Source organism: Anastrepha ludens, chromosome 4 (assembly GCF_028408465.1).
Source record: "Anastrepha ludens isolate Willacy chromosome 4, idAnaLude1.1, whole genome shotgun sequence".
In the NCBI taxonomy this organism is placed as follows: domain Eukaryota; kingdom Metazoa; phylum Arthropoda; class Insecta; order Diptera; family Tephritidae; genus Anastrepha; species Anastrepha ludens.
The window spans coordinates 27,490,236-27,562,324 of NC_071500.1; the positions used below are offsets into that span (position 1 = coordinate 27,490,236).

The window sequence follows — 72,089 nt, forward strand, 5'->3', positions numbered from 1 at the left end:
TTATTATTTCAATTATTTCGTATTTTTTAGTATTAAAAAACTGAAAACAAAAAACGATTTTTAGAGAGTCAAATTCAAAACCGCGCCATTTTGTCATAATTTTATTCTTTTTTTTGTATTCTACTACGGGGCATAACTACAGTCATACTGATTAATAATTATTTTTAATGTTTGTGTTTCAAATGAATAGAAGAGCCAAAATGGACAACACCGTCCAAATCGAATTTTACGGGAGGGTCAACTTCAACGCCATTTTTAAAATTATTAAAATAATTTTTTTTTTCATTTTTGTATTTAGAAGAAGTTAAATAAGAAGTCTAAAAATTTTAAATGTCTTTTTTCATTTGTTTTATTGTAAAAAAAATCCTGAAAATACCCTAAATTTTCGAGCTCTAGACCACCGGACCCCCTCAAGTTGAAAAAACAAATTCTGGAGAAGTGCCATTACATTATAAGAGAATCCAGCTTTGGTGCCCAAAATGTCAGGTAGCTTTGAAAACTATCATTGCGCTTAATTTACAATTTTTAGTTTTGTTACTTAGATTTCTTCAAATTTATTTGGTCGTTTATTGCTTTTTTTTTGCATTACTAATTTTCAATCCTAAAATTACGGGATTAAATTTTATAGTTATGTTATACATTTTTTATCAATGAAATAAATTTTGTTTGTAAAAATATATTTTCTAAAAAACCCACACGCAACGTTTGAGTTTTCGTCATAATTGCCTACTTTTTCAGGCAGAAACATTTTACTCTGTTTATGTCAACTTCGGTGGAAAATAATTAAGCAGGCAGAAAACGTTTTTTCGCAACAAAATTAAACAGTTAAAGGGTTAATTATAAACGAAAATATAAAAAGAAAGATATTTGGTGACGAAAAATGCAAATGGATAATTGACTTTTTTTTCAGAAAGTAAAAACTAAAATTCAGTAAAGTTATATTTGTGAAACGAAAAGAAAAGAAACTGAAAGATATACAAGGTGGCGCGAATTAAACATCCTTCTTTGTTTTTGAATAATTTGAATGAGTTTTTTAGTAAATAAAAAAAAAAATATTTTGATTGTTGGAAGTCTTTATATTGACCTATACGCGCTTCATTGTTGGTCTGTTTGTATATTCTCAAATTGTTTACAATTGTGCGGAGCTGTAAAAAGTTATACGAAGTTGGGCGAATTATGCATAATCAGTCCTTGACACTGCCATAAAAAAGTTATGCATGCATCAAGCCTGTTCGTCCGGGAGCCAGGGGTCATTTTGACATCATCATTTCATGCCGACTGATTTTAATACTGAAGGCAGACACCATCCAATGAATGATGAAACCAATCGTCAGCTGGCCCAGTGGCGGTGGCTACGTGCGTGGGATGCTGCGAAACGTTTTTATACCGGCTGAAATTTTTTTTTGTGTATTGTTGACATTTAGTAGAATAAAAAAAAAAATAGTCAGCTGCGCGGTAAAGGGGGGAAAATACGTTAGCTGAACAGGCGAACTTGTAAAATAAATTAAAAAGTAAAACTGCTTTATGCCGATTGAAATTTTTTACATAATTTTGGACACATATGAAAATATAATAATGATGGTCAGCTGCGTTTATAGCGGTGGGAAGACTGTCTGCCGAAGCAAGAAAGTATCATTGCGTCAGCTGACGTATTTTCCCCCCTCTACGACGCAGCTGACTATTTTTTTTTTATTCTACTAAATGTCAACAATACATGAAAAATATTTCAGCCGGTATAAAATGATTTGGTAGAAATTGTTTTTCGACACGTTTCGTACCATCCCACAATCACACCCACCGCGGGTGCGCCAGCTGACGTTCACTTTCGTTATTCATGAAAGCTAAATCACAAGTATAGTCAAGAATTTAACGGTATAAAAACGCAGTCCAAAATCGACCCCTGGCTACCGGACTATGTGGAGCTTTCGCACTGAACAGTACCATATCCTTCTGTTAACAGATTAGTTAGTTCGCATTGATGTTGTGAAGGACAACATTTTTAGTGTTAGTCTTATTTACCGCATCTTGTGCCGTGCGACTGTTATCTTCTTCAAAAGGTGGAACAAGATCCGTTGAAGATATGAAAGAAAACCCGCACACTTCCTGAAGAAACTGACAACAGAAGACCTTCAGCAGACTTAAATCTTTTTTTTCCTGGTTTATATCCATATTTTCTTTTTGTCATTCTATTGATTTGGAATTTTATATTAAAATAGTTATGATATATGTATATAAGTACAGTAGCGTGTACATTAGGGTGCCCCTTAAATTTCTAGTTCCATATTTTTTTATGCATACCTTACCGACTTGCGATTTAAACTTGTCCATACAAGTTGCATGAGTACTGCGCTGTGGCTTGTAACTACAAGGTCCGGCACTCGAAGTGTAACCCATTAAAAGGCCCATAAATTTAATTTGGAAAATTATTTTTATTCAATTCAAAGTAAAAAATGTGTGAAAATAATACAAAATTAAGAATGAATTTACTTTTGCTCGATATGACCGCCTTTTGCCATGACTATGGCCTTGAGACGGTCCAGAAACGAATCGCAAGCTGTCCGAACGTGACTGGTAGGTATTTTGGCCCACACGCCGACAATGGTTTTTTACAGCGCCTCGAGACTGGTGAATGTTTTAGTTCGGACCTTGCTCCCCAAAATGGCCCAAAGAGAATATTCCATCGGATTCGCGTCTGGTGAATTTCAGAGCCATTGTGTGGAAGTTATGAAGTTTGAAACGTTGTTTTTTAGCCATTCTTGGTTCACTCGAGCTTTGTGAGACGATGTCGAGTCCAGCTAAAACTTCCATGGTTTGCCACCGAAATGTTTGTGTGTTAACGGCGTCAAAGTAACCTCCACAATACTTTCCCTATAATAATTCGCATTTACATTGACGCCAGGCTCGATGAAACGATTGGAGAGCGCCCATCTGCGATTACAGCGGCCCAAACTATTACTTGTGGCTGGTATGACTCAAATTCTCGTAAGAACGGTCGGTCAAATAAACTCAATCGTTTTGGGAGTTTACGAATTGCTCAATTTGAAAAATTTTCTCGTCAGAAAACACAATGTTCGGAAATTGGAAGCTTTTGGCCAAGCGGAGGAGTTGCTTCGATTCTCTCTATCAAGTCTGACTTGTTGCTGCTTTGGAGTGAGATAATGCGCCGTTTCGATCTTGTAAGATTTGACTTTGAGATTACTTTACCCGTGTATCAGCTGCGCGAGCGGTCTGAAGTTGGTTACACTTTGAGTGCCGGACCCTGTACATGTTTTATTTGTCATTTCATACGTGATTTTTGAGATTATTAGTGATCTATTGTTTAGTGCGTAAACACGTGGGTGGAACAATTGAAATATTTTCCTTAGCGGATTGCCTAGCTATCAAATAAATGGTGCAAAATTACTATCTAATCGACAAGTTCTCTGTTCTATTTTACAATATCCGTCAGCGAATTCGTACTGAAACTATCTGACTTTCAAAACAATGTACCAGAAGTAGTCACAGTCCATTGGTATGGAAAACTATTATCCGGGTTGGATATGGCTTCGATTGACGATAGCGAACAGCTTTTTGCAGTGCCAAAACTAGACAGTTCGTCTGGAAAACATCAAGCTAAGACCGTCTCAACACTCACGATAAGGTGCAAATAATGTACTGCGACACAACAACTTCCAATACTGGCCGTTTCAATGGAGCTTGTGATAATTTTGAGGAAACTTTAGGAAGAGAGTTGCTGCTTTTCGCCAGTTGTTATCAAGCTGCCAAAATTAAGGAACTTATTAATAGCTCAGATGGTTAATTAACCATTAATAGCTCAGATACTCCGATGTTCAAAAAGTTCAGGGAAAATTGGAAGAACATCGATTCCAGTTAGGTTACGTTAGGTTAGGTTATGGTGGTAGTCGGTCTGCACGACCAACTCACTTAGACCTTACAGGTCCGTTGTGATACCACTGTGCTTCACGGGAGCCGCATTTACTTTCCTTCGTTTAACCATTTTGTGGCTCTTGTGAAACGTAGAATTGATCCCAACCCCACGCTAAACAGCTCTGTAAGAGAATTGAAAAGATATTTTCCTCAAACCTGCTCTGATCTTAGCTAAGGCAGGACAATGGAAAAGTAAGTAAGTGCTCAACTGTTTCTTTCTCTTCCTCTTCCTCTTCCTCTTCCTCATCTATGCAACTTCTGCAATATTCATGGGAGAAATCTCCTAGTCTCGAGGACTGCCTGCAAAATAGCCAATAACCGGTTATATAGGCCACGACCTACGAGATTTCATTTCTGGTTTATTTGCGGCCTAGTAGCTTAGCTGTTACCCATGTATTTAGCTTCTTTATCTCTCCATGACCTATTGACCTCTTGGATATTGTTGTTTTTTATTATTAGTTTACTCGTGGCGAAAAGTATTCTAATGGTGCTTTTATTACTGAGAAGTTGAAGAGCAGCCCCTTTTCTGGCTAGCTCATCAGCTTTACAACTTTCCTCAATATCTCTGTGCCCCGGAACCCAAATAAGGCTGACCTTGAATACGAAACTAAAACCATTAACGGCTGCTCGGCATTCCTGTGCAACCTTCGATCTTAGTATAGCCGCATTCATTGATTTAATGACCGCCTGGCTATCCGAGGATATATTTATAGTCGTTTTTGTTACGGCATGCGCATTTAGATATGCAGCCATTTCTTTTATAGCTAGAAACTGTGTCTGATAGACTCTGCAGTAGTCTGGTAGTCGAACGGATAGTTCCAGTCCTAATTCCTTCAAAAATACTCCATAGCCAACCTTATCGTCTAGCTTGGAACCATCTGTATTTAAATCTAATTCCCCCAGAATGACTGCGAAGGACAAAAAGGGCGTTTGTTTGCTTATTTTTCGCGATGTTGTAGGTTAAAGCTTGGCTCGATTGCACAGTGGCCACCAAAGCACCCAACCAAGATTTGCGCTACTACAAGATGTTAAAAGACCACAAAAAAGTTGACGCCCCAATTTTCAAAGCAAGTTTCTATAGGCAAGTTTAGTCATCATTTGTGGTATTTATTTGAAGAGACTGTTGTTATATCACTGTTTGATGATGAAGTTGTTAACCAAAATAAAAAGAAAATGATTGCCAACTACAACAGGGACAAAATCTCAGATTTTAGCAAACGCTAAGATGCGTCGACGGAAGTACTAACTCAAAAGTTGTTTGGTAAGTTAAATAGACTTTTTTTGTGATATTTTTAATTCAATAATTTGTTTTTTTTTTGTTATTTAACTCATTTTTCTTTTTTTTTTCAGACAAAACACTGGATGATGTCGTATCGGAGAAGAACAAGCAATTTCTATCACGACTGCAGGTCGACGACAGTTCTCTAAAGGAAGATGTATCTTCTTGCTATAATAATGCTGCTTTTCTGAAAGCTAAAAGTCATTTGAGAGTAGTGAATGATACTACCGAAAGGGCTGTTAAAGTAATGCAAGATTTTAACGGTCTTATCGCGGCTGCAGAAGAACAAAAACAGTGCTTTTTGCGCTGTGTCCTGGAATATAGAAAATTGTATCCGGACTGTAAAAAAACACTGTAAAAAAGGAGTCACCCTGACAGATTGTTAATACTTTATGTTTTCAATTAAATATTAATGTTCAACTTATTTAATTTTTACTTTTATTCACTTTATTTATTGCATTTGTAGAGATTTTATAGCAGACCGAAATATCAGAACAAAACGCGATTTGTACTAAACTTTGAAACTCGGTCGACGCTGGTTACAATTATGCCAGAAATATGAAATTCTTGTTTGAGCATCTTAGGCCTTAGAAAAAAATGTAGAGGGTATGCATTTCGTAATTAGAAAAATAATATTTTTTGCCATCTAAGGGACAGCCTAGTATACATATGTAAAATTAACTTCGCGATAGGTTTCCGGCGCCAAGTATAAGTACAATAAAAGTTGCGTGTTTATTTGAGTATCAAGATTTGAGCGTCCGCTACTTTATACTTAAGGGGTTACATCTAGTTAGAAGCCCTGAAAAATGAGGTTTTTAAAAAAATTTTCCTGAGAAAACTTCTGAATAAATTGTTTTAAGCCTTTGTACACATATTATGGTAACTTTGAATAATATTTAAAAAAATTTTATTTGCAAGAATAACAGTTTTTATAGCTGCTACAGCAGATTTCCAGGAACCCCTCCAAAAAAGACGTTTTACGGTGACCACTATATCTCCGAAGTGGATTATCTGAAATGAAAAAACCAAACGGATTTGATTAAAATATTGTATATTCTTGTAATTAATCGAAGGAATAAGCAAAAAAAAATTTATTGACAAAATGGCGGCTTCTCAAAAAAAAAAAAATATATTTTTTGGAATAGTTTTGGCCTTAAATTGTGTATAAACAAAAAAATGTTTATCGGTTTTAAAAAAGCTTCGATTAAGTACTAGAAAATATAGTTCAGAAGCCGGTGTAAAAATTTCAGACTAACCGGTTTAGCCGTTTCCGAGAAATCGTGGTCACCGACTTTCAAAACACAGTTTTGAGAAAAACAAGGTTAAAGTTTTAAAAGCTAATTTAAAGTGCTCTGACGCGTCGTTACATTTATGCGTATAACTTCAAAAATCATCTTCGGAATGACTTGAAATTTTCATAGTGTTTACTTAAATATATGTACATTACAAAAATGAAATAAAAAAAAAATCGATTTTTTGAAAATTCTAACTAGATGTAACCCCTTAAAGAAAAGTCGTTCAGAATGTTAAAAAAGTAAAAAAAGGGTATTGAGATAAACATTTTTTGTTTTTCTTGATGAATAGTTGTACAATTTAAGGAATTGAAAATATAAAAAATATTGCGAAATATTTAAATTAAAGTCCTCCTTTTCTCCAATATTCTTTTTCACATCATTTACTCGCCTTAGCCTTATTAAGTGTTCATATATGTGTAAATGTGTATATGCCATATATATTTAATGTAAAGTAAGTACTTTTAGTATTGAAGCCGTTTTATGATTTGTTTGCGTTGCTTTTCATATGATTTGAATAGGTGAGTTCGAAGTTCGAAGCTTGAAATGTACGAGTAGTTGCATATAAATGTACATATGTTTATTATTGTGTTTCATGATATTATTTCGCTTTAACACATAAATATATATTTTTAAGAAAATTAGTGTTGAAATAAATTTAAGACCGAACAATGGTGAATATTTATACCCATAACACAGTACAACGGCCATTTTGGGGGCGTGATGAAGTCAATTCAGAATGAAAATACTAGAATCATAATCATCAACTTAGTTTCTGTATAACTTTTTTAATGAATAAAAAAAACTGATTTTGAGTGATGGGAATCTTTATTTTACGCGCTTCATTGCTTGTTTGTTTGTGTGCTGCAGCTGTTTAGCGGTGAAGTATCGAATATGGTATGGTTGACGTACGACGCAATTTTGGGCCACCTTGTACAGGTATGGTGACACCTTCAAAATTCAAATTATTTATGAGGAACTAATTATTGGGTATTGGAATAAGTTTTCGCCCTCGTAAAAGAGGTGTCGCTGCTGATACTAGTTTTGTGTTCGCTCTAGTAATATACTGGCGATTTGAAGGTGCATACGAGGTGTGTTCAAAAAGCATCACGAATTTTGAATTTTCACAGGTTACGTATATTCGAAATTCGATATTTTGTGGCGATATGCTGGTACTCATGTCTATCACTCATGCCGACGAGTTCGACCATTTTGAATGTTCAGTTAATTGTTGACAGCTGCTTTGCTTGCACGTGCTTCGGCTCGTCTTCGATTTTTACCTATTGAAAGAGATGGATCAAAGAACCTGTATCAAATTTTGTGTGAAAAGCGAAATTAAGTGCGCGGATGCATTCCGAATGTTGACTGTGTCATACGGAGAAGCTGCTTTGAGAGAGAAGGCCGAGAAGATGTGAAAGAGCACTTCAACAACAGACGAAAAAATTGATAAAGTGAAGAAAATGGTATTGGCCAATTGTCGAATTACCGTTAGAGAAGTTGCTGAGGACCTAGACATATCTATTGGCTCGTGCCATTCAATTTTTTTTAATGATTTGGGCATTAGACGGGTCGCCGCAAAATTCGTAACAAAAATGCACAATTTCGACCAAAAGCAGCATCGCATGAACATTGCTAACGAGATGTTGGACTCTGTCCGCGACGACCCAAATTTGCTCCAGAGGGTCATAACTGATGACGAATCGTGGGTTTATGGTTAGGACGTGGAAACCAAAGCTCAATCATCGCAATGGAAGCTGACGCACGAACCAAGAGCGAAAAAAGCGCGCCAAAGTTCGGTCGAATGTAAAAGTTTTGCTTACCGTTTCCTTCGATTGCAGGGGCGTTGTGCATCATGAGTTCACAACAACAACAACACACTAATGATGCCACAGCCACCGTATTCCTCAGGTCTGGTAGCCTGTTTCTTGTTTCTGTTTTTCTTGTTCCCGAAACTGAAGAGGCCCATGAAAGGACGACGCTACTCTAGGACGGACGAGATAAAGACGGCATCGAAGGAGGAGCTGAACAAGATAAAAACAAAATGATTTTTTGAAGTGCTTCGAAAATTGGAAAAAACCTTGGCACAAGTGCATTATATCTCATGGGGATTACTACTTAGATATTAATGAATAAATAAATAATTTTAGAAAAAATACAAAATTAGTGATACTTTTTGGACACACCTCGTATGTGAGGTCTCGATCGCAGCAGTAGTCATTCGTTTGAAGCATAAAGATCGTTTTTTATCTGACGTTCGTCCCGAAACAACAGCATTTGCACCTGCCTCATTATTACCTTTTAAAGAAAAGTACAGCTGTAAAGTGTCGTTCATTGATCAATAGTTACGGTAATCACGCTCCATCAAATACAACTTGTAAAGAGTGGTTTCGACGCTTCTAAAGTGGCAATTTCGACATGAGTGAGATCGACGTAAAGATCGCGTAGGGGCACCGAAAAAATTAGAAGATACTGAACGACAACAATTATTGGATGAAGACGCATATCGAACACTTGATGATATGTCTAAAGAGTTGGATGTTGACATATCAACCATCGGTAATCGTTTGCACGCGATGGGAATGGCCCAGAGAACAGAAAGCAGGTAACTGGGTGCCACAACAATTGAAGGAAAAGGATGCTTGTTGAACGGCAGAAAAAAAAGGTTTTCTGCACCGCATCGTCACTGGCGAAGAAAAATTTATCTTTTATGATAAAACCCTAAGCGTTGAAAATGTTGGAGCCTGCCAGGTGAACCAAGCCCATCGACAGTGAAGAAAAATATTCATGTTTCAAAAGTGATGGTGTGCATCTGGTGGGATCAGAAGGGTCTCATCTATTATGAACTTCTTAAACCATCAGAAACCATCACTGGCGATTGCTACCGATAGCAGCTAATACGTTTGAATCGAGCACTCAAAGAAAAGCGGCCGGAATGGTACGGTAGACATGACAAACTGATTTTGCTGCATGACAACGCCAGGCCAGACGTTGCTAACGCGGTCCAGAAATATTTATAGGGACTGAATTGGGAAATCCTGCCCCACCCGCCCTATTTCTCAGACATTGTCGCGCCTTCGGATTACCATCTGTTCCAATCAATGCAGTCAGCCCTTATTGGAGAGTGGTTCACTTCTTACGAGAGCAACGCAAATTGGCTCACTGAATGGAACAAATCAAAAGAACTCAAATTTATCGTCAGAGGAATCCGTATACTACCTGAAAGATGGCGTAAAGTTGTAGCTTCCAATGGCACATACTTCACATAATCTCATGCATTATTTAATTGTTTAAATAATTCGTAACTTGGGCTAGGAAAGCACGGAAACTTATTCCCATACCCAATAACTTACAAACAATGTTGAATACTGTTAATTGTGGATACATGAACTATTTGCGTTTGATGGTTTTTGAGTTTGGCTTATTATACAATGAAAAATTGTAACTGATAACGCGGATGTGTACATATAAAAGTTTGTATGCAAAAATATCATAAGCAAAATTGTGTCGATACCACGAAAAACACCGACACTCAAACCGATGCATGTAACCAAAGAAAATCTGTTATTTACTACGGGCACAAGTGTTGCTCAATTTTGTGTATCCTACAGGCAACAGAAAGCGACTACGATAACGTCGGTGAGTGCCATTATGATCCCACTTTTCTTGATGTAGCCTCACAATGTGGTGCCAGCTTGCGTTCCGTAGCCATACAAAAATGCAAAAAGAATGCAAAAAGTGTTTGAGGTTTCACTATATGCGTCTTGAATTTTCATTCTGAATTGGCATTGCAGGCCTTGGAAAATTTTATCGGCCTTACTTCATTTGAACACGAATTTCATTTGAAAGTTAAACATTAGTTTTCACAATACAATAAATACTATATTAATGCAGTTACTTGAATTTATATCGTACGCAGAGTATTATATTTAGGAGGCATATGCAAGTAATATACATAAATATCTTGTATACATATATATATTTTTTTGTTTGAGCAAATGCTGTTATAATTTATGTAGTTAAGAGTACTGGCATTGGCATTTGTCAGCTATATACATATACATACATACATTATATATATAGGTATATATAGATATATATAAGTATATAAGAAAAACGATTAATATCTACTAAGTCAAGGTATACAATAGGAAGGATTCAATACGCACAGTTCGAGTAATGAAAGCTGTTCTTTAGTAGGTGTGTTTTTTTCTTAAATTTCATTCCATTTTACTTAATATACAATGTTCGGGTTTTGGAATATACTAAATTTGTGTCAATGTGGTTTTATTTTCATCTAATTACTGCATATTTCACATGTAGGTACATTAGCTGGATGCAGTCGCATGTACACACAAGGACGAGTGTGAATGAAATATTTGAATGCCGCGTGTTTTTCGTGTGCCTACTAACTAATTGTTGAAGGAGACGTTAATTGAGCATTTTATTTAGTTGATTACATTTTTTGTTTTTATATATTTTCAAAATGAAAGTCACATCAATAAATTTTCACACACATACATTAATATGGAAATAATGGAGTGCCTAATACTTCGCCGTGTGTTTGTTTGATTTTTCTTCCCTACGGAATTTGAATAGTTTCCGTTTAGTTTTTTTTTTTCATTTTCGTTCGTATTTTTTATTCACACTGATAATCTCTAAATGCAAATTCTTACAATACCAAAAGCTATTATCTATTAATACAAATATAAATTTTACGTTTACGATCCTGCTTCTACTCAGTTCCCACTTATGTACTTCCGCCAAACTTTGTAAATTAAGGCCCTCGCCTCATTTGAGTTTGGTGTTTTTCGGGTGTTTCTTTAGAAGCGTGTAAAACGGAAACGAAAGAGATTTTTTTATTTATATTTTGAGTATTTAAGTTTTTGACGAGGCTCTTTCAAAAAGTTGTCAGACTTCAAAACATGGTCTTCACATGGACATGGACACAGCTGTGGCCGGTTCTACTGAACCGATGCTGATGAAGTAAAATGTAAATGATAATCTTTTCCAGAAAATTAACTCTCTAGTAGCTTAACTTTTCTAGTCAAAAAATAATCTTATTAGCTCACTGCGTAAGCCCTGGCAGCTAGTGCTCCTTTTTTGTAAAATAATAATTTATTGTAATTTTCCATATATTAAATAAATAAATAAAAAAATTTAAATGACGTAGAATTGATGTTGTTATCATGTGAACTACGATCATTTGGAAAAAATACCAAAAACTATACTATACATGCAAATTTTGGACTCCGGAAAAAATACGAAAAATTTTACTATAATTTGCATTTAAAGTAAAAAAAGGGTAAAAAATCGGTTTTTCATCTTTGAATATCCGCCATTTTGTAAAAAATTGATTTTTTTAAAGATCGTAATTAGTTCACACGATAACAACATTCATACCGAATAAAAACCTCTTGGTCTTTTTGATTTCAGAAACCTGTGAGTCCAGGAATCCGTGTCGCCAGCGACATACCTTTTTTTGGAAGACCATGATTTGAAGGCTGACAACTTTTTTGAAGGAACCTTGTATGGCCAAAAACCAATTTTTATTTTTTCACAATGAATCAAAAAATAAGCAGCTAACAACAAAAATAAAAAAGATTCTTTCATTTTCGTTTTACACGCTTTTAAAGAAACACCCAAAAAATACCATTTCAGATGAAACGAGGGCCTTAAATAGCTCAGAGAAAAATTAAAGCTTTGAGTTTAGAAGACAAATGTTGTGATTTAAGATACTGTTTGAATCTACAAACAAAAATAAAAATATTCATGATGTTGCATAACCAAAAATTTAGCTAAACATGCACTTTGAAGCCAAATTCACTCAAAAACCTGACAGGGGGACTATTATGAATACGATTCGCATTCAGCACTTCAAAAGCTTTTGGGCAAGTGTGGAGTTCTTGGTTCTTGGTTTTGAGTGTTTATCAAATTTTGTCAGTCTGTGTAATCTTAATAAGTTCAGCTCGAAATTTAAAAGCGGTAATGAAAATATTTTCTATCCACAAAGAATTGATGGCACGTCATGTTTTCTCAGTTATTGAGATATTGAAGACCAAATATTGAGAATTTTTGTTTTTAAAAAGTTGAACGAGGTTCTCCATATAAGCAAAATATTGGTGGCTATATTTTGATACAAAATTTTTAAATTAAATATCAAATATCACGAATAGTCCCAAAAAGAAAAGCAAAGAGGGTGGAATGACATGAGCTTAGAGAGGTGTTCCTCCCGACTTGTGGACTAGAACGAATGGAGAGGCTCCATGGCCGAAATGGAAAAATGGACACATCTATGGAGAAATGCAGATTACCCTTTTAAGCTAGAGTACCCCTGCAGCTGGGGTCTGAGACTGGCGATAGTGCACTGGTTCTGCATTACCCTGATTAAGGCTGGAAGGCTACTATGTTTAATTCCAGAGTAAAACCCTTAACCAGACTACAAAGAAGTGTGTGCCTAGGTACGACATCTGATGATTCCCTTAATGCCATCTTGAACTTGTAACCATGGAAAGATACACAATCGAGCAACGCGGTAAAGTTATTCAGACTTATTATGAAAACGGGCGTTCAAATCAAAATGCATATCGCGCACTTCGTGATTTTTTCGGTCAATTTAATCGTCCAAATGTGCGTACAATCGGAAAAATTGTGGAAAAGTTTGAGCAAACTGGGTCGATAGGAGATGTGAAAACAGCAGTGCATGCTCGTACAGCTCGTACTGCAGAAAAAATTGCTGCTGTTCGCGATAGTGTGGTTGAGGAGCCGTCCACCTCAACTGGTCGTCGTGCCCAACAATTGCACCTCTCACGCTCGTAATGTATATAATATAGGTATATAGAGATTTTAATAAACTTAAAAATATGTGTAAGGTGAACGCAGCTTTAATGGGCTCTGTGCATTCAAAATATAAATATATGGAATGCTTCATTTAAAGAACTATCTTTTACTCTCTTTTATATAGTTTTTATTTTGTCTTTATGTCTTTCCAAAACCTGTTTGATTAAAATAAAATTGGATTTTTCTCATAGCTTTTGGCTGCTTCAAATAAGTTGACACTCTGTACAGTTCCTACTTCATCACGAAATTCCAGTGGGGCAGCGCTACGTCAAATATCAAAAATTCTATTTTCTTTAAACAAAAGACGGAACTATTTTCTTTCCTCTATCATGACTTAGTCAATTTTTCCTAAGCAGAGTGGAATGCCATTTGTGTAATACTTTGAAACTATTTTGCGAACTATGCTAGAAAAGCCAGCATACATGTATATGTATGTATGTATGCGCGTATATATGTAAGCACATGAGTTTCAGTTCGAATATATTTTTTTTGCGTGTAATATTTTTTCTTTGGACGATTTAGCTGTAATTTTTTGCTTTATTTTAGCGGTAATTTTTTTCTTCATATCTTATTTTTTTATATTTATATTTTATTTCTATGTACATATGTATGAATGCCCTTTATGTATACATTAATGCTTACTTAGTTAAGATAGCTAAATTGTATTTGTAAATGAATTACATTTATTTATGTAGGAGTATGTGAGTTGGAATGCTTTTCATATGTACAGCGCTTCTTGAGCGCTGAAGGATGGGCAGGGCTCATGCGGCAGGGCTGGGTAATAGACGGAAGTTACATAGTGGTACGTACATACAAACGTCAAGAGTTTTTTCGCATTTTCATATTTATTTTGAATTTGCATACGCGTGCATGCATCTTTGTTACCCTCATACTTATATACATTTATGTAAATACTTGCATGCATAGGCTTATTTTTATGCCAAGCGCATTGCATGCTAAACGTCAGCGATATATGCCCACTTACATATGTACATGCAAGTTTTTCTATTCATTATCATTGTAATTAAATACATAAGTACGTATGTAAGTATGAAAATACGAATATGCGATATTTTTTTACATTCTATTTACTGATCAAATACATACATGATAAAATGTAGCTGTATTAATTTTTATACAATAGTTTCACATCTCATCAATGTCATTCACCAATTGCATTGCCATTTCGAATGTCTTTCTTATTCCTCTAAGACTAATCAGAGCGATGCCATGCCAAGTATTTTGAGCATTGTCGTTAAAAAATTTGTCCCAACAATTTTTAACAAAAAAAAAAAAATGGTTTTTGAAAGAAAACATTTTTAAAAACTATATTTTATCCTGAAAAAATTGTTTAATATGAACTTGAAAAATTGTGTCCTTAAACTTTGTCCCTATGAAACTTTCATATTACTAAGCAAAGTCACAGCTATGAAAAAATTAATTTTAAAATACAAAAAAAAAAAATGTTTGTATCATAGTAACTAAAAAAAAAATTGATTTTGAAAAAAAAAGTTAAAAAAAATTATTTTTGGAGGAAAAAGATTGTAAATATTTTTTTTTTAACTATATTTTATCCTGAAAAAATGTGTTTAATGTAAAACGGAGCAGGAGGTAATTCCTTTTAAGCACTCTTTACCAAAATTCTCAACGTTGAATAAATCTCAAAAATTTTAACTTTTTTATAGCTTAAAAAATGTTGTATCTTAAAAAATTATGGGAATCCCACTATGAAATTTTCATGGATTGCTGAGCAAAGTCACAACTATAGATGAAAAAGTTCCTAAAATTGCAAAAACAAAAATTGTAGTAAATTGGAACAAAAAAATTGATTTTGAAAGAAAAAAATGTTAATAAAAAAAATTGTTTTTGAAAGAAAAAAAAAATTTTTTTAACTATATTTTATCTAAAAAAAATTGTGTGTAACGTAAAAAGGAACGGAAGGTAAGTTTTCAGCGTTGAATAGATCTCAAAATTATAAATTTTTTTATAGATTGAAAAATTTTGTAATTTGAAAATTTATGCGAATCCCTCTAAGAAACTTTCAGCTATAAATAAAATAATTTCAAAAATTCAAAAAAAAAATCCTAGTAATTTTTAACAAAAAAAAATAATTTTTGAAAAAAAAGGAATTTGTTTTTAAACTATAAACTAAAAATTTTTTTAATGTAAAAAAGAAAAGTAGGTATTTCTCTTTAAGAACTCTTTACCAAAATTTTCAACGCTGGATAAATCTAAAAATTATTAAGTTTGTTTTGAAATTATGGGACTACCACTATGAAACTTTCAAGTATTCGTGAGCATATTCTCGGCTATAAATAAACAAATTTTCAGTCACAGCTATATATGAAAAAAAATTTTTAAGTACAAAAAAAAAATTGTTTCTAGTAGTTTTGACCAAAAAAATTGATTTTGAAAGAAAAAAAATTTTTTCGAAAGAAAAGGAAAAAAAAGAAAAAAAATTTTTAAACTATATTTTATTCTAAAAAAAGGTGTTTAATGTAAAAAGAACGGAAGATATTTTATTCTCTACCAAAATTTTCAGCGTTGAATAAAATTATTAATTTTTGATTGCTTTAAAAATTGTGCAACTTCAAAAATTATAGGAAACCTACTATAAGACTTTCAGGGATTCGCAGCAATAAATAAAAATAAATAAAAAATTACAAAAAAATAAAATCCTAGTAATTTTTAACAAAAAAGAAAACTATTTTGAAAGAAAAAATTGCTTTTGAAAGAAAAAAAAACACTTTTTAAAAACTATATTTTATCCAAAAAAATTTTGTTTTACTACAAAAATGTAAAGAAGGTATTTCACTTTAAGAATTCTTTACCAAAATTTTCAACGTTGAATAAATCTAAAAATTATTAATCTTGTTATAAGTTGAAAAACTATGAGAATACCACCATGAAACTTTCATGGATTCATGAGCATAGGCTAGGCTATAAATGAACAAATTTTAAAAACTACAAAAAAAAAAAAAAAATACAGCTTTTAAAAAAAAATTAAAAAAAAACTAAAGTTTATCCCAAAAAAATTTGTTTAATGTAACAAAAAACAGAAGGCATTTCACTTTAAGCACTCTTTACCAAAATTTTGAAGGTTTTTTTCAAAATTATGGGATTCCAATATGAAACTTTTAGTTTTAATTGGAAAGAGTTTTAAAAATTCAAAAAAAAAAAATGTTCTCCTAGTAATTTGTTTTCTACAAAAAATTGACTTTGAAAGAAAAAAAATTTAAAAATTATATTTTCTCTTAATTGTTTTTTTTTTGATTTCAACAAGAAAATAAGGTATTTCACTTTGAGCGCTCTTATACAAAAATTTCAAAATTGAATAAATCTTTAAAATATTTTTTTTTATTATTTGAAAAATCCCATTATGAAACTTTCAGGAATTACAGAGTATAGCCTCAGCTATAAATGAAAAAATTTCATGCTAAAAAAATTTATTTTTTTTAATTTCAAAAACACAAGGAGGTATTTAACTTTAAGCGCTCTTATACAAAAATTTCAAAATTGAATAAATTTCTAAAATATTTTTTTTTATTATTTGAAAAATCCCATTATGAAACTTTCAGGAATTACAGAGTATAGTCTCAGCTATAAATGAAAAAATTTCATCCTAAAAAAATTTTTTTTTTTAATTTCAAAAACACAAGAAGGTATTTCACTTTAAGCGCTCTTTACCAAATATTGAACTTTGAAGAAATCTAAAATTTTTTAATTTTTTTAGAAATTGTTTTAGTTTACTTTCTTTTACATTCAAGCCTAATAATAAATAAACCAATATTCCTAAAAATTTACGACAATATCCAAAATACTTGTTCCATTTGGCATTGAATCGCGCATTAGTTTAAACTTGAGTATGCATGTGTGTATGTATGTATTTATGTGTGTGTGTGTGTGCATTTGATAAGCTTAAGCTGACATTATAAAAGTTAAATCTCTAAATTTTCTTATAAATTCGTTTCAGTCCTTTGTGGCAAGGTGGTCGCTCCTACCGCTGCGGTCACACCATCTAAGCCGCTCGCCATCTGCTTCGCTTTAAGCTCACGTTCACTGCTAATCGTTGCAGTCGTCGTCGTCGGCGCCGCTCCAGCATCCTTAATAGTTGTTGGCTGCACTCTTGCCCCAACACCCGGTCCCACACCAACACCACTAAATAGCTTCAAGTGTCGTAAAGTTTTCGCTGTAGCCTGGGTACGTTGACTGCTCAGTGTCACCTGCGAATTGGCGCTACTCAAATTCGACGCTGAAGTATTGACGCCGCCTTTACGTCCGCCACGTGATGCGCTTGTGCGCATCGACCATTCATTCTGTTTGAGCAAGAATTGCTTTACATTATATTCCATTTGAGCGATGTCCACATGCTGAGTTGTGGTGTGCAATTCGGCGCTAATTGAGCGCGTCTTATCCGTATCACTGGGATAGTACTTATAGTTGAGTATATCACAAGTAGGTTGTTCGGGCAGCGTTGGCGTTGTGCTGCAAGCGCTGTTGCTATTATTGTATTTATTTGCGAATGTGCCGGCGGTGAACGTCTGGTTTGGATCGGGTGTGGTGTAAGCTACAGGCAGGCCGGAGCGTGTAGTGCGGCGATAATAAGTGTTCGCGGCGCATGCTTGTGTTGATGGCGCAGGTTGACTATGACTACCCGATTGGTGGTGGTTGAAGTGTGTGCTATTTACATAATTATAATTGTTGTTGTTCATGCTACAGTTCGTATCTGTCTTCGGGGAGAGTGAGTCTTCGGTAGATTTGTTCGCATCATCCAAACCAAGCTGATGGTAGCCATTCGTTTGCGGTTGTGGCGTTGTTTTATAACCCGAATCCATTGAGAGCTTCTCCATAGAGACCGAATCCACTTGATCTAGCGTCGAAAAAGAGGATTGCCGATCTGTACCACCCGAGGAATCGCAATTGTTTACAGAGTTCAGCGCTTGTTGTTGTTGCTGCACACGTTGCTGCTGCTGTTGCTGTTGTTGTTGCTCCAACTGTTGCGTATTGCTCTGCACCCATTCGGCAACACGACTGAGCTGCTGACGGCGTAGGATGATGCTCTCTTGAAAATCAATGGCATCGCTAATGGAGCTGGACTGTGTGCAAGACTTGGAATTGTGTGAAGTTTTAGAGCTTGACTCATTTTGTAGCGTGTGATAATTGCTTAGGTGCTTCGGCTTATGCAGAGCCTGCGCTATAGTAGGCAGGCCTCTTTGTGTATCATTGCGCATTTTATTTGTGCCAATAGTTGTTGGTGCTGCTACTCCTGCAGTTTGCGTAAGGGCCGCATCAAGCGCACCGGTAGGCTGACTTGAAATTGACTTTTGATGGCCTAAGGTTCGTTGATCCAACTCCTTTTCAACAACTCTTAAATTGGCTGCGTCTAGGTGTACATTTGTATTGGTCACATTTCTTGATGTGGTGGGTGTTTCCAATAGGTCTATCAGTGCTGGAACCGTACTATTTGTAATATCAGCAGCAGCGTTTTCTCTTTCTTCGCTTCCGCCACATAACCGCCCGTCCGTCTCATATGTGTTGCTGTCGTTCAACACACAACCGCTTTTATCAATTTCATTTCCAGCCACCTCACACTCTTCCTCGATTTCGTTACGTTGCCCCGCTTCAGTGGTTGCATTCATTTCCATTGGCTCCGCTTGTATGCTGATGGCATCTATCAATTTTTCTTCCTCCTTTATTGCTGATTCGCCTAATACTACATCCGTGCCTTGATTGCTCATTGGTGGTCTTTCGGTGTTCAATACACTTGTCGCATTGGATGTTATAATATCCTTGGTGTCGTCCAGCTCTTCGTCTAAGAGACGTTCGCGTCGCTTATAGATTATAGGTGTTACCGCTTCCATGGACTCAATGTTGTCGAGGAGTATATTGCTCTGGCCATTCTGCTGTATACGCATCGCGCAGAGACGAGGTCCGCGATGTTTTGGATTTTCAGCCTGCAAAAAAAGATATTTAATATGAGAATTTCTATTTGAATGATTAAGAAAGTTCTAAGGTTTTACAGAATTTCTTGATGGTACTACAAAGACGTTAATTAGTCTCGAATAAAACTCTTGGTACTTGGTTTTAGCCATCTAAGCCATTGTATAATTCTGCAGGGCTGGTCACCGGCAAAGTACTGATAAGAGTAAAAAAGTTTCCAAACTCGGTCGGAGTTTCCAAGACCTCAGCAATGTTCAGCTGTGCGAGTTTCAGTCTATTGCGCAATTTTTCTTCAGGGGTTAATGAATTACTACTACTGTGGGCAAAAAGTAAGGTGAATTTATTTGTCAAACTTCGCGGGATTAAAATTTCGCTTTAGTTATATTATTTTTTTCATGAGTTGGCAGCACTGTTAATAACATCTGGGCCAACTTTCATGTGAATGTCATTATCAGTAATATATTTACGCTTGTGTTTACCAAACGACCAAGAGTGCATTTTTCGATTTTTACAATGTCTGATTTGATTGAGCAGAGAAGTGCCATCAAATTTTCTTTGCGGAATGAAATGTCGGCTGCGGAAACGTTTTGCATGTTGCAGAAGGCATCTGGTGATTCGACCATGTTGCCGAAAAACGTTTATAAGTGGTACAAAGACTTCAAAGAGGGTCGAGAACGAGTTGATGACTTGGAGCGCTTCGGACGACCATCGACGTCAACAGATGACCAACACGTCAATAAAGTGAAGGAGTTAGTGCTCAAAAATCATCGGTTGACTGTTAAAGACCTTACTGATATGATCGGAATATCAAAAGGATCTGTGAAAGCCATTTTGAAAGACCATTTGGGCCTACGAAAAGTCAAATCTCGTTTGGTACCGAAAACTCTCAATTTCTTGGAAAAAAGTCGTCGCGTTGATGTGTGTGAAACAATGCTTTCAGACTATCAGGACAAGCTCAAATGCATCATTACGGGAGATGAGACTTGAATTTATACTTACGACCCTGAAACAACCGACCAATCAAGCGAATATCGTGCTAAAGGCGGGGCCAGAGCGAAAAGAGCACGTCAAAGTCGTTCAAAAATAAAGATCATGATGACAATTTTTTTCGATTTTCGTGGTGTGGTGCACTATGAATTCCTTCCACCTGGCCAAACTGTTAATACGGAATATTATTTGAGCGTTATGCGTCATTTACGAGAAGCAATTCGTCTAAAAAGACCAGAATTATGGGCCAGCAACTCTTGGTTTTTGCATCACGATAATGCACCGTCTCACACTGCACTCGTTCTTCGTGACCATTTCGCCAAAAATTCCACGCATATCGTTCCGCAACCACCGTATTCGCCTGATTTGGCTCCGTGTGACTTCTGGCTATTCCCAAAACTCAAGAGACCACTCCGGGGAACGCGTTTCGAGTCGATTGAGGAGATAAAAGCTGAATAGAAGAAGGTGCTGATGGCTATACCGGAAATGGACTATTTGGCATGTTTCGGGGATTGGAAAAATCGTTGGCTTAAGTGTATTTCATCGAGAGGGGATTATTTTGAAGGGGATGAAATTGATTTACAAGAATAAATAAAGTTTTTTTCATTTTAGCACTAAATTCACCTTACTTTTTGCCCACAGTATTATTTTTTTCATTTTATAATGCAACCGTTATATGTAAAGTGGACATGGCTACGGTCGTGCTCCTTAGTATTTACGTCGTTATAAGATCTTATAGAGAGTTTCACCAGACATCTTGAGGACCTGGTATTCGCCGTTGGCATCTGCCTCCTCTCTCACAAACTCTCTGACATGCAAGCGAAGGCGGACAAACTAGTCGCGCTGGCACGCACTGTCGGACTGGAGGTCAACATCGCCAAGACCAAGGCCATAAGAGTAACCACAATAACGCAAGGCAGATATTGGTTGATGGATGCCCGGTGGAAGTCGTTGAAAGCTTCTACTACCTCGGCTGCATCATCGCGGCAGATTGTGGAGCAGGTGAAGATTTCAACTGCAGGCTAAACAAAGGAAGGGCGGCATTCGGGCGAATGCATGCGGTATGGGGGAGTTCGCAAATCTCCAGGCGCACTAAGCTACGAATATTTGGCTCATGCGTAAAGGCAGTATTGTTGTACGGAAGCGAAAACATGGCTGGTCTCTAACACCATCACACAGAGGCTACACTCCTTCATCAACAAATGCACCCGCATCATCTGCAGAATATTCTGGCCAAACACCATCAGTAACGACGCACTGTGGAGATTAACTAACGAGGAACCCATTCTTAGGCAAATTAAACGGAGAAAGTGCCGATGGACAGGCCACACATTGAGAAAATCATGACATAGCATCCCGAGGATAGCAGTGGACTGGAACCCGTAAGGGGACAGAGGTCGCGGTCGACCAAAAAACACTTAGAGAAGGTCGATGCAGAGCGAACTAGCAGATGCCTTCATCTCATGGGACGGTGCAAAAGTCTTGCCGAGGCCCTATGCTCCCGAGAGAAGTGAACAAGGAGAAAAAAAATAACAAAAAACAAAAATCTTATAAACGAGACGTTTCGAGGTACGATTTGAGTTCCCTTTCTATGCCCTTTAAAATGTACGGCATTAGAGTAGTTTAACCCTTTCCGGTCGATGCCGCCACAGTGGCATTCGCAAGTCGTCGTAAAAGTCGGTGACGCCAGTCTGGCGGCAAGATGTCATTAAGAGGAAAGGAATGATTTACGGGATCAGTAGAGTGGAGATCAGTAATTTTATTTTGAAACGGAAGACAATAAATCAGTTTCAATGAATTCTGTGTTTTATAATATCCATGTATTTGATTTAAATCACTAAGGGGGAAATAACTCCGAAGAACCACGACTGGCTGGTACATCCATCAGAACTGCGGCTGGTACCATCCATCAGATAAATTTGCCGATAGCAAAGGGTTAATACTAAACTTGTATTTGTGTTCGCTGGGTATTAACAATCTCTACAGCTATTCTAAAATCTGTGAAACCACAAATCACGACAAAAAGCTATGTGAACTTACCTTTATAGTTTTAATCAAATTCCTATTAAAAGTTTCGAACATCTTTGCTCCATCACAGCTGCTCGTTCTGCTCCACAGACTATTCACACTGCCCATAATGGCTGTCTTCATGAGACCCTGCTTAACATCGGCAGCACTACAGACACTAGCTGGTGATTTCATTTGTTGCTCCAATGCAGTCTCGCCTAATTCAATACCAGCACTAGTTTTGAGTCTATCGTAGTCCAACAGGTTGGATTGTGAGACTGCACTGAGCAATGGCTTTGCTTCATCGTCTAACTCATCATTACCCATCGTTTTCGGTGTCACTTGTTCTGTCGCCTTTTTCGTAGTGTTATGTGCCGCTCCATTCACACCACTGCCAGCGGCGCCATTAAGCAGCTCCAATGCGGTGCCACCACCCTCAATAAAGCGACGTTGGTAGCCAACTTTCATTTGTATACCAGCTGCAAGGCTATTCGTCTCCAGCAAATACTTCTCACTTCCATATGCACCCAAATGTGTGGTCGGATAAAGTACTGTAGTGCTCACTTTACCAGCACCGCTGCCATTTTGATGGTGTAGCGCACCACTACCGGCCGTGCGATCACACAAACGATGATGCCCCAATATGGGATTCACCATTAAGTCATCCTTTTTGGCTGGCGTAAATAATTTATCCATATCATTAAGGTCCGATACGGAGCTTTTCGTTTCCGAGATCACAGAGTCACTGGATTTTACCAATTTCATCAGATAAGGACTATTAGTGCGCGACGGTGAATTCAAATTGCTATGGCAACGTAGGCACAATTGTGTGAGCGGTTCATTGAGATTGCCGCCGCTGAGTTGCAACTGGAAGGGAGTTTGCGTAGAGACTGTATAGCAACGCGAGACGTCGGCCAACACTGTCAGATCCTGCTTGGAGCATTTACAAGTGTCACAGTGCTTCACCTCACTTGCTTTCAGTTCGGCCTCCAGGAACTTTGCCATAATTATAGGTGAAATCATATCGGGGTTATTTGAGTCACCATTGCTGAGTGGTGATGAATTTGTTATTACATTTGAATTATTGCTAGTTGCTATGATGTCAGCATTTAGTTCAGTGCTGGATTCGCAGGTATCGTTATTGGTGGTTATTATGTTATTATTAAGAAGTGGCTCTTTGATGCTATTGTTGTCATTATTGCCATTGTTATTGTTATTGTTATTATTGTGGTTATTATTATTGTTGAGATTCATGTTGGAATCTGTTGAAGTACGTTTGCCATCTGATTGAAAAGTGAATGGGTAAAAGGAGAGAAAAAGTGAAATTTAAATTTGTGTGAACTCAAGTTTTATGGAATATACAATGCAAAAATATTTTGAAAATTTTAATTGAAAATTATTATATCATTAAATTTTTCAAAATTTTTCAGCACCATTAGATTCTATAGTTATTTTTATGTAAATGTGAATTAGAATTGGTAACAAAAATATAACAGTAAATTTATAAAACAGTAAAAATATTGGAAAGCAAATGAAATGAAAAATAACTTAAAAATAAATGCAATGAATTCAAGTTCAGTCAGTTTTGAGAAAATACTTTTGGCGATGCTGTGAAGCATAATTTCGGGCTGTCAATCTCTCTTTCCATTACCATGTTTTGGGCTTCTTGCACATGAGTGGCCAAATGTAAAAATTGGTCCTGAAGTAGAAGAGTTAGTTTTACGATGTAGGTAAATTTAGATACTGCGACACATTGTATGAATTAAGGCTCAATTAAAGATTCAACTTGCCTTTGTGGATATTATATACCACCATGATCTAAATCCGAAACAAACGCCAGGTGACGCTCAAGGTCAACTGATTTGAGTTCTTCTTTTTTTTTGGTTTTTTGGTAGATTGCCACATTTGTGATTAACATTTCCATCAAAATTTGTATTGCCTTCGCTGGACATTTGTAAAAGTTACGACGTCTTGAGTAAATCTGCCTCGGCACGTGCTTTCAGTATTTTGCACTTTTAAAATGGATTTGAATTTACAACAACTAGTTTATATTAAATTTTGCATTAAAAATGTATGCAATGCTGCGAAAACCTAAGAAATGTGTGGAAACTGTAATTATACTCTAAAAACGAACGGCATGAATATCTCCGAAGAAGTCGTGAATCCATCCAGGATAACGAACATAGTGGCAGTGGCAGGCCGACGACATCGAAAACTCATGAAAACATTAATGAAGTGAAAGAAAGGTTGATCAATAACCGTAAATTAAACATCAGAGATCTGGCAGAGGGCTTGGACATTTCGTATGGATCCGTTTGATTTTGCGCCGTGTTGCTGTAAAATTGGTCCCAAATTAAAGGTCAAATTTCACGCAAAACAGGAACCGCGTTGATATCTCCAAATAAACGATTTTCAAGACTGGATCTGATCCAATATTCAACAAACGCATCATTACTGAAGAAGAGACTTGGGCTTTTAAGTACGATATGCTGTCCAGACGTCAGCCGAGTGAGAGCAGAATTCCGAATGACCCAAGACCAAAAAATAACACGTATTCTACACCATGATTTTTTGCCAAAAGGTCAGACAATTAAAAACGATTATTATTTGGGTGTTATGAGACGTTTACGTTAAGCATTTTGTCATAAAATAAACTATTTGTGGGCAAACAACTCGTGAATTTTGCACCATGTTAACGCACCGTCGCACAGTGGCAACATTATCGATGAATTTTTGACCAAGAACGAAACGAATACCACCCAACGGTCAACGGATTCATCTGATGAGGCTCCCTGTGATTTTTTCCGGTTTGATCGCGTCAAAAAAATCTTAACGAAGAACCTGTTTTAACAGCTGAAAGAAAGTAATGAGACAATCGAAAACATCTCTGATGGCTAAACCGAAAATAGAGTTCCAGAAATATTTTGAGAACTGCATCAAACGCTGGCTTTGGTCCATTACAGTTGATGGGGAATACTTTGAATGCGATTACATGATTTTGGAAGAATGAACCTGTATTTTGAATTTCCTAAATATATTCCGGAAACTTTTCGATCAAGGTGGTATATCTTTCTCGTTTACTTTTAATGTTGAAAATCTAATTCAACATCCATTGTGACTATAAATTTCGAAATTTAATACTTTTGATTTAGTTTTAACTAACTTTCAATAAAAATATAGTTCCTTATTCAACAAAAGTCAGGTGAATCAAAGTTTGGTACCTTGTGCGGAATTCAGAAAAATATGTATATAAAATTCTCCTACCATTTTCCACTTAAGCATTTTATTCAAAATCTTCGAAAATTTTTGACAATGCAATTTTATAGGCCAATCAATTTTAGTGTACAAATGTACTAGAGGTCCACAAAGATCCAACAAAATATTCAAAAAGAAGAATTCTTTATAATGTGATCATGTAATTTTCTCTATTTGAAAGTTTCTTAGTTTTATAGAAATTAAATCGCTCCTGTGCTAAACAAAGTTACATGCAACAAAGTATCCGAGGTTTGTTCAAGAAATAAGGTGGATCTTCAAATTTCGCAGGCTACGTGCCATCGATTTTCGATTATTCTCTTTTTTATGTTGATACACTTGTCTGGAAGATATTTTCATGGTTTTAGCAATAATTCGATTAGTTTGTTTGTGAGAGGCATAAATAAGACAAGTGATTTGCGTGTTCGCCGACTTTCACTATCGAAAAAATGGAATTTAGTGCTCAAAAACACCTGAAATGTGTGACATTCCCATGGCAGCCGGTTCTACGTACCGGAATGACTCGGGTTTTTCCCGACCAAGGGCTCCCGCCCCAGTATACTAGCCCTGTCTAGTGAAACCCATATCATCCCAACCCTTACGTCACAGGAGCAAACTCTCGCAGCAATCCTGCTCCAAATACTTCTTCTCAGAGCTGGAATCGAATCCAACCCTGGGCCAGAAGTATTCTACTGCTGCGTCTGCCACAAACGGCTTCACCCGAACTCCACCTCGGTTAGGTGCAACAAGTGCAACGGGTGGAGCCACCTTAAGACCTGCTCGGGTCTTAAGTCACATAGGGAGTGGTCCACACGGTATGTGGCCACGTGTTGCTCCCGCCAGCAGGCGTCTGATGCCTCCACGGCTAACACACCCCCTGATAGGCTGGCACTACCAACCGTCACCACTACCCACACCTCCACGGTGAGGAGCCTATCGGAGCAACACAACTCCCCAAAGTAAAGAGATCAAAAAGCATACACTTTTCATTTTTATTTTCCCTGCTTGACCCCGCTTTGTGGAGTTTGGCATACACCGGATCACACATAAGCAACAAGTTTGTGAGAAAAAAACTGTTTCTTTTGATTTCAGAATTTAAATAGTAACTGGAAATAATTGATATATTTGATAAAGGCAGAGTGTTAGTAAGCGTTTCAAAGTCGAATAGCAAAACAAAATAGAGCACTTTAACCTGTTGAGTTATTTTTGATTTATTGCAGTTTGAATAATAATTCCATGAATTTTAAGGGGTTAGCCTGGTTTAAGAGCTCTAAAACCTGCATCGCTTTGCGATTTTTTTTTTAAGGAAAAAATTAATTTAGCACTGCAAAGTTTCTTCTATCTTTTAATGAACATTTAAAAAGTATAAAAAATTTTTGTACTGGTTAAAATAAGTTGAAAAAAATGTTTAACATAGAAATGAGTAGAGCGCTGCAACGCTGGAGTTTCCAACTGGCGTACAAGATACAGCTCGTAATTATTGTCTAAAGCAAAAAATTCAAATGGATTTCTAATTATCATGATTTTTTATTCTAGATGAACTAAGAAAACTGAGAGAAATTCCAAAATTTCAACTTTTTGGAGGTTTTAAAGAAAAAAATGCCTTTCTATAAAAAAAAAATTCACTTCAACTTGGTATAAAAATCTTGAAAATTTTTTTTTAATCTATTTTGTTAGTTCAAATAGAAGAGAATTTAATACTGAAGGGAACAAGATATGATTCATTTCAAAAGGTTTATTCGTTTTTTTTTTCATTCATGTACGCCAATTCAAAGAAATCATAAAAATGAAAAGTCGAGAAAAGAAGATAAAGTGTGTACTATAGCTGTCCGGTCACAGCGTAACTACCTAACGCTCGCCTACCTTTGGCTTTGTATCTACGGAAATATTGAGAATTAGACTCTGTAACTTTGTGTGAATATTCTGAAATATATTATATTAGGAATCGCTTACAACGAAAAAAAAATTGATTTTTTTGACCTTACAAACCAGGCTCGCCCCTTAAGACACTTCCGTTTATAGACTCGCGTCTTTTGTATGTTTAGTTTCGGGAAAAAATGCTGCAGCACTAGTAAATTCTTTACAGCTACACTATGTAATTACTCTTTCGATGCATAAAAGCGTATGGGAATATAAATATTTCGTAGGATCCAGCACTCAATAACTACATAAACTTATTTATATTCTAGAGTTCACTCGAAAGTTCTAAAGTCTTACAATAAAAACATGCATACAAATATGCTTATGTATTGCACTATATTGTAGATGTGGAAATATTTTAATATTAAAACGCATGAAGTGAAGTTTTGCTTCAGTGTGTCACAGATTTATTTATTTATTTATTTATTTATTTATTTATTTATTCAGTCTACAAATAATTCTTACAGACTATATTAGACAAATTTTTAATTATTAATTAAAGATTATAAACAATTGTTGCCTAAAATTATATAAACTTAGTCTAAAGTCGAGGCTAGGATAATTATTGCAGAATCGAATGCATCTCACCATTGGTTCATTGAGGGCATAGTTAGTTGTATACCGTTGGTCTACAAATAAACGAACCTGCCTTAAATCATGGTGCTTTGTTTGAAATGTAATTAGACTCTGTAACTCACGACAATTTATATTGAAATTTAAAAGATTATACACGAAGAGAATCGAAAAGTAGATTCGTCTGCCCTCAAGGCTTTGCAGTCCAATCAATTTGCGTCTGCCTATATAACTAGGGAGCCCTTTAGGCCAGCGCAGCTTACACAACGCATATTTGGTAAAGACTTTTTGGACTCTTTCAATCTTATTTATATGGCATTGGTAGAATGGGTTCCATATTAGAGAACAATAATCTAGTCGGCTTCGAATTAAGGAGACGTAGAGTGCTTTCAAAGTCAAGGGATCTGAAAAGTCTTCCGTATTACGACGTAAAAATCCAATCATAGAAAAAGCTTTAGAGATAATGTAATCAATATGTTTCGAGAACGTAAGTCCTGAATCGAAGATTATGCCTAAGTCTTTGATTTCCTCTTTCCTACTAAGTATAATATTGTTCAAAAAGTAATTAAAGATGAATGGATTGGGTTTCTTCCTGTATGAAACCACGCAGCATTTGTCGGTATTCAAGTGTAGGTGGTTCATGGTACACCAATCTTGAAGATGCTTGAGATCCTTTTGAAGATTAGAACAATCTTCAATACAGCTGATTTGTAAAAATAACTTTACATCATCTGCAAACATTAAGCATTTTACATATTGAAATATTTTAGGTAAGTCGTTTATGAATATTAAGAAAAGAATTGGCCCACAGTGAGTCCCTTGGGGTATTCCGGACCAAGCATTAATTAATAATGTAGATTTAGACGATTCTATTTTAACGAATAATTTCCTTCCCGTAAGGTAGCTTAAAAAGAATTTTAAAAGTGTTCCCTTAATACCGCATGCACTCAACTTCTTAATGAGGATAGAATGGTCGACTTTATCGAATGCCTTTGAGAAATCCGTGTAAACTACATCTAGTTGTGCGCGATTTACAAAAGCGTTAATAATATTATTTGTGACTAGTGCCAAATTAGTACAAGTGGATTTTAAGGGGACAAAGCCATGCTGGTATTCGCAGATAAGATCACTAATACGACTTAACATTTTAACTTTGAGAATATAATCAAATAATTTCGAAATGGTGCTTTGTTTAACTATTGGGCGATAGTTGCATACCTCATTTCGGCTTCCTGACTTATAAATTGGCGTGATTGAGCATATTTTCCAAGCATCTAAGAAAATCGATTTGTTTAGACATTTATTGAAGAGAATTGAGATCGGTTTCGCTATTGAGGTGGAGACGAGTTTAAAAAATACGGGGCAGAAACCTTCGTGATCGGTAGATGAGCTATTATTCAGTTTTGAAGCTGCTTGTACAACATCATTGGTTGAAACAGTAAAGTCATCATAAGATTCAGAAGAGGATACATTAAGGTTAAAAGTGTCTAATTTGTCAAATTTTTCATAGACTTTTTGGAAAAATTTTGCAAAGAGGTCGCACGAGTCTTGTTCATTATCCGAAACAATGCCATCGTAATTTAAGCAAGTGGGGAAGCCGTTGGTCTTCCGTTTATTGTTGATATAACGCCAAAAGCTAGAGGGATTTGATTTTAAATTTGATTCAATTCTAAATATATAATGTTTAAATAAGTAGTTATGAAGACAATTGAATTCCCTTTTCAATCGGAGTAAGTTGTCTCGATCGCTTATGCTATTGGTTCTTTTTAATTTCTTGTATGCTTTATTTTTTAAATTTTTCAGATGACAAAGCCTCGAGTTAAACCAGGGGGGTTTCTTATGAGATTTCCAATTTCGTACAGGAACAAAGCGGGAAATTGTTGATTGTAACTTGTCACATAAAATACTATAAGATGTTTTAGGATCATCGAAAGTGTCCAAAAATGACCAATCTGTGTTATCAATGTATTCGCTCATCTTTGTAACATCAGCTTTAGAGTAATTGCGTCCAAGTGTAGTGATCGACGATAGTTTATCGAATTTATAAAATTCAAAATTTATTAAGAGCGCTTTATGATGTTGACTATTACTTAAAATAGGTAGATAGCATTGTTGGCAAGATGAATTCAAGTCTGCAGAAATAAAAGCTAAATCCAATATTCGATTGTTATCGTTTAGAACTGAATTGATCTGTTTAAGGCCAAACGATAATAAAGTGCTTACAAACAGTAACTCTATTTCAGATTTAACGTTAGAAGGTATTAGATTATTATTATATGACAACCATGAAATATTTCCTAAGTTAAAGTCTCCAAGATACATAATTTCATCATTTTGAGTTAAATTATTATAAATAGATGCTAAATTATTTAAATGCTTTTCATAGATATCATACGTGCTATCTGGTGGAATGTAGGATAACAAAAAGAAGATACAGCGGTTTAATGAAAATTTTATCTTAACACATATTTGTTCTATACTGTTAGAGTATAAGTTTAGAGAAACATTACTACTACACAAATTAGCTTTTACTGCCCACAGTACTCCACCTCCTCTAGAAAGGCCAGAGGTTGTTGGGTTGCGATCTAAGCGATAGACGTGATAATTTTCGTCGAAAAATTCTGATGAAAATATTTGCTCGTGAAACCAAGTTTCTGATAAAGCAATAATTTCGTAATCGTGTAAATGCATATCACGACGAAACTGAGCAGATTTAGTTCGCATTCCACTAACATTATGATAATATACAGCATATTTGTTAGTAGGTTCACTAATATGGTCTTTAGCAGTAGTATGTAGTCAAATTGATTTCTCTGCCGGCGCCGCTGTTTGAAAAAATTTAAAGGGGCGTACGTTTACATTGGCTGGCCATAAGTTTGGATTCATCAATTTATCATAGTATGATGAAGAGATGCCTATTTCCAATAAAGGATTCGGCGACAGGTCCAGAGTGAATTCTTTTTACTAAAACTAAAATAACGAAAAGAGTAACAAAAAAAAACATTTTGAAAATTGCCACCACTAAGCCGGAACATCACACCAGTCCTTTAAGGTTTTGCCGCATACATACGTCGCTTATGCCTTAAAAGATAAATTTGGTGCAAATGTATGAAAAAAAAAAAACACGTCCACAAGCGAAATTGAAAGCGCCTGAAAGCATCCTATTTTTCCCCCGAATGTAGGTGCTTCAAGCTTTAGTGACAAACAGCTATTTCGAACATTACGGTGCAATAAATATGGCATGCGCCAGATATATGCGAATACTTTCACTTTTGATCTCTTCATATAAATTCAACCGCCCCCTCTTTTTTTTTGAACATGTCCTATAAAGAGACTAATTGTAGTTTTTTGCACTCGAACGGGTGTGAAGTGAGACTAGTCGTTCTCGAAATTTGTAATTTATATCTAAAGGGTGTTTTTTGAAGAGCTTGAGAATTTAAATTGTTAGTATAAAACAGGAATATTATTGGAATGCATTTTTTTTATTATAATCTAGTAGATAATTTCATGATACTACTTTTTTAATATGATATTCGGCATATGTTCGCCTTGGCTACGAGTTACATGGTCTGTTCGATTAAATTTTGAGTGAATAATAAATTTAAATGAGCCCAATCAGCAAAAATGCGACGCTAACGATAGTCATTTGGCTTCAATTCTTGCACGAACTTTACGTTATAGACACGGCCAGCCAACAAGTTGAAAATGATGGGAACATATTGATTTTTTCAAAGAAAATTTCCACTTCGGAAGTTTTGTTCTGACGTTAAATGATTCATTATGACTTGCCAAACTTTACTGAATAGAAGTGCCAACACAGTTTGCCAATCTCAGTTGTCAAACCATAGTTGTCGATTGTTATAATGCAGCTAAAAAATATCCGATGTATGAAGCAAAACTGATATTTGATAATTCTTCATTTTTTGGCCGGAGGGTTATATAACATTGATGTACCTCACTTGGAGTACGAAGTTCAAATTTTGACATAGGCAAACAAAATTGTATTAATTTTTTTTTTCCTTTAATATTTACGTTTTTCGCAAATGTTAGAAGGTAGTTGAATATTTGTTTTGAAAAATTCTCACGCCCGAGAGCGGACAAGAGTGGATGCAGCATCGCCTTTTTTTGACAGATCACGCGCAACTACTGTCAAACTATGTACATACTTTTTTCAGTATTTATTGACATATCTTCAGGGGAAGACTTATACCTCAATCAAGGCGCATTCAATAAAAGGGCTGGCATTAGACCAACAATAATGTTTTGTACGCTTGATTGTCAAAGCAAAGTAGTGGCAAAGTAGTCTCGGACCAGTGTACCTTTGAACCCTTTGAACTTTTTGGTGTTGAGGTATGTACAGTTTAAATGCTTTGAGGGTAAACTAGCTTCGAGGGAGGTATTGGAAGACCACATTACTATAGTTATTTACGAGATATCGACCGAAGTCCTCCAGCGAGTCATTCAAAATTGGTGTTTACGGATGGTCGAATTACGGCCCAGTTGCGGCCAACATTTCAAAGGGATTATCTTGAAAAAATATATGTCATGAATGGTTCTACACAAAACTAATAAAGATTACCCTATCAAATTGAATTTTCTTTGTTTTATTTCAATTTAAAATCCGATACCTCTTAATTGATCATCCATTACATGTTGGCTTTTGTCAATTTTATGTGTGAAATACCTTACCTATGTTCAGCCATCTTCGTCAGTATACGCTGTCCAAAAGCCAACCATGCAAAAATCTATGTACACCTGAGCAAAGTTTACAAACTTTTATGTATTGGTTTCGGTTACATTTGGTTACCAAACTTCTAGAACAATTCACCCACTATATATTACTTACAGCTCATCAAATGGAAGCTGAACCGGATTTTTTTTGAGAAGACATCTTTAGCAGTGAATTAATTTAATTTAATTTAATTTGCAAAATCGCCATATTTTAATTATAAATAACCAACCAAAATTGACGACTGGTAGCCAAAATTCCGCGCATTATTAACGAGATTTTGCCGGAGTAGCTTAACTTGGACTTGTTGAAGTCGATGAAGCCATGTACCCAATATAAACACTAAATGCTATAAACTTTTGAAGCTTGAAAAAATATTTTTTTTTTTCATTAGAAATAAATTTCTATGCTAGCTAAAACAACACCCCTTACATGTGTAGTAGCAAAAATTTCAAAGTAAAGTGTTATATAAATATTTGTGTATGGGTGGGCTGACGTTTTCTTTCTCTTTTTGTGTGCCGTTCAGAAAAAAAAAATCTTTTGATTGACTTTTGCTGGCTAGCTTCAAAACAAACAATAAAAACTCCGTGCAAATTTTAGGCGCTGCCATACCACTTGGCCCACTAAAAGCACTACAGAGTAGTGGCATTAGCACTATTTTCTCATTTCAGTTTTTTGGCGTAGGAGTAAAAGTCCATAAATATGTGCATTTTTCATGCTCCAGTCATTGAAGTGGAATACTTTAAATTCCAAAAATTCTGCAACTAAAAAATTAAAATTAAAGTGAGGGAAAACCAAATTAAAAATAAAATTAATGAAAAAAAATTGAAAAAAAAGAAAAAAACAAACTAAAATCACGGTCTACTAACACTTACCCAGCCCCCGCATTGAGTATACCATTGCAGTAGGTGGAAAGGGGCATGCTGTTGGCGGCGGTGAATCCGATGCAGGAAGTACTTTGTAGGAAGCTGTGGTGGCGGTGCCAACACCGCTAGTGCTGCCTTCCGAATCAGAATGTGAATTTGTCTCTAGGCGCATGTAAGCTGATACTTTCGATTGTATGTCGGTGGGTAGCTGTATTGTGAGCGGATAGATGGAAAAAAATATGTTCTGTATTTTAAAAATTTAAGAGTTAAATAATATTTAAAATTTAATTGCTTGTAATAACCGAGGTAAGGTGATTCTGCAAATAGAATACAAATTCTGGTACAAATATTCAGATCAAATCTTAGTTTGGGTTATGTGCTTAACATTTGGTGGGAGGTCAAGGTATTATTCCTACTAAAGTGAGGCAATAAGGTACCTGAATTTCCAAAACCTATAGGCCAATCATGTTGAAAACCATCGAAAAGCTACTGGACTGTTACCTAAGAGAGGAGGTTATCTCGATAATCCCACTCCATAAACTGTAATTTGCGTATCAAAAAGAGAAATCCACAGTTACCACAGCGCGGTATAGAAAAGCGCCTTGACCTAAAGAAAATAGCCCTCTGTGCTTTTATGTGCATAACGTGAATTTTCAAGCACTAGAACTGGCACTATCCAATAGGGGAGCCGATCCGCCAATTGTTAAATGGGTAAGCAACATGCTAAACCAAAGGATAATCACAGGCTCTCTGGGACAAGTTACCCAAAGTGTTACAGCCGCGAAAGGATGTCCACACGGGGGGTACTATCGCCATTGCTCTGGTCTATCCTGGCTGACGATTTGGTACAAACCCCTAACAATAAAGGATATAGAACAATAGATACCCTAGATGACATTTCTGAAATAATTAAAGGTAACCATGAAACGACCATAAAAGACTTAATGCAGCATACTTTAAATACAACCTGGGAGTTGTGTAGAAAGGAGGGATTAGCAGTCAACCCTTCCAAAAGTACTATTATCGCATTTACCAGGAAAAGGGTTCTAAATATACCCACCCTGTGAATAAATGGAATAGGCATACATCTGAAGGAAGAGGTTAAATATCTAGGAATTTTCTTGGATAAAAAACTCACTTGGGAGGCCGACTTTAACTCAGTAATAAAAAAGGCAACGAAAAACCTTTGGACAACAAAATAGCTCTTCGGTAAATCCTGGGGTTAAAATGAACTTCTCGATCTACACCCAAATGGTAAGACCTATTGTACTAAATGGGGCTTTGGTATGGTAAGTTAAAACAAATCAAACTATTGCTATATCAAAACTGTGTAAACTACAAAGGCTGGCATGCCTAAGCATAATAGGGGCCATTAGAACTACCCCAACTGCTGGCATGGCAGCGCTTTTAAATTTACCACCGCTACGTTTAGCAATACAAGAGGAAGGTGCTATGTAAGCACTCTCCTTTCGTATGAAAGAAAAACTTAAACCAGGAGATCTTACTGGACACCTCAATATCATGAACAGGCCCGACGAGAGGGGGAGGGATCGGGTAATTTTTCCTCCGGGCCCGGAGTTTTCAGAGGGGCCCGGACTCGAGAGTAATTCGAATTATATGAATTAGACATAATTTGAAGGGGCCCGCATCTCAAGTTTCGCCCGGGGCCCGATTACTCTCTCCACGGCCCTGATCATGAACATTGTTCAACATGCAGTATGCCTAACCCAGGCGAATGATCACACGGAATCCATACTCAATTTTATAAAGAGATACAAAGTTATCTTCCCGTCTAGGGAAGAGTGGAACACTAACCCTGCATGGCTAAATGATGACTCACAAAAATGGTACACAGATGGTTCCGAAGCGCTTCAAGGAGTAGGAGCAGGAATAGTGGAGACTAGAGCACACAAATCTCCAACACTAAGTACAGATACCACAATTTTCCATGCGGAGCTCTTCGCCATAGTGTAAACAATGGAAATCATATCCAAAAGAGGGTTCGAGAAAGTAAAAATTAAAATACTTTCGGACTGCCAATCGGTTCTCAAAGCCTTGAATAGCTTCACTTTGAAGTTAAAAGTCCTAAACGAGTGTAACAATGCACTCAACAAACTGGCCACTCATAATCAGATCTCACGGATTTGCGTACCAGGACATGAGGGGCACGAAGGGAACGAGAAGACAGACTTTTTTATGCCAAAAAAGGGACAGAAGGGCTATTTATGGGACCAACCCCATTTTTCGGCTTTAACAAAAATAATATAAAACAGGAAACCAAAAAAGGGATACAAACTAAAATCAGGGAACACTAGAACGTGTTTAATCACTCCAACAAGCTTTTGAACTTCAATGCCAACATAGCAAAATCTGCTCTAACCCTAGATAAAAATGGCCTCATACATGTCTGTGTACCACTTACAACTCACTTTGCCTGTAATAAACACTTTAACACAACAGGGTTTCCTAGTACAAGATTATGCAGGTTCTGCTTTGATGAAGAGGAGTCTATGGAACGCAGAATCCTGGGCTCGTAACTACTAGAGCAGGAGGACCTACAATTGCTCCCTCATAAGGAGTTGGTTTGATTCCTCGGTTTACTAAATAATTATAATTAAGTAATTAGGGGCGCACAATAGATCAATTTTGTGGCAGTGCATAAAGGCCTCAGCCTAATCTGTGCAATCATTACCTATTACCAAGGTGATTCTGTATAATGTACATAACTTTCCATTATCGAACGCCTTTATTACGAAACTATGTAAATAGCCAGCTTTATTCTTTATTCTATCTTCGACACTTATAATCTGTTGATTTTTAAACTAAAACTACCACCAAAACAATTCATTTGTCTGATTGTTTGATGGCTAAAATATTTTTAATATATGATTAATATTAAATATTATATTTGATTACTACTCACCGATGATACTTTTTGAGGCATGAAACTGTCTGGTTTGCACTGCAACAGTTGTATCGCTAAATTTATGTCCGATTTGTAGCGCTCCTGAAATAAAAAAAAATAAATGTAAGTGATTATTTAAATATGCAATGCATTTAGATTTATATGTAAAAATTTAAATTTATAAGTACTTTTTCCCAACATTTTTTGGAACTATATACTGCTTCACTAGTAATCGTAATACACAGTTTTTTGCGAAAATTCAATAACATGCAAGGCTTTTTCTATTAAAAATAAACAAGTAATATTTACATTTATAAATAACAGTAAAAAAAAAAAAAAATTAAGATCTACATATTGCAAGTTCAAAGTGTGTACATGCCCATATATTTGTGGACTATTTATAAAATACCTTACTCGACCTTAACAGGCTTTGCTTTTGACACAATATAATTCAGATCGTCACTACACAAAGTAATGTCATTTTTCTATCAGAGCTGGACGACAACCATTACGATTCCCAAGAGATTATGATTGCCGTGATCCCCAATAATCGCTAAGAATGGCTGATGACAATTAAAGTTATCGTTCAATGAATGATCTTTAATTACGATTGCAATAATCTTAGTTGGATTCAATCAAGCGTGGAATCACTATAATCGTAATCGGAGTTCGTTAGAAGGACGATTACTTTAATTGTACGAGTATTCCTGTCGTTTTGTTCTAAGATTTACTCATAGAGAATTACTTTTATTAATCAGTGGCTCACAGCTAAAGTAATGCAGCAACTGCTTGTGGCAATATTAAGTTGAAATCGTGCAAATATATTAGCCCAACAAATTTTTGTGTGGTAATTTTATGTAATTTCATATATTTCAGGAGCGAAAGAATTCGTATTGATCATACGAGTACGTAACAAAAGTAACCAAGTAAAATATTAATTTGGGGAAAAATAAATCCATGATTTTTTCGGTATATGTGGAGATTGACATCTCTTAAAGTATCGATTAAACTATTTAATGTTTATGCTCGTTAAAATTTTATATTAGCTCTATGTTGGAAACTCCTTTTTGTACTGATGACACAAACATACTGACACTTTAGATGCAATAACTTCGCTTCCACTGAACCGAATGTCACAAAGCTTTCACTGGAAGTCAGCTAGAGATGTAACTTCTAGCGCCCTAACTTATTAAAAAGATGACGCCATCAAACACATTTTTATGGCGCCAGTCTTGTTTATGTTGGACTTCACCTTGTATGTAGGTACATGTGCTTAATAACTACCGCTTGTACGATGTAGTAACCTGTCGTCTTCGGCTAACTCATCTAGCGATAGACCCAGAAAATATGCTATTTTTCGCTATCTGCTGTCGCCATCAAGGCTAATTCATGTTTTGGTTTTGGCTTCGGGAATATGTATCGGTTTATTGTATGTTGCGCTAGGAGTTGCATAGTCCAATCGATGAGGCCAACTTTTGAATTACTTTAACATCGAGTACTAAGCACCGGTTTGTTGGTGGTAGACGATTTATGGTTGATTAGCTTTTGGTAACAAAAATTCAGTCAGCATGGCTGGATTGACATTCACCGTACCGGCACCTCCTCCTTCCTTTCGAAAAAAATAAGGACCGAAGATGCCGCAAGTGTTCTAAGAACATCGCTAACAGATTTATTTCTTTCAAAGTAGATTTCCACAATTGGCGTTGTTCTGGCGTTGTTAAACGATTCATGATGAATTGCCATGCCTTACTGAACAGAAATGTCAACATAGTTCGCCATTCTCAGTTGTCAAACTATATTTATCTATATCGACAGTTCTCATGCACCTGAAAAATCTCGAAATCATCTATCAGCAACATGAAAACCCATACTTTTTTTATAAAAAATATACCCGTTGTATGGCATAGGGGTAGAGAAATTTATAAAATCGTGCTTATATCCGATTCAGCACACATTCTGGCTGTAAATTGGGTACATACGAAATCTGTTGCAACAGAAGTCATTAGTAAAAATTACGTGAACATGACAACGTTCACAGTGCAAAGGCCAATCAACCATCGTACTGGATCACTTCTACCAGAGCTCGATGCAGATTAAAAATTCCTTGAGACTTATTTCATTCATCACTGATGAGCAGGTTGGTCAACATTGTTAATTCAGTACTTGCAATAATTGAGAAATTGTTGCTACATTACAAATTTATTCGGATAAACCCAACGAATTAGTTCAACGATACAATTCACCATTTAAATATAATATTACTTTAAAACCAAACAATTTAGTGTTCCATTGAAATTGACTTGGTTGTTTTGGCAAATGCTCTCAGCTATGTTTATTTTGCACATTTTTGCGCTCCTCTACTTCTATTAATAAAATATTTTCTAAAAACAATTTCTGTAAATGTCAACTCAGTTGCTTTTTCTTTTTTCACCTTCACATACATGCGCATTTATGAACATATGTGTAAGTGTACTTGTAAGTTCATGTCTGGTTGACCTAAATCCTTCAAACAGAGTGCAAATTTCCTTCTAACCAAATACAATTTGCATGTACCAATCTATCCATCCAAGTAGGCATGACGTTGTTAAGAATGCATGTGGAAGTTGCAACAGAATGTCAGCAACTGCAACAAACTGCTTTGTTCTTCAATTCCATACTGTTAAATTGTTGCATTTGTTTGTTTGCAGAATTGGATATAAGATTTTGTTTGTTTGTATTTAGTGAATTAAATTCTTGTGTACTTTCATATAAGATATTCAAAAATTGTCATATGTGCAACGTATCTTATTTATATCTCAAAGTAATATACTTAGGTATTTATATCTGAAGTACTTCAGTCAAATGGGCAAAGTCAAACAAAAGATACAATAAATAAACAATTTTTTTATAAAATATATCCTCTTTTTACTGGTTGAGGAGCAGCCGCTGGATCGGCTACAAACAGCAGGTAGAGAACGTTAATGGTTAATGACGGCGAAAATGCTTGATCTATTTATAGGTATATCTATATTGAGCGATATTGCAGTTATGTTTCTGATGAAGGTTAGGACAGGTTAGGTAAAGTGGCTGTCCATCGCCGCACTCAGACAGTAAGACTTGCCCGTTGTGGTACCACCGGAACCCTATCCTTGCTTGCTCCTCTCTAAACCATTGTGTGGCCTTTAAAAAGCTGGCTACACTAGCTAGTTTGAGATTTGTAACACCCGCAATGTTGTCCAGAAAATGGAGACCGTGCAATCTCAACCGCTTCTACACAGTGCCATGTACTTGCATTGAAGTTGTTCGACTGGTGGCGCTAATCTACTGGAATCCTTCTTCTTAATTGGCGCGATAACCGCTTACGCGATTTTGGCCGAGTTTAACAAAGCGCGCCAGTCATTTCTTTCTCTTGCTAACTGGCGCCAATCGGATACACCAAGTGAAGCCAAGTCCTTCTCCACCTGATCTTCCAACGCAGAGGAGGCCTTCCTCTTCCTCTGCTACCACCAGCTGGTACCGCATCGAATACTTTCAAAGCCGGAGCGTTTGTATCCTTTCGGACTACATAAGCTAGCTGTCAATGCTGTCGTAAATCTTATACAATTCATTGTTCCATCGCCTGCGATATTCGCCGTTGCCAACGTGCAAAGGTCCAAAAATCTTGCGCAGTATCTGTCTCTCAAATACTAAACGCGTCGCTTCGTCGGATGTTGTCATCGTCCACGCCATACGTTAGGACGGGCATGATGAGAGCCTTTTAGAGTGTTAGTTTTGTTCACCGAGAGAGGACTTTACTACTCAATTGCCTACTTAGTCCAAAGTAGCACTTGTTGGTAAGAGAGATTTTACTACTGGTATTCCTTCCTATTAATTTAAGTAGATTCTTAGTGTCCAGTGATAACGCAATTGTTTAGCTGCCTCCACTTGGAATTAGCAACAGTAATGGTGTGTCTGTTTATTAGAAGTTTATATGTTGCCCAGGGCATAGGTGCAAGGAACCTAATCTAGCTAACTCATCTGCCTTGGAGTTACCTTTAATGCTTTGGGTCCTGGCATCCAGAGTAGATTAATAGAAAAATACTGTCTTAGACGAGTGTTTACGTAATAGGAGTTATTTCAGAGCTGTCTGACCATCGAAGTAAATGAGGATTTCTATAACTGGGACTACACTTTTATTAATCACTAAAAGGTTTTCTAAGATTGCCAGAATTACAGTTTACAATGCGCTGCAATTATCATGCAAGTTATAGGACATATTCGTGCCTATAGTCCGAATATACACCACCTTCGACGTGGTCATTGAGTTTTGAGCCATCAGTGTATATATTGACCCCGTTTTCATTATTTATTACACCATTTTCTCAGTCCTCTCTGTATGGAGAATGGAATGTATAAGGCCTATCTGGGTATGTATCCACCGAGCCACAAAAATCGGTGGCATTAGGAATACCAAGAAAAGTCCCATGCATGCGCGAGTCTCCCTGCTTGTTTGTCTTGAGCATCGACGATTCCCTCAATCTTAACACTGCTTTGGCGGCTAGGTATCTACGATATAGGCCAATTAGCAATAATTGCAGCATAATATTTGAAGCCGAAGTTGACGTTATTTTGAGCACCCCAGAAATACTGAGACTTACCGCGCTTTGAATACTCGTACTATCTAGCCTCTTGATTGGCGATTTCTTATCAGGGATTGGTCACCGCTAAAGAATTCCGCAGGGTATAACTGATCTTGGAATAGCTGCATTTAGCCAGTGAATTATTTTGTAAGCTAAGTCCCATTTTAAGTCTACAGTTTTTTTTAAGCAGAGTAAGACTCAAGTTTAGGCTCTACTCATAAAGCGCCGTAACAACCCTCTTTACTCTGTCCTGAACATTCAGCTTCCATGAAAGTTTTCTGTCAAGCGTTAAACCCAGGTAGCTTGCCTTGACACCGGTGAAAATACTAGTTGGATAAGTATTCAGATTGCCGTATTAAGGGTAAGATTATTGCTATAGAATTAAATGCTTTTATGTATAATATATTGAAGAATACATTTTAATTTGAAGGTTGTACCTAAACTCTTCGGGCATTGACTGATAAAACGTGCAGGCAGAAAGCATTGAATATGCATACTTTGTCTCTTCCTCGTTTCTATAACTATAGAGAGCTACAGAAAAGCTGAATCCGCTGTTTAAAAAGTTCATGTTGTCGAAACAGCCTGCTGACTCCAAGGCTCAAAGGTCATCAAAGGCGATTAAAAAAAAGTTTGCCAATATTACTGGAGAATAGTACGCTATATTTTTAGATAAGCCAAAAGGCAGCCACCGTAGGCGAAAGAGTTGGTTCAAGATTAACATTCGGAAATGCATAGCTCTGAATCTCTCTGCTTGAAAACCCAAAATGATAGAAAAAGTTTTTTTCTATTAACGGTTGCCGCTTGGCAGGCAATGGCAAGCCTTCGAGTGTATTTCTGCCATGGAAAAGCTGCTTATTAATCATAAAACCATCTGCCGTTCATAATCGGCTTGAAACTGTAAGTTCCTCCATTAGTGGAACAACATCAAGACACACGTCACAAATAGGAGGAGGACTTCGGCCAAAAACCCCATAAAGGGTGTAAGCACCGATTATATATTAAATATAGGTACAAGATGGAGCAAAATTAATTAATTATGGAAAGATTTATAATATTTGCAAATATCGTCCTACGGCAATCATATTTGACACTTGTGAGCTAGACAGCTGCAGCATACAAACAGACAAGCAATGGAGCACGTAAGGGTCAAAATAAAGATTTCCGTCATTCAAAATAATTTTTTTTTTAGTAAAAAGTTGAATGGTTAATTTTGCGCCAACATTTATAAAAGATGCCATGAAGGGAAACAGAGGTGGAAAATGGATTTCAGATGCTCTTTATGTGTATGAAAATTTCATAAAAGTCGTGTTGCGATGGCTGTCCTGTACAAGTGTGGCTTCGAAATATGTAACCGTCCTGCTTATAGACCAGATTTAGTGCTTTGAGATGATTTATCATTTTCGGAAATGAAATAAAGCTTCTAAAGAGAAAATTCTGGTTATGACGAAGAGAAGTTGGCAATTTTTGCCTATTTTGAAAACTCAAACGCAATATTTATTTTTTTTTGTTTTTTTATGTACTAAACTTTATGAAATCTGAAAAACGTATCAAACTTAATACCGAATATGTTATATTTAAAAGGAAAAACAATTAAACACCTATTCCCTTCCTCATCAATTCTCAAACTTTCTGATCACCTCTCGTATGCACATATTTATGTATGTACAGTGAGTCAAAAAAGTTTAAGTACACTTAAGTTTTGTTCAAAAATTTACTAAAATAATTTTTATTTTTAAATATAAACATAAACTTTTGGCGTGTAGTGTAAAAAGAGAATATTGTTAACTTAGTTTCACTCCTTTCACCTCTCTCACTGTTGTGAGTTGAAGAATAATTGTCGTAAAGGAGAGAGAGAGAGAGCTAAAACAGCCAAAAAAAGTTTACGTACGTTGTTATTTTTTCGTTGTTTCTTTTTCCAAAACTTACGGTTTTTCTCCGTTATTTCTTATTATCGCTCAAATGATCATAGTTGATAGTATTTTGATGCATGTATAACTATTAATAGTTTTGTGTTTATGGTGACAGTTAACGTATATGATGGGTCGCGGGTGTGAAATATTAGTCGATTTGCGTAAAGTGATTATAAAATTATATTTAGAAAAAAAATCTTTGCGTGAAATCGGCAAAATTATCGGTAAATCACATTCCAGCGTGCAAGGAGTAATTAACTCTTATATAAACTCTGGAAATATACGGCCAAAGCCGCGATCCGGCCGGCCAAAAAAACTCTCACAGAGAGACGAGCGGCGAATCTTAGATTCAATAAGGTCTAATCCCAGAAAATCTGCTGTGGAAATACAGGAAGAGGTGCAGCAAAGCGTTGGAATAAGCGTCCACCCACAAACTGTTCGAAATGTACTCCATAAGGCTGGGTACAATGGTCGAACACCGCGTAAAAAGCCTTTTATATCTAAAGTAAATAAAAAAAGAGGATTACCTTCGCTAAAGACTATTTGAACAAGCCCGAATCATTTTGGAGCAACGTAATTTTTAGTGATGAGTCTAAATATAATTGGTTTGGTCCAGATGGAGCCGTAAAAGTTTGGAGAAAACCAAATGAGCAGATGAAAGTGAAAAATTTGGTACCCACAGTGAAACACGGTGGCGGTAACATTATGGTTTGGGGCTGTATGGCAGAAGCTGGTGTTGGAAAGCTTATGTTTGTTGACAATGTAATGGATAAGCACCTCTACCTAAAAATCCTGAGAGAAAATCTTGAGGCGAGTGCGTCACAATTGGGGTTTGAAAAATATGGGTTCTTGTTTCAACAAGACAATGACCCGAAACACACGTCATATTTGGTCAGAGAGTGGCTTCTATATAATTGCAAGCAACTACATACACCACCGCAGTCCCCGGATCTAAATCCTATCGAACACATCTGGGATCTGCTCGAAAAACGAATACGTAAACACACAACTACTTCGAAGGAATCCCTAAGAAGGCTTTATCGACTGAGTGGATGAAAATAACCCAAAATGATACCGGAAACTTAGTGAAGAACATGCGGCGGCGCTTACAAGCAGTTATCGATGCCGGGGGAGGGCCAACGAAATACTAATAACACTTAACCTATAAGAATTTTCAAATGTTTTTAATATTTTCGGTTAAGTGTACGAAAACTTATTTGACGTACGCTCAGGAATTTTTTTTCATTTTTCTATAGCTATTTCTATGTTTTAAGTTCGTAACCCATGAAAAGGCTTATTTTGTGTTCTTTAACCTTTAAATATATCTATTTCGAAGAATACATTTTATTTTTAGATTGTATGATGGAGTTTTTATTAATAATTTTCTAAAATTTGAGGTGTACTTAAACTTTTTTGGCTCACTGTATGTACGTGCACGGTTATGCTAATTTATAGATGCACACAAATGCTGTTTCGCATTTCCGCACTTGTTATGCTCAATAGTAATTTGAATTTCGTTACCAGCACTCAGGACACAAATACACACCTGTAAAATATGCAGAGCTACCCTGCGAGAAAATATAATCATGTAGCATAAGAGACACCATAGCTACAAGTTAACCTATATAATGCATATAATAAATGGCAAAGTCGCCACTTAACTTTTACCCAAGGATGATAGATACAAGATTGCGCCCACCAGGAAGTGCGTGACGTTCCACTAGCATAGTTGTGTAGTGTTGGCAACCTTTGCTCTTCGCAATAAATTTAGCATGTTTTTATGCCTAAAATGCGAACATTTTTGAGTTTGGAGTTTCTTTCTTTGATTTTTTTTGAAGCTACCTTAATTGTTACTAAAAAAATTCGCATTATTAAAAACAAAACGCTAAAAATGGGGACTCTGAGGAGACTTTAGTGCTATTGAAAATTTGTTAATTCTTATAAAATCTCTGCTATTTTGAAAGTGCACATCTCATTTTTTGCTCCTTTTGAGGTTATTTCAGAATATTGGAACGACTATTATCAACTATTCTTAACATTTATAATGTTTTTATAAATTTAAAATAGCCTATGAATTAACTGAATATGAGTTAAAGCCTTAGAGGTGTAATATATATTAGTAAAAAAAGAACACAAAAAATATCACATACTACTGAAGAAGCCATAACGAACTTTTTGAAAAGGAGTTTCGTATCTTGTTACATAGCCTCTAATACAGCAAAAAACGGCCTGTTTTTAAGAACATAACATATATTATATTATATATATTATATATATAATTGGCGCGTACACCCTTTTCGGGCGTTTGGCCGAGCTCCTCCTCCTATTTGGGGTGTGCGTCTTGATGTTGTTCCACAAATGGAAGGACCTACAGTTTTAAGCCGACTCCGAACGGCAGATATTTGAGGAGCTTTTTCATGGCTCGGAGGTTTGCCATTACCTGCCGAGGGGCGACCGCTATTAGAAAAATGTTTTTCTTAGTTTTGGTGTTTCACCGAGATCCGAACCGACGTTATCTCTGTGAATTGAGAATGGTTAAGAACATAACATAAGTTTTAAATACAGGGAAGGATTTTCAAAACTCTTTTCTTTTCATACAGCTTTTTGTACACAACCAGAAAATATTTATTTAAAAAAAGCAGAAACAATTTCCCACACATACAAAGTTTTTTAAGTAATTCAATAAAAATTTGTTATTTTCTTTTCTTTAAATAGGCTTTTTCTTTCCATCATTATTTTACCCAAGAATGATAGATTCAAGGTTAGCTTGATTGCATGGTGAAAAGATTTTTGGAGGTGTACTACCTAGCAGACCGCCATTCGGCTCTGAGTGAATTTTACAGATATGCCGACGACATTCGTTTTCTGTTTCACTAAGCTAAAGGTAAATTTTGTGAAATACAAAACGAATGACTTAGAATCCAAAGTTCCTCTCAAATTTTTTATTTCACCATACCTAACGAGCAAACCTGATATCTATCATCATAGGTATGGTGAAAATAATTTTTGAAAGGAACTTTGGTGTCAGCGCATCTGTTAAATTCGCTCAGAGCCGAATAACGGTCTGCTATGTCATGGTGAAAAGATTCCTATCATCCTTGCTGCTGTAGTATATCTTAAAAAATGCTTTTATCCATCCTAAAAGCTTCACTGAAAGCACGACTGGAACAGTACAAAAGCGGGATACTCTGAGTGCTCGTAAGGTAAGTTAAAACTATATATGTGTTGCTATGACTAAAAGGTGAGCAGCGCGAAGCTGGATACTTATGCCATAACCTCACTTATGCCTCTAACAACCTCACATTGCTTGTTGTAATTCCTATTATAAATTCCTACGCTTAGATGAACAGTGCAGAGCTGGTCTCTAAGTGTTGAAATGCAGTGCCAACATATATACGATGTGTGTTAAAAAAATAATGTGAATTTTAAAATTTCTTTCGATTATTTTTTTTTTTTTCATGTCGGTACACCCGTCTCAAAGATATGTTCACGGTTTTAGCAATATACCTACTCGTAGCTCATTTAGTTTGTTCGTGAGAGGCATAAATACAGTCAAGTGTTTTGCGTGTAGATCACAAAAGTTGCATCAAATTTTGATTAAGAAATGGAAATAAGTGCTTAAAAATACTTCAAATGTTGAGAGTGGCATACGATAAGAGTACTCTGAGTGAAAAAAATGTTTACATGTGGTGCAAGCTTTTCACAGAAGGACAAGGAGATGTGAATGACGACGCCCTGCGACTTTTTCCCATGAAAGGACGACGTTTTGCGACGATTAAGGAGATAAAAACCGAATCGCTGAGAGAGCTCAAGGACATACCAAAAAATGCATATCAGAACTGCTACGAAGGTTGGAAAAAACGTTGCCACAAGTGTATTATATCTGAGAGGGACTACTTTGAATGAGATAAAATAGAAATTGGAGAATAAATAAATTTTTTTGAGAAAAATGAAAATTCACCTTATTTTTTAACACACCTCGTATATATATATTTGCACATATTTTTTCATCGTCGGTTTAATTTCCGAATAGAGACCTAATTCCAAAATTCTAATAAATAATGAATTGTACAAAAACCTCTTAAAGAGAGAGAGCGAGCACTTTAAAAGCATGTTTTATTGTTGTTTGGTTTAGTTTCCCCTTATAAAAAATGCCAATAAATAACAACAAATAATTTATGACGTGTATTTTTATATGAATTTATTTATGCTAATTAAATTTGATCTTTCCTGTACTTCTTTGGCTTGGGCCGGGATGAAAAAAAATCGCCATTAATCCCTGTGGCAGCACAAATACACTAAGCTACGCGCCCTTAATGTGCTTACATAACCATGAGCAGCCACTTCAACCTAGAATAACTTAACTCAAATAAATTTAAAAGAATTCTTTAAATTTTATGGGTTAGGCTTTTGAAAATAAAATTTCCAAGTAATATTTTAACGTTCAATGCAATTTAGCTTCCCATTTTTAGAAATTATCGTGTACGAATCACTATTTCGTCACGTGTAAAAGAGAGTATAAATGAACTATGTTAATCAGCCCTATCATAGAATCCGTCGAAGAAAACCTTCGAATACGAAGATCTACTACAAATAAGAAAAAATTGTAATCGAGGGTTCCATGTCAACACAAAAAAGGGCTGCCAAACTCAAATGCCAAATTTTGATATTTCGACAACAGCTCACTACGATGTAAACAAGACAATTTAGCAAAAAAACTTTGAGTTTTTTGTCAAATTAGCTGAATTTTCAAATTTAAATGTATTTGTTGACATGTGCGGTTATGTTAATGGAGAAGGAAAGTGAGAAAGGCAAACGGAGATGCAAGCAACCCTCTCAATATGGACGAACCAATGTAAGTGCTTGCCTTTTTGTTAAAGAAAAGTTTACTTAAATACGGGTTTAAAACAGGTTTATCAAAAATTATCGGTTAAATAAAGCTGCATTTACATACGTTTTGAGTTTTATTGAAGACAGCGCAAGATCAGCGAAGTCGTCATCCGTAACTCCAGCTCTCCGACTATCCTTTTTTTACGGTTTCTTGCGGAGCGAGACTATCAGCACGGAATTGGCAAAGATTTCGACGTGCACATGGGGCAGTCGATATTTAGCTATGTTCTAAAAGACGTATTGACGTACCTACAAACATGTTTGTGTCCTCAGTGGGTAAATCTCGACATGAGTGCCAATGAAAAACGTCAAAGCAAGATGGAATTCTATCAAAAATATAGACTTCCTAGCATCATTTTGTGTGTAGATGGGACTCACATAAAAATTATTCCCCCACTAAAGAAAAATTTCTCCCCTACAACCGGAAGGGCTACTAAAGTATCAATGTTATGATTGATTTCTCTTTTATTAGTTCCAACAAAATGGCATACTGCTGCCGTGTTGTTACAACTTACACCTGTGGAAGTCACATAAAAGTACATATATTTCAAAAGTTTCTTTTTATTTATAGTTTAGTCTAATTTTTGTCCGTTAGTCTAACGAAATTCTAAGGTTTGACGTGACGAGTCTATTCGGTGAATGCTACTCTACGAAATTCGAAGGTATGTTCGAAGCTATTCGAATTGTACGATTACAATTTCTTAGTTTCTACGAAAAACAATTTAGGATGAATTGCATGATAGGGCTGAATATATTTCCAAATTTTCGCTCAGAACAGCAGTTACGAACAAGTATCTTTCTCACTAGGATATGCATGCACACATACACCTACACACTGGTACATATGTTTATGCATTAACGCATCACGGAAGTTAAGCCATCGCGTAAATATTATTGATGTGTAGGATGCCATTTAATATCTGTATGTAACTGCGGCTATGACTGTAAACTGCCGTGGTTTGACAATCAATTCCTCAAAAGCCTGGCCTGGCTTATGAATATTTATACAAACACACTTGCATATGCATGCACTGGCATGCAACGAGCAACGAAACTAACGCGTGTGCACACTCACGTGGATCTGAGTGAGACAGTGAATTAAATCAATCATACGTAACAATAAAAGCAAAATCTACACCTATGTAATATAAATTTATGTGGCTTCCAGCTAGTCAATCATTTCCATTACTTGTGAAGTATTAAACTGTATAACAGCTCAGCTTCTTTTGAATAGCTAAACATATTCTCGTTTCTTGATAAACTAAAAAATGTAAGTGCTTCACAGAGACCCTTTTTATGTAGGGTTAGATCAGATTTTGTTCTGTTGGCATTGAAGTTCAAAAACTTTTTGGAGTGATTAAGGCTGCTTGTGCCTTTCCAGTCTTCCCTGATTTTAGTTTGGATCCATTTTTTGGTTTCCTGTTTTATATTATATTTGTTAAAGCCGAAAGATGGGGTTGGTCCAATAAATAGTTCTTCTGCCCCTTTTTTTTGGCATAAAAGTCTGCCTTCACGTTTTCTTCGCGCCCCTCATGTCCTAGTACCCAAATCAGTGAGACTTGATTATGAGTGGCCAGTTTGTTGAGTGCATTATTAGACTCCATTAGAACTTTTGACTTGAATGTGAAGCCATTGACGGCTTTGAAAGCCGAAGCCCGAAAGTATTTTAATTTTTACTTTCTCGAACCCACTTTTGGATATGATTTCCACTGTTTTCATTATGGCGAAGAGCTCCGCAGGAAACCAGTTAGTAACACGGGAACCTCAGTTTTCATTCATCATTGGAACCATTTAGACTCTCTTATGAGGCGAAGTATACGCTTTATCCCAACGCAAGATATTTCCGTAAGAGAGTAAAAGTGTGTTTTCCTAGCAATCTTGCTCTACTCCAAGGCTGGGCATTTACAGAGGAGGTGCTCTAATGTTTTTTCCTCTTCCTCGTCTCTAAACTTCTGCAGCGTTCATGAGAAAATAGTCCTAGCCTAGAGGAGTGTCTCTCTAACAGCCAATGACTGGTAACACAAGCCACTGTCTTCGAGTTGTTCTCTCTTGAGAGGTTGAGCAATTCTCCTGAACTTTTCTTATATATTTTCGGCCAAATTAGCCTGGTTATAACACAAGTATTTTCTGCTCTCCAGGACCTATTGACCTCTTGGAGGATATTATTTTTTATCCTTAATTTGCAAGTTTCCATAGGAATTCCAATATTGCCTTTGTTTTCAAACTGATCGGCCTTGGAATTTACTTCAATATCTCTATGCCCCGAAACCCATATAAGACTGACCTTGAAGGCAATGCTAACATCAATTAGAGCTACCAGGCATTCCTGAGCAAACTTTGATCTTAGTTTAACTCCCTCCATTGATTTGATGACTTCCTGGCTGTTAGAGAAAATATTTTTCGTAGTTTTTGTTACGGCGTATGTATTGAGGTACATAGTTATCTCCTTTAAAGCTAAGACTTCTGTTCGGTGGCCGCCACAGTTGTGCGGAAGTCGGACAGATAATTATTATTTTCAAAAAACTCCATAGCTTACTTTATTTTCTAGCTTGAATCTATTTGTGTAACAATTAATTTCCCTCTTCTCCATGGTCATTGAGTTAACCACTCTCTTCTGGACGGGGGTTAAGTCTTGAAGGGCCTGTCGAGTGTCGGCTTAGGCAAAGAGTAGTCGATTTCTTGATGATAATTACTCAGTATATAGTATAGAAGCGTCTTCCATAGCGCCGTACTATTAAGTCTACGTGCTGATGCGGCGACCACTTGCTTTCCTACCAGATTTAGATCAGGTGGCATCATGCTAACTTTCATTTGATTGCTGCATGATGCCATTGGATTCAATTGATGTCATATGGTCCACAAAAAATATTCATCAAGAGGCTAAATAACTTTTTTGACTTTTGACCCTTGACCGATATCTCATTCGATAATTTGCTCTCGAAATGGCTGTGAATTTTTTGATGAGCAGTGCACTAACAACAAAAACATTTTGTTAACTGCCACGTCTCGGTTCTACCTGATACCGTTTTTTCTATTTGTATTTCTTTAATTGAAAATTCTCAGGCGGTTGACAGTAAAACTACTACCAAAAGCCATAATTCTGAAATAGTTTTTATGAATATCGCGGGAGCTATAACTTCATACCGTCTTCTATTTTTAGTCTTTTATATATTGAAACTTTTTTATATATACATATCATCTTCTTAATTCAAACAAATTAACACCAAAATCATGTTTGTATTCGACACATTTCCTATGTTGCATAAGAGAATTAGTAAATGAATTCTTCTATCTCGGCAGCATTATCACAAAAAATGCCGAATCAGTAGCAGATATTCGCAAATGAAAGTGGATCAGCCATATACTGTGTAAACCCCTGGACGATATCACAAGAGTTGCGTTGGACTGGAAACCCCAAGTCTCAAACGCGGGAGACTAGCCAACTCCTGGAGGCGACAGGTGGACGCACGAGCGCAGCAAGCAGGTTATTCATGGAGACTATATAAGAGAGAGACTATATAAGTATATGGCATTTTTTATATTAAAAAATGAAATTTCAACTACCATTCCTCTTTCACCTATATTTCCTCCAAAATAAGAAATATGTTGTAAGTAAAATGTTGAAAAAATGGATGGTGCCACGCCAACTTTTGGGTAATCTGTGTATTATGGTACCGACTTACAAAAACTTAGTAGACGTCTTGCTCTCCACCTCAATTGGATGTGGCATAAATAATATTGAAATCGGATCAAAACTATGCCCACCACTTTTTATGTGTTAAGACTATATTGCTGTCCATCCGACAGATGTTACAAGCTACAACTTGATGACATTACTTGATTCCAAAGATTAATAGTCAGGCCTAACTGAAATGTCATCCATCCATCCCAACTAAAATTGTATAAAGTTTGAAGCCTCAAAATAATAGAAAAAGTTCTTTCCAATAGCAGTCACCCGCGGCAGGCAATGACAAACCTCTGAGTGCATTTCTGCTATCAAAAAAAAGCGTTTCTCAAAATACTATTTGCCTTTCTGAGGCGACTTAAAATGGTAGGTTGCGACCTGTAAAATGTTAAGCAGTGACAAATGAGGTGCTTTGAATTTTCGAATTTATGTTCAGATTTCAAATATGAACTGTGTAGTGGCATTTTTATTTCTGCTCAGAGGCAACATCAAATAAAATCTCAGTTCTGTTTTGTTACCCAAAATCTTCGAATTCGTAGCTGTCAAGGTGCACTTCTTATTCAATTTAATAAAAAAAAATTAATATACTTTTCTTTATTTTATTTTATTTAAATTTAAAAAAATTAGGCCCATTTCCTAGTAAATTTAATGAAAAAAAATGTTTTTATTTGTTTATTTAATCTAAATTAGATGTCAAGGTGCATTTGCTATTCAATTTAATAAAAAAATATAATAATAATTTTCTTTCTTTTATTTAATTTAAATTAGCTGTCAAGGGGTATTTTTCTTTAATTTAATACAAAACATTTTTACTTTTGTTTATTTATTTAATTTAAAATTAAATTAGATATCAAGGAGTATTTCTTATTTAATTTAATAAAAAAATGTTATTTAAATTAGCAGTCAAGGTGCTTTTCTTATTAAATTTAATAAAAAAAATACTTTTCTTTATTTTATTTTATTAAAATTTAAAAAATTTAGATGTACTTTTTATTCAATTTAATGAAAAAAAATCTTTTTATTTATTTAAATTAAATTTAAATTAGCCCTCAGGGTGCATTTCTTATTCAAGTAAATACGAAAAATCCTTTTTTATTTTATTTAAATTTAAACAATTTAGGTCCATTGGAGGATGGTTCCATGTGTAGAAGTCCACGCAAGTGGGGAAAGTTACTGATCGCCATTCACTTGGGAGTGGCCAGGACGATTCTTCTACATATGGTTCAAGCAGCTCACAACGGCCGGGATTAGCCCACGTATCCTCTGGGTAGCTTCCGAACACCCGTTCGGGAGTGAGCTAAAGTGAGAAGGCGAAACATTCCAGGATAGCTGGTTGTGCGTTGGGTTTGGGACCCGCCACTTAAAAATCGCCCCCAATGAAAACTTTAAAAAAGCCTCGGATGAGACCGCCCTATACTGATGACGACCCCTGCAAACGAACTAAGGACTATGATTTGAGGGCATGCACCTGGAATGTCCGGTCCCTTAATGGGGAGGGTGCCTCTGCCCGGCTGGTTGATGTCCTCGTGAGAGTAAAGGCTGACATCACTGCCATCCAAGAGATGCGATGGACGAGGCAAGGAAAGAAAACCATAGGACCTTGCGACGTCTACTACAGCTGCCATGTAAAGGAGCGCAAATTCGGTGTCGGATTTGTTGTGGGAGAGAGACTTCGTCGCCAAGTACTGTCGTTCACTCCGGTGGACGAGCGTCTCGCAACAATCCGCATCAAAGCCCGTTTTTTTAACATATCGCTAATTTGCGCCCACGCCCCGACGGAAGAGAAGGACGATGCGACCAAAGATTCTTTCTATGAGCGCCTGGAACGTTCCTATGAGCGCTGCCCCCGCCACGACATAAAAATCGTGCTTGGCGACTTCAACGCCAGGGTGGGCAAGGAGGGAATTTTTGGTCCCACAGTCGGAAAATTCATCCTACACAACGAAACATCCGGTAACGGACAGAGGCTGATCGACTTCGCCGGGCCCGAAACATGGTAGTCTGCAGCACCAGATTCCAGCATAAAAAGATACACCAAGCTACCTGGCTGTCCCCTGATCGAAAAACGCGAAACCAGATCGATCATGTTGTGATAGATGGAAGACACGCTTCTAGTGTATTAGATGTACGTACGATCCGAGGACCCAACATTGACTCGGATCACTACCTTGTTGCAGCCAAACTGCGCACGCGCCTCTGTGCAGCAAAAAACGTGCATCTTCCTACGCAAAGAATGTTCGACCTCGAAAAGCTGCAATCACAACAGACAGCCAGAAGATTCGCCACTCGACTCTCACTCCTGCTCTCGGAGAGTACTGCCCAACAAACCGGCATCCACGAACAATGGAGCAACATTTCTCGTTATCTACGTACCGCCGCCGAAGAAGAAATCGGATTCCGGCGAGCCCGAAAAAACAATTGGTACGACGAGGAATGTCATGCTGCCGCAGAAAGAAAGGATGCCGCCTATAGAGCCACGCTGCGATCGGGCGCAACGCGAGCCATGTGGGATCGCTACAGAGAGTTGAAAAAGGAAGAGAGACGTATTATCCGACAGAAGAAACGAGAGGCCGAAATACGTGAGTGCGAAGAGCTTGAGATGCTGGCCAACAGGAACAACGCCCGAAAATTCTACCAGAAAGTTCGGCGGCTTACAGAAGGTTTTAAGACCGGGGCGTTTTCCTGTAAGAACAAAGACGGCGAACTGGTGACCGACGTACAGAGCAATCTTAAATTATGGAGGGAACACTTCTCGAACCTATTAAACAGTGACAGCTGCGCATGTCACCGAGAAAGTGAAGATCCCGATACCCCAATCGTTGACGACGGAATTGTCGTTCCGCTACCCGATCATGACGAGGTGAGAATAGCGATAACGCGGCTAAAGAACAACAAAGCCGCGGGCGCCGACGGACTGCCGGCTGAGCTATTCAAACATGGCGGCGAGGAGCTGGTAAGGTGCATGCATCAGCTCCTATGCAAAATATGGTCGGATGAAAGCATGCCTGCCGATTGGAATTTAAGTGTGCTCTGCCCAATCCATAAGAAGGGCGATCCTGCAATTTGTGCCAATTACCGTGGGATTAGTCTTCTAAATATCGCCTATAAGGTTCTAGCGAGCGTATTGTGTGAAAGGCTGAAGCCCACCGTCAACCAACTGATTGGACCTTATCAGTGTGGCTTCAGACCTGGAAAGTCTACCATCGACCAAATATTCTCAATACGCCAAATCTTGGAAAAGACCCATGAAAGGAGAATCGACACACACCATCTTTTCGTCGACTTCAAAGCTGCATTCGACAGTACGGAAAGGAGTTACCTGTATGCCGCGATGTCTGAATTTGGTATCCCCGCAAAACTAATACGGCTATGTAAGATGACGTTGCTCAACACCAACAGCGCCGTCAGAATTGGAAAGGACCTCTCCCAGCCGTTTGATACCAAACGAGGTTTCAGACAGGCTGACTCCCTGTCGTGTGACTTCTTTAACCTGATGTTGGAGAGCATCGTGCGAGCCGCAGAACTTAATCGCTCAGGCACAATTTTTTATAAGAGCGTACAATTGTTGGCGTATGCCGATGATATTGATATCATCGGCCTTAACAACCGCGCTGTTAGTTCTGCCTTCTCCAAACTGGATAAAGAGGCAAAGCGAATGGGTCTGGTGGTGAACGAGGACAAAACGAAGTACCTCCTGTCTTCAAACAAACAGTCGGCGCACTCGCGTATCGGCACCCACGTCACTGTTGACAGTTATAATTTTGAGGTTGTAAAAGACTTCGTCTATTTAGGAACCAGCATTAACACCGATAACAATGTCAGCCTTGAAATCCAACGTAGAATCTTTCTTGCCAACAAGTGCTACTTTGGACTAAGTAGGCAATTGAGTAGTAAAGTCCTCTCTCGACGAACAAAACTAACACTCTACAAGACTCTCATCATGCCCGTCCTAACGTATGGCGCAGAAGCTTGGACGATGACAACATCCGATGAAGCGACGCTTGGAGTGTTCGAGAGAAAGATTCTGCGTAAGATTTTTGGACCTTTGCACGTTGGCAACAGGGAATATCGCAGACGATGGAACGATGAGCTGTATGAGCTTTACGACGACATAGACATAGCGCAGCGAATAAAGACCCAGCGGCTACGTTGGCTGGGTCATGTCGTCCGAATGGATACAAACGCTCCGGCTTTGAAAGTATTCGATGCGGTACCAGCTGGTGGTAGCAGAGGAAGAGGGCGGCCTCCTCTGCGTTGGAAAGATCAGGTGGAGAAGGACTTGGCTTCACTTGGTGTGTCCAACTGGCGCCGGTTAGCACGAGAAAGAAACGACTTGCGCGCTTTGTTAAACTCGGCCAAAATCGCGTAAGCGGTTATAGCGCCAATTAAGAAGAAGAAGAAGGTCCATTTATTATTTAATTTAATGAAAAATTAATTTGTTTTTATTTATTTACTTAATTTAAATTAGCAGTCAAGGTGCATTTCTTATTTAATTTAGTAAAAAGAAAAATACTTTTATTTATTTTATTTATTAATATAATTTAAATTTAACAAATTTAGTTTAATGTTTGGGTTTTCTTAAAACCTATTCATACTTTACAAATATAAGTATAAATAAAATGTTACGTAAAATGAAATATTTTTTCATTATGTGAAACATTATTTTTAGCTATTTATTAATTTACTTAGATATAACATTTGAAAGTATACACCCAAAAATTTGGAGAGCTATTAGCTGCCAGAGCTGTCAACCTAAATTCCATTACTATTTGCATTCCAAACGTACAAATGTAACGTACTTTAGAGCCATTAAAGCTTAATCGATGAAAGGTCTCAATACCAGTAACGTGGATAGTGGTTATTAAATTTTAAAATACTGCAATAACTGCGCTCAACCAGCCCGCAACGGGTTGCGCCCATAAATTATTAGTGCAGCACTTAACACAATTACTGCATTGATGCATTGCCGCCCCCATCAGCGTTAATGAAAATGCACCTGGAAAGCATGCGATTAACATTGCGCTGACGTAGTTATTAAAAGCAGAGAAATTATTTAATTTACGCAGTAGAAGGACTACAAGCGCAGCGGCAAATACGAATTTGAAAGTGTTAATGCAAGTAGGCAAATCTAAGCTTATAAGCCGTTCGTAAGAAATTGTGCACTCCAACAAGGCGGCAATAACAAATGCAACAACAGCATTTTCGGCACTACCACTACACCAATGTCGTAGTGGGTTGCATACTTCTAGGCGGTTATTACATAACCAAATGGCTGGGGATTATCGCCTTTACCTATCGCCACGCAGAGCCTCGCCGTACACAATGCAAACAACAGCGCCCACAGCAATCGAGTTGTAACACTCACCGTATTAATCACCGTGAAAAACCGCACGCACAATTACACACCCACACCACTCGAGTGGATTTCTCACGCCCACTTCGCTACTACAGCCTCGCTATTCTACTGATTATAACAATCGCTGTGCCTTTTGTTGGACGCATAATGATCTTGAATCAGGATTTTTTACGCAATTCGAAACTGCTATCATTGGTCGGCTTCGGTCGCTTCACATTTTTGCATCTGTGTACTGTAGGTACGCTTTTCCGCCAGTTTTGCAAGCAACGTGAGCTCATCACGTGTATCAATCGCATACTTCAATTGCGCCACGCCATAAGCGCGCTTGCAAATCAGGTTGTCAGCGAAAAGTATTGCGGTAACCACATGGTGCTTATGTTATGTCTGCAGCTGATACCGTTATTGTTGTCGCCAACATGGACAATATTCATTGTGTGGATGGAATACGTAGATAAGCGACCAGCATATCTTGCAGCGCTGCTTTGCCTCTATTATTGCCAATTAGTTTTGCAGTTGACTCTCTGCACCTACTACGTAAGCTGTTTAATCTTGTCTCAGCAAAGCAACCAAATAAATCAGTTGTTGCATAGTGTCCTGCGTCAAGCCGCCACGCATTGTGTACACCCGCGCCCATTCAATATCAATCGGCGTTATAGGTGCCACACTCTCACAGACGCAAATCGGAGGCTACAATGCATGCATGAGTAAAATTCGCAAATCAGTCGCATTTTGTTGCGTCTTTACGGTCCACAGTTGGTTGCTTTTTTCGGTTTCGTACTCGCCGAATGCACCGTGCAATTTTTTGTGCTTTACTTTGTGTCGTGCAGTCGTCATGCTGGCTCTGTGCCGATTTGGAACAGTAGGCTGCCGCATGAAAAGAACGGGAAAGAATACTGTCGAATGCTCTTGAATCCATGGGCTGTGTTTTACGTGTCTGGCCTGCTCTGCCATATATTTTTGCTTGTTGGTGCTGCACATCAACTGCAATCACGTGCGCAATCCACACGCATTGTACTGGCCGAAGGCAGTGCCCAATTACCTTTGCCAAAGGATATGTGTCGACGTTGCAGAGAAGCGCAGCTGCCAAGTACGGTAAGTAGCTAACAAAAAATACGAAAATATGCTTAGTAGCTTGGTGCTTCCAGGGTAGCAGTTGCGCGCTATTGAGATACATGAAGAAAAGCAGATTATTGGTTTCTAATTATCACTAGAGCATTATTAGCATAAAATAACAGACAGATTTTGTCCAAATCAAAGCTTTTTAAGCGAGCTTTGATTAATGCAAGGTGAAATACAAAATAAACAAGACTGGTGTCATAAAAATGATGGCACCATCTTTTTAATGGGTTAGTGGTTTGGAAGTGACATCCCCAGTTCACTTCCAGTGGAAGCTTGGTGACACTCGGTTCAGTGGAAGTGAAATTATTGCGTCTAAAGTGTCAGTATGTTTCAAAGATCGTTGTGAGGACATAAATGAAAATCAACATACGGGCCGCCCGAAATCAGTAATCATCGAAAACTCCATCGAAATTGTTCGTAAGTTTATCAAAAATGAACCGAAGTCATCATTAGAATTTATGGAATCGGAGTTGAATATATCCAAAACATCGATTTAGCGCATTTTAACTGATCATTTGGGCTTACGAAAGGTCTGTGCACGTTTCATTCCGTACAAGTTAACTGAGGACCAGAATTCAATTCAACATTCGAAAGACCGAGAGAAAGATCGAAAGAGGCGAGAAAAGACGAGAACTTCCTTTGCAACATTGTAACTGGCAATCAAGCGTGGTGTTTCCAACAAGAACCTGAAACTAAGCGTCGAAGTGCCCAATGGAAGGCCCCAGTCGAGCCATCACCCAAAAAGTCGCGTTTGGAAAAGTCAAAAATCAAGTCGATGCTCATTTATTTTGAATTCTCCATAAGGAGTTTGTACCAACGGGTTTGGACCGTCAATGCTGTTTTCTATCTTGGCGGTTTGAAGCCTTTATGGCATCGCATTCGTCGAATTCGCTCTGAATGCCGCGAAGTAGGAAGCTGGCGCTCATTACATGATAATGCACCATTTTATCGATCTACTCTTGTGACTGATTTTTCGACTAGAATTTTTGTTAAAAACATGTGTTTGTGCATAATTGGAATTAAAACTAAAACTAATAAAAAACTTAGAGAAATATATAGCCAACACATAAATAGGAACATACAAAGGAGGATTGATAGTAGAAATTAGGAGGGCAGGGAAATGGTGATAGCTAAATCACAAACACTTTCAAATGAATTGAAGTACATATTCAGGTTTTGCTACTTTGTCGATTCAGGACTATGTGCATAATAGCTTGATCACAAAGTTCCCGGAATATATTCAGAAAATCCAAAATAAGAGCTCATTCCTCAAAGTGATATTTTTGCCTAGTACTCCCCATTGACTGCAATGTACTTTTACCAACTCTAATTTCGGTATTGCCTTCAGAGCCGTCTTCATTTTTCTCATTACTTCCTTTCGGTTGCCAAAACGTGTTCTCTGCTAGCCGTAGTGGTTTTTTGACACAGTCAAATAGAAAAAAATCGCAGAGAGCCATGTCAGGTGAATTCGATGGCTGTTGGAGGTTATTTTTGCTGATGGGAATAGACAGAACCAACAGCGTGGAGTTAAGGCCGATGCCAATATCAACAGCATAGGCCAACAATTGTACGTTCTTATAAAAAATTGTGTCTGAGCGATTAAGTTCTGTGGCTGGCATGATCTTTTCTAGCAACAGGTTAAAGAATTCACACGATAGCGAGTCACCCTGTCTGAAACCTCGTTTGGTATCAAACAGCTCGAAGATGTCATTACCAATTCTTACGAGCAGCGTCATTGTTCATTGCCATATTAGTTTATCGGCGATATCAAATTCAGACATCACGGCATATAGACAACTCCTTTTCGTACTATCGAATGCACCTTTGAAGTCGACGAAAAGATGGTGTGTGTCGATTCTCTTTTCATGAATCTTTTCCAAGACTTGGCGTATTGTGCATATGAAGCGTTTAAATTAGTCTCAGGAAAAGTCGCACGAAATAAATTCTTAAGAGAACTCTGAAAAGAATTTTTTAGTATTGTTTTCTCCTTTTTCTTTATCGTATAAAAAGGGAATTAGGTGTACTCAACCACTTCAACAACAACAACGACCATAGGTATGAATTACACACAAGTTTCTAGCTACAGTATATTAATAAATGCTGCAGCCTAGTCTTCCTAAAAGGGATGTGATCGTATATTTTAAGGTCATAAACATAGCGAAACATTGATGAATGCAACACCAATTTTGTGATAAGAAATAGAGTCAAGTTTGCTATACCTATGTGCATGTGTTTAGAATGCGGAAAGTGGGACAAAATTAGTTGGACAGCTAATTTGCTGATTGTCTCTAAAGGCAAGAATCCACATTACAGTAGAAGCCCGATAAGTACAATTAGAAAATTTCAGCAATGATTGCACTTAGCGAAAAATTGCACTTTTGCGAATTTTTCCTGTGGATCGAGGAATACCTAGGGAAAAATATTTTAACTCTATTCAATGCAATTAATGAGCTCAAAAGGTCGATATTCAAGAAAAATTAACACATATTTATTGAAATTAATACAAAGAGATCAATGCGGAAGGACATATGAGTGTGTGCTCCAAAGTTCAATTATTTTTTTTGGAAAAACTTTGTTATTTTCGATTGCGTTTTCTCGTAACACTTTTCAAGTGCTTTTGATCGGATATCATGCAAACAAGCGATCTGATTGAATGACAGTACATCGTTCTGTTCACCCCATTTCAAAATTGTATTGACACAACCAAAAATTGATTCATGCTGGACTTTTTCGGTTGTTTCTTCTTGAGTAGTATCTTCGGGTTCATTGGCTTCACTATCACCTTCATCTATTCCTAATTCCAAAACCCAATTGCGGATTTCATCTGTGTCTGCTTCACCCACATAGTTTTCGACCATCTCATTTAACCGTTGTAATCCTCCAACAAGAAGGGGGTCGTCAATTTCGATATCCAATGGCATATCGTCTGGATTAGATTCAATAATCGCGTCAACTGTTGGGCTTGTACCCAATACGCTTTTCCAGCATTTAGCGATCGTTTCAGGGAGCAATTTCCCCATGCTTGGCTCAACATGATCACGGCGGTTTTCAAATCAATTTTCTTCAATAGTTCATGTAATGAAGAATCTTTTTCACTAATTATGGTTTCCATTAGCAATGTTTTGTATTGAATTTTTGTCAAGTTAATAACCCCTTGATCCATTGGCTGTAAAATCGGTGTGCAATTGGCCGGAAAATACATCACTTCGATCTCACCACAAACTAATTCTTCTTCGGGCGGATGAGATGGGGCTTGATCCCGCAAGAGTTATGCTTTGGGTGGAACATCATTTTCTTTGGCGAATTTTTTCACTTCTTCGACAAAATTATCAAAGAACCACTTTTTGAAAATATCCCGGGTCATCCAAGCAGTATTGTTGCTAGCATAATTCACCGGTAGACGAAAATTTTTAAAACAACGCGGATTCATAGATTTGCCAATCGTTAATGGTTTTATTTTGTGGCTGCCATCCCCATTTGCACACAAAAGAACACTGCTTCGATCTTTTGAAACTTTGTTGCCTGGAGCACTCTTTTCATCTTTCGAAACGTAGGTTTTATTTGGCAAAAGTTTCCAAGAGAGCCCCGTTTCATCAGCATTATATATTTGTGAAGTTACATATCCTTTTTCAGCGATTTTCGCCGTCAATTTTTCCTTAAATGGCTCAATGGCTTCGGGATCACAAGATAATGATTCACCAGTCACAGTCAAATAGCGAGGTCCGAAGCGATTCTTGAATCGCGAAAACCATCCATCACTTGCATTGAATTGTTCTCCATCCTTTTTTATTTCATCAAATATTTTTAATGCTTTGCTTTTCAATATCAAGCTAGAAACAGGAGCATTTCGTCGCCGCTGATTCATGAAAAACTGGTACAAACGCTTCTCGAGCTCTGGATGATTGCCAAACCGCAAAGTTTTCCGTTTATTTCCAAGTGAAAATGAATTGTATGCATTTTCCTTTAATGAACGGGATTGTTTTTTTATTCGGCAAATCGTTGCGCAATCAACTTTGTATTCGAATGCAAGATCGCGTTGTTTAACGCCTTTTTAAATTTTTTGGAGAATCTCATCTCTTTCTTTCAATGTAAGAAAATGTAGATTCTTTTTCACATTTCCCATGATTTTATTTAATGAAAGCAAAAAAAATGATTCAAACTCCGGACGATTGTTTTACTCTCAAGAACCAGCTTGAAACTAACGCGTGTTGAATGTCACAAACGATTCGATGCCATATTTTATGATATCAGCGCTACAATTTCACAGTTATTTGTAAAAATCAAAAATCACAAGGCGTGAGAACAGTGTTTTTGGTCGCAATAATTCCGAGAACCATAACTGTGCATAGCTATAAAGCTGTGTCTTCGCGCGTGATGAACGCAAATACATTGCCGTATTAAGTAAAAATTTTCTTCGAACAAGAATTCTTTTGTGCCCGAAAATTGCAATTTTTTATTGCTCTTTTCGAGTTTTCGATGGACTCAAAATCGAATTGAACTTTCCGCGAAATTGCAGTTATCGGTATTGCACTTATCGGGTTTCTACTGTACTCACAACTTTATTTGCTTTGTCAGAAAAGCTTAACACAAATTTAACAACAAAGCCTAAATTTGCAATTTATCACCAAACATCAGATCTCTATTACCAACAAACAGTTTTGGCATATCTTCAACATATGCAACATTGTTGCTAACAGGCAACACATATGACTTAGCAGCATTTAGGCAAAGGCAATTACCACAGACCCATTGTGAAATTGCAGCCACAGATAAGCGTAAATTTTAAAACATAAATTCTGAACAAGACCAACACGACTGGACAAGTACAAGCGGATGTCATCAGCATAAGAGTGGACAGTGACGGGAGACATCATTGACAAAAATACGAATCAAAAGCGGGCCAAGGACAGAGCTTTTCAGCACAACACATTCAATAATACAAGCTTTGGTTGCGGCAATTTCGCACATCACCTTTTGCGTTTTTCCCGCTAGATAACTGATTATGAGTTTAACCTATCAGAGATTTCAATGCAGTATTTGGACTTTGTTTACAAAGAAGGTCATGGCTTACTTAGTCACATACCTTAGACAAAATAAGAAGGCAAAGAAGAGTTAAGTCACTGTTGTACAACTGCGTCCTTAAGTTGTCAAGTATTACATTTTCAACATACCAGTTTGTTCAATAAGTTTTGCGGTTCGATAAGAAAAACGCAATTTAAACATTTTAAATACAATTTATTATTTAGTATAGTCTCCTTAAGTACGTAGGATCGAGTCTCCGTGCATGAAACAGCAAGCTGATATCCAAAGCTTTTTCTAGTAGCGGTCCGCCCTTGGCAGGCAATGGCAAACCTCCGAGTGTATTTCTGCCATGAAAGAGCTCCTCATAAAAATATCTGCCGTTCGAACTCGGCTTAAAACTGTAGGCCTCTCCCTTTGTGGAACAATATCAAGACGTACACCACAAATAGGAGGAGGAGCTCGGGCAAACACCTAATAGAAGTGTATGCACCAATTATTATTATTTTTGTTTATTTTTATAGTTTCCCTGAACATCAATGCACTTGTTCCACGGACATTCTAATTTATGAATTCCATCTTGAAGTGAGAATCTGGAAAAGCCGAAATTTACGCTTCTATAGCTGTTTAGACCTCATCATTTGATGATCAACGTTTTCCACGCATAAATTTGTTTACCATTAAGTCTGGAAACAGATGGAAGTCGCTAGGGGCTAAATCTGATAAACACGGTGGACGCTCCAACAATACGAGTTCTAATTGAGTGTAAAAATGCTCTTGTGAAACAGAGCATTGTCCTGATCAGAAATATTATTTTTCTTTTGCAAACTTGGTATTTTTTCACGATTTTTGTCCTTCAGCTGGTCTAAAAGGTTACAAGAATATTCAGAATTTATTGTTTTACCAGTTTGCAAGTCATCCACCAGAATCGTCGCATCCCAAAAACTGATGCTAACACCTTCTTCGACGATTTCTAGACACAAACTCGTTTTGGAGGCGAAGAACCATTTTCACACCACTCTCTAGCCTTTCTCTCTTTCTTGAATTTAGGATGATCGTAATAGACCCCAGTCTCATCTATAGCGGTGAATTGACGCATAAAATCCACGTTATACTTTCGAAAACGCTCAAAATGTTACTGAAAAAGTCGGAATCGAATGTCTTTTTGTTCCATTGCACATTTGCTCCTACTAAATCTCTTTCAGTCACTTGACGATTTTCCAGTACGATTTCTTGTACTTTTTCTATGATTTCTGGTGTTGTTGCTGTTTTAAGACGTCCGTGACGTCGATCGACTTCATGACTTGTACGACCTCGTTTAATTTTAGTAACCCACTTTTCTATTGTTCTAATCGATGGTGAAAAGTCCTTATACACTTTCAAAATTTTTTCATAAATTTCAGTTGCTTTAAAGCTTCCAAAAATAAAAATTCAATCACGATACTTGATTTTTTGAAAAAAAAGTAGGAACCTCAAAACTAATTGAACAACCTGATAGCCGTTCTAAATCCTGACTGTACCGGAGATAAATCTTTTATCTCTATCGTAGAACAAATGATGAAACCTGCAATGCCACTTTTGAAACGGCTGCCAAAATGCTTATTGGCGTACAGTCGCGAGGTTCTTTGAATTTAAAGGATTTTCCAATGTGTTCCAAAGGGTGTTCCAATGTTATTTTGAATATCCCGCTATTTCGGTAGATGACACTTTTGAAGTTGTCATTTTTTGATATCTGACAAGTAGAAACTACTTCATTAATAAAAATGGAACGATACCCGCTTATCAACGCATTAAAATTATTAAAATTCCCTATAAAAATGGTGAAAATTTGGCAGAGACGGTTCGTAAAACCTGAACATTTTTGGGTCATAGTGAAGCACCTTGTCGGACCGCAATACAGAAATGGGTGGAAAAAATCGAGCTGTTGGGACAAGTTAGTGATGTGAAAAATAAAACCCGTGCACGTCGCTCAAGAACAGCCGGCTTGTAGCCAAAAGTGTTGAAGAAAACCCACGTTTGTCCATTGCTCGTCGTTCTTTGGCATTCGTCGTTAGGCATTCCACAAACGTCATTACACCGTATTATGCATAAAGATTTGGATGTTAAGGCTTACAAAGTCCAGTTAACACAAGAACTCAAGCCGGCCGATCATCAACAACGTCGTGTCTTTACTGATTTGGTCGTTGAAATGCATGAAAATGATCCGGAATTCCATCGACAGATCATCTTGAGTGAGCCTCGGTGGCTTCGTCAACAAGTAAAATTGTCGAACGTGACGCTCAGAAAATTCAAGAGTTATTGTTGAAAAGCCTCTCTTTCCTCAACGTGTGACCGTTTGGTGCGGTTTATGGTCCGGGGGAGTCATTGGAACTTACTTTTTCGAAAATGAAGCTGGATCGACAGTTACGGTGAATGGATTGCGCTATCGAGAGATGACTAACGATTTTTTATGGCCGGAATCGGATGGTATTGATCTGGGCAACGTTTATTTTCAACAAGACGGCGCTACGTGCCACACAAGCAACGAAACCATTAATATTTTACGGGAAAAGTTTCCGGACCGTGTTATCTCTCGAAGAGGTGATCACAATTGGCCACCGAGATCTTGTGATTTAACACCTTGTGACTTTTTTTGAAAGAGAAGGTCTACGCCAGGGCCGATTCAAGACCTCAAAGATGGAACTCACGAATTCGAGGACATAGGGCAGCCATTTTGCAATTCGGTTATGGAAAATTTCATAAATAGGATATTCTCCTGTAAGCGTGGTCGTGGTGTTCATTTGGCTGATATTATTTTCCACTATTAACGGCATACCTTCCTCTTTATAATGAAATAAACATCCGATCAGTTATATTAAAAAAAAGCATTTTTCTTTGAATATTAAAATAACTCGTCTTATTGGAAAACCCTTTATTTTTTAGTTTTGTAAAAAGTTTGAAATTTTTACTTATAGCTGTTTCAGTATGAAGTATATTTTTACAAAAAATAGAGAAGAAGTAATTTGTTAAAACATCAGAATATGTCGCGCTGCTATTATTGTTATTATTGTGAACACAGGTGCACGTAATTTTGTACACAAAATTATTTCCTGCATAACCTGCTTATTAACGAGTAATTTAATGATTTGATCAACGGCAGTTTTGAGGCTTGTACACTTTAGAAAATATTTTTTTTTTTTTTTAATTTTTACAAACTTTTCTTTCTAGGCTTACACCTAAATATTATTTCACAAGTAGTGCATATTGTGTGTTTAATAATACATAGAAATAACTAAAATTTTTCAAATTTTTTTTATAAAATAAAATAAGGGGTTGATGGGCTTACCCTCAGTCTTATAGAAATAAATAGAATTCTCAATATAGCGGACACGGGAGAAATATATGCACTTGCATCCTTGCAAAAGTCTACCAGTTTCATAATCGCTTATATATTCCGATTTTCTGCCTTTCAAATTGGAGTTTCCCCTTCGGTTTTGTTTCTTTTCAAAATAATAAAATTTAGTTTGTAAATTATATATTAAATAAAAATTTTGGAATATGTAAATTAAAAAAATTCATGAATCCATTATAGAAGATTAGGTAAGTAAGCAGCTTATCGCTCACTCTTGACAAATCGGCTCCCTTATTTGAATACCACCTGCTTCTTTACAAAGTTACGTACACGTTTTGTGAAAAAACTTTTAAATTTATAGTAAAAATTAAGCTTTTGGAACAAATGACTTAGTCTTGCCAAAAATTCTGTATAAATTATACTCAGTTGGAGTGGGGGGCTATAGAAAATTGCATTGCAGTGATTGCGTTACAAATGTGTGGTAAAAGTAAAGTGCAAGTGAGATTTACGAGTTACTGAAAAGACTTAATGTTTCGAGTGTTTGTTTACCCCACGATCAATTGTTTTTCCCAAACGTCGGAAGTGGCAGACAGAAAAAGAAGCGGTCGTAATCGCGTGGTTCGAACCAGTGCAGCCATAAAAGCCGTTCGAAAAAGAATTCACGGAAATCTCGTCAGAGAGCAGAAAACCAGTGAAATGAATGTATCGACCTGATCCATGTCAAGCCTAATTACAGATGATCTCCACATGAAAGCCTCCCGTCGCTCAACGGTTCATCTTTTGTCAACGCGCTTGAATAAAATTAGACCCGACAGATGCAAGCAGCTTCTTCGGTTACACGCGGTCAAAGGCCATAAAAATACTTCTCTCAGAGATGAGATGATGATCATGATTTTCGCAGTTGAAGAAATTTTTAATAAGCAAAACAACAAAACCTGTGCTAAAACTTCTAAAGGTGCAAAAAATGTTGTTCCCTTGCAGCAAGGTTTCAGCGTGACAAACATCCAGCCTCCGTAATGGTTTGGTGGTGAGTGTCTTGTAAAGGCGTTAAAACTCACCATTTCTGCGAAAACAGGGTTAAGACCGCGGCAAAAGCGTATCAGGAGGATGTGTTAGATGGGGAGATGATGCAGTTGAGCAGTTGAGCAAATTTCCGCTTCAGCCCATAAGGCAAAAACCGCCGTGCAGTGGCTATAAAAAAATATTCCTGGGTTCATAGCCCCAGAAAATTGGCCGCCTGGAAGTCCACACCTGATTCCATTGGACTACAGTTTGTGGTCAGAATTGGAGAACATGGCTTGTCGAAGACCTCACAGAAATGTGGAGAGTCGCAAGCAATCTTTGGCTCGAACAGCGACGCTAATGTGAATGGAAACCGTGCGTGTTGCAGTAGCAGAATGGCCTAATCGTTTGAAGGCTTGTGTAAAAGCAAATGGTGACCATTTTGAATGAAAACAAAATTTTTCTTTTAATTTACATGATTAAATAAAACTTACTTCATTAAAAAAAAGTTTTATATTGTAATTTCATAACTTTAAGGGGCTTAACTTGTAACAGAACTTATGGCAGGACTAAGTATATTTAGATATAAAAAAATTCTATGGATTCATTTTTTCATTTTTTTCATTTTCATTTATTCATTTAATAAGTCACGAAATATAAAGCTTCTTGCAGACTACATAGAACTAAGAGTATTTTTTAGAATAATATATACAGGTACGTACAAGTTTCGAAACTATTTAAAGAAATTATTAAGTGATAATTTAAGCTTTAATTTAGATAACGGTAAATCAAAAGCCAAAGAACTTGAAGTATGGTTGAAGTCATTCAATGTTGTAGTCATAGGTGCTTTCGTGGCATAAACAGTTCTAATCGCTCTACGAAGAATAAAAGTATAGGCGAGTCAATTGTCCCATTTATAATATCGAAAACCAAGCAGAGTGGCAGTATACTTCTTCTACTTTGTAACGATTTTAAGTCTAGTAATGCACACCTTGCGGCCGTCGTAGCCGAATGGGTTGGTGCGTGACTACCATTCAGAGTTCACATAGAGAACGTAGGTTCGAATCTCGGTGAAGCACCGAAATTAAGAAAAATATTTTTCTAATAGCGGTCACTCCTCGACAGGCAATGGCAAACCTCCGAGCGTGTTTCTGCCATGCAAAAGCTCCTCATAAAAATATATGGCGTTCGGAATAGGCTTAAAACTGTAGGTCCCTCCATTTGACGAACAACATCAAGACGCACGCCACAAACAGGAGGAGAAGCTCGGCCAAACACTCAAAAAAGGGTGTATGCGCCAATTATATATATAATATATATATAATGCTCACCTGGCATGAAGCAATCGGATCAGGAAGTTCAACGATCTGAGTGCAAAACAAAGAAATTTCTTTTGAATACATTCAAGTCTATTGATGTGGCACTGATGATAAAGCCTCCCTCGCAAGAGTGAAGAAAATAGTGACTTCAATGTATAAGGATTCTAATGCTTTAAGACTATTTTTTGGTGTCTAACATATACCTCTGAATGGTTTGGCAAGTTACTCTCTTTCTTGCTTCGTACAAAAAAGTGTTAGAATATTGTTTATTCAAAATGATATGACGGTTATAAATTATGATATTATGATTTTTATAAATGGGAACAGGGGAACTACGCCTATCCCTTCTTAATAATTCTGAACAAACGCATTTCTTACACATTTGATGCAAGGGATTTTAACTTATTTTGCTTACTAGCCACATTTCTTTTTTAATGTAAGGACTCGATGATCTCGTCAACTATCATGAGTTTTGCCGCGTTTTACTCGTCTCAAATCTAACTACAAACTTGGGGAACTTAAAAAAATTCCCGTTTATCTAGATGCAATCCTGTTAATTGCAAAGTTTTCGAAATTTTGTTTACAGCTACGAACTAAATTAAAACATATATTCGGATTTACGTGCCTTAATGTTGTCAGATATGCATCCAAAAAATTTTAAATATAGTATAAATTACCTCGTATTATCTAAAATCGATTTCTGTCTACCCATTTCGGTTGGTGTGCCAAGCAGCATCTAAACCTACTCAATGCCCCTTATCATTCAGCGGTCAGGCGTAGCCTTCCGTCTCCTATCAAGTGTGTTTTAGCTGAAGCTGGTATTCCATCTATCACTGAAAGATGTCAAATAACTACTCCTAAACTTATAACCAAATTTTCAAGCACTACAAATAAACTTCTTTTCAACAAATTTAAGACCGCTTCTCGGCATAATCGCTCTTTCAAACTTTGGTCGGTCATCCGCCGTTGCATCTACAACTGCAACAAACTAGGCATATCTTTACCGGCATCTTGCTCAAAAATAAATAGCCAGTGTCCCTGGAAACTCCTTCCTGCATCAATATATGTTGACCTTCATGCTCTCAATAAAATTAACACAAATGCCTTAAAGGGTTGGGTAACGATTTTCACAGATGGTTCACGTACTGACCATAGTACTACTTTTGCTGTGGTAGAGAATGACGGAAGCCTAATATCCAATTGTTGGCTGACTCCGATTACCTCAATTTTTCTGCCGAGGCATTGGCTATCCTTCAAGCGTCAGAGTATGCAACAAATAATAAGGGAAAATTCTTAATATGTACAGAGAGCTTGTCAGTCTGTCTAGCTATAAAAAATATATTTAATGATAACCAAATCATTTGTCATATCAGGGATAAGTTAATAAAATATCCTAACAAGATAAAGATTCTATGGATATCTAGCCATATAGGCAACCCTGAAAATGTAAAAGCTGATGCAGCAGCCAAAAATACATATTCCAAACCTCCATCATTTTCGACACATTCTCCTTGAATGACATCCTTAAAACTATCAACATCCATTCTTCCCACTTAAAAAAGGTTGAATGGTCTCAATTTAATCATCCATACACCCTTATAAATCTTGGTTGTAAAAAATCCCTATTCCCAACTTCCCTTTCCAAGCACCAGATCACAACTTTCATACGTCTGAGACTCGGTCATACTAAACTAACACATGAATATCCTCTCCTCGGCTCTCCTTCCCGGACTTGTCAGTTTTGTAGAGGGCATCTCTCAATCGAACACATCCTAGTCCTCTGCCCAAGCACCAAACGGACTACTGCATTCGGAACTATGGTACCATCCACTCTATTAAATAGTGTTACTTTTGACAATGTGTTTAAAATATACAATTATATGAAATGTATAAATATGAACGAGACTTTATCAATAAAACGGTCCGCGGATGACATATGGCAAAAAAAAATTTTCGTTGGATGGTAAGACTGTTATAAGCTTACATGACAAATTTCAGCGTGATATGTCACATAGTTTGTTTTCTGTGCTACTGTAAACAAGTCAAGCTCGAGTGTGTTTTTCGAATTTAACGATGGAAATTCAAGTTGAACAAAAGAATTTGTTTGAAATTTTTTTATTCCAACAAAATTTCGGCTTCAGACGCCTTAAAAATGTTGCAGACAACCTATGGGGACACTGCTCTATCGCGAGCACGTGTTTTCCAGTGGTACAAATCGGTCAATGAGGGCCGTACATCGGTTGAAAACTTGCCTCATGAACGTCGTCCAGTAACATCAGTAAACGACGAAAACATCGGAAAAGTAAAGGATATTGTGCTTGAAAATCGCCGTGTGACCGAAAGAGAGATAGCGAGTGAGCTGAGCATATCAAATGGATCCGTTCATATTATTATTCATGATGTCTTGGGCATGAGACGAGTGTCCGCGCGTCTTGTTCCAAAATTGTTGAATTTTCTTCAAAAAGAACAACGCAAAACTGTCGCTAAGGAAATGCTCGCCATGACTGATACGGACATCCGGCACATCATAACTGGTGACAAGACTTGGGTATTCGCCTGATATGGCTCCATGTGACTTTTTCCTCTTTCCCAAGCTTAAGTTGCCGCTCCGTGGAAAACATTTTGAGACAATTGAAGTCATAAAAGAGAATTCGAAGAAGAAACTGAAATCCATACTGAAATCGGCCTTCCAGAAATGCTATGATGATTGGAAAAAACGTTGGCATATGTGTATCGCCTCCAATGGTGATTACTTTGAAGGAGATAAAATAAAAATTGAACAATAATTAACCGTGTGTGTTTTATTAAATCAGTCTCGTTCATATTTGGGCAGAAGGTATATCAGATTATATTTAAATTGTACAGTTAGAAATAATTCATTTTGTAATCGTCATTAAACCCTGAAGCCCCTAGTAGCCAGTGTGCTAATTAAGTTAGGATTAAAAAAAAAAAAAAAAATATTGTATATATCTCCTATAAATAATAATAATATTTTGGCATTAAATGAAAAGAAACGTTTTTCTTTGTTTTTTACTTAATATTTATTTTATTTTTTATTTCATAGTTGAATGATGATAAAAATATATATAAAATATGAAATGATGAGATATTTATTGAGTTTTATGGCAAAGAAATTTTATATGAATTTATAAGTGAAATACGGTTTCAGGCGAAGCCTTTCTCTCACTGTGGCAGTACCTAATATGATACTCGTACAATAAAAATTCACACATTTACATACCTAAACAACTTAATCACATAGAAATTTTCATAATAGCTTTAGGCAAGCAATAATTTGTGGAATTATAATATCCTTAAACTATGACAAATAACTAGTAATTTTGTT

General features: G+C 36.8%; 1 protein-coding gene across 1 annotated transcript; it reads right to left on the reverse strand.

The window, feature by feature from the left end:
• Positions 1–17,017: 17,017 nt before the first annotated feature.
• On the reverse strand, positions 17,018–38,572 carry LOC128861200 (uncharacterized). The gene is made up of 5 exons (XM_054099154.1): positions 38,531–38,572; positions 36,533–36,616; positions 33,613–33,817; positions 22,303–23,552; positions 17,018–19,289 (listed from the first exon to the last, which is right to left on the reverse strand). Exons 1-5 carry the CDS (start codon positions 38,570–38,572, stop codon positions 17,292–17,294), a joined length of 3,579 nt encoding a protein of 1,192 aa, XP_053955129.1. The 3' UTR covers positions 17,018–17,291.
• Between the last annotated feature and the right edge of the window lie 33,517 nt (positions 38,573–72,089).

What these genes read in the sequence shown, in the direction of transcription:
- LOC128861200 (XM_054099154.1), bottom strand. Translation starts at nt 38,572, where the DNA reads ATGGTTGATTGGCCTTTGCACTGTGAACGTTGTCATGTTCAC. An exon ending in GTGAACGTTGTCATGTTCAC is followed by an intron (nt 36,617 to 38,530) that starts GTAATTTTTACT and finishes TTTTTATTTCAG; the next exon opens with GAGCGCTACAAATCGGACAT. An exon ending in TGCCTCAAAAAGTATCATCG is followed by an intron (nt 33,818 to 36,532) that starts GTGAGTAGTAAT and finishes CTCACAATACAG; the next exon opens with CTACCCACCGACATACAATC.